This window comes from Silurus aristotelis (assembly GCF_946808225.1).
Source record: "Silurus aristotelis genome assembly, chromosome: 2".
Lineage (NCBI taxonomy): Eukaryota > Metazoa > Chordata > Actinopteri > Siluriformes > Siluridae > Silurus > Silurus aristotelis.
In genome coordinates this window covers 28291517-28363605 of record NC_139575.1, presented here as the reverse complement: position 1 = coordinate 28363605, position 72089 = coordinate 28291517, and the positions used below count along the sequence as shown (strand labels likewise).

The window sequence follows — 72089 nt, the reverse complement described above, 5'->3', positions numbered from 1 at the left end:
GAAAGCAAGCTACACAAGCAATTTATACATCCTTTGTCTGAATTGTTCTTTTTTATACTTATTTTAGGGTGCTGGTTACAGCCAGAAAGATGTCAAGTGACAAGGAATCTACAAAAAAAGCCAAGAGCACAATCTTGTTGCATGGAGTACAGCAGTTACTCTGTATGTTGTCCTTTACTCCTCCAGTACTTGACTTAGTTTTTGCTCGTATAATGCCTACTCAATGGACCAAGTACAGTTTTTATGCTTACTTGATAACAAACCTTGTACCACGCCTTCTCAGTCCTCTAATTTATGGTATTCGAGATCAGGTGTTTGTCAAACAGTTGAATAAAAACTTCTCATGTAAAGTATTAATTGTAAAGGTTTATCCAGACAAAAACATAACCAAATAATAAGTCTTGTATGTTTGCATACTTAACATAAAAGGAAAGAAACGTATAATAAATAAATAACCATGAGAAATTAGGTGGACATCTCACAGTAGTCTCTATTATTTTTTTGTATATATTATTTTAAGCAAAGAATGCTCACAGATATTTGTGAGCATAATGCTTCTTATATCTAATTGTTTATACAAATTATGCACCGCTTGGTCTAAAAGAAGTTGTTGTTTGGTTTTGAATACATTGATGGGATAAGTATTACTCTAAATAGTATTTTTTTATCGAGGAAAATATTATTTTATAGAATATAGAAATTGTTATTTTACCTTTAACTAATTCAGTGTGTAGCTTCTATCTGATCGGAAGGCATGTTATGGAAACGATGTTACTGTGACTCAAAAGAGACAAATTTCTTCTAAAAACAAAAAAAGGGTAATTAAAAAAAAGAGATTGCTGTAATAATGGGAATTGTGTTAGGAACTGTTTAACAAATTATTAAAGCCTGAAAGTATTACGGATAGACCAGGCGTCGGGGACCAGGAGTAAAACAAGGTGTCATTTATTGATCTTAGATAGGCAAACACAAGAAAGTAAGTAACAGGAGTACAGGAAACAATTAACTTAAACAAAGCATGCTTCACAAGAATCTTAGCGAGTCGCATGGACAACTCAGAAGGTTGTCGGAATGATAGGAAGTCCAGATGATCTATAGTTATTTAACGGTAGATCCGACGGCGAGTGAAGGGAAAGGGGATGGATAAACAGGTGTAGGTGATTATTAGGAGGGAGATGCTGAGCGGAAGTGTTGAGCGTTGGAGGGAGGCATGACATTACCCCCTCCTCCAGGGGCGGCTCCTGGTACATCTGCGCTCTCGCCTCCTTTAAAGCTAGCATGACAGATCCTCCTGTGGGCCCAAGGAAAGCTACTTTCACTGAGGGCAGTATACATCCCTCTAAAGCTTTGTGTGTGTGTGTGTGTGTGTGTGTGTGTGCGTGTGTGTGTGTGTGTGTGTGTGTGTGTGTGTGTGCGTGTGTGTGTGTGTGTGTGTGTGTGTGTGTGTGTGTGTGTGTGTGCGTGTGTGTGTGTTTATATGTGTGTATTATTTAAAATGCCTCTGCAGATTAAATGAAAGTGCTGTAATCATATACTTTAGAGGTGAAAAAATTAACCTGCAAAGGCAACTCTTCCTTGGTGTCACCAGAGTTCTGCTCCTGTATGTGTTACAGAGCTGGAAATAAGTAAGTTTACCTTCAGATTATAATGGGTAATTTTCCCATGCTTCATAAAAAAGACTGGCGGTCATGCCATAGGTGTGCAAGGAATACACAAAGCGCATGAAGAGAATTTAGGTCCAACAAGCCATCTGTTTCAAGGCTATGAAGAATGAGCCAGACATCTCGTCACAGACATTCAATCTTAAAAGGAAAAAAACTCAACAAACAAAAGGTTTGTTTAGCCATTACCGATGATTCAGGCATCATTTATTAACTTTTATTTTGTTCCGAAGCTATATGACGTGTGTGGAACACAAAGGGGATATCAGGAAGAAGGATAATCAGTCACGATTTACTTTCACTGCATCTATTTTCTATACACTAACTGTGAATAGTGACTGAAGCTAGAGATCTCATGCTTAATACAACCATTGGTCTAATACAGAATAAAGGCAATTTATACAGATTTGAAACAACATCAAAGAGGTTACATGACAAATAAATGTTGTATAAATGTTTGTGCAACAGCAAAAAAAATATTAAAACACAGGAAAAATATTTTGGGATTAATATAGAAATATATTGAAATTATAGATGCAAATTTACCTGTACTATTTTTCATCAGAGTGCTGGTAAAATGCTATAATTGCAGGTAAAATACAATACCCTCATAAGGTTAAAGAATGACATACTCGCTACGATAAATAACAAACAAGATGATGTCATAAGGATTTATATGAACAACTTAAAGTTTCAGACAGTGATTTATAATCTAATCTAATAGATTTATAATGACATGGTGAGTGATAAGAGAATTTTTGTTATTGCCTGAATTAAATCAAGGAACCAATTGGGCAAACCAACCAAGTTAGGTGAGCAAATGTATTTGAAACTGATATCCTTAAAGAAAATTTGATGTAAACAATATTATATCAAGCTGGTGCCCTACTAAAATATGTTACATTCTCCTTTGTAATGCTTTTCCAGGCTTGTATTGCAACTTATCTTTGTTTTTTTTAGGAATTTTTCATTTTAGTCTTAGCTTTAGGCAGTAAAATGCATGCTCAATTAGGTTTGGTAATGGCCAGTATAAAGCTGTCTTCTTTGTTGTGTTGCAGGTGTGTTTTGCGTTATTGTTTTGCTGCATTATAAAGTTTCTACAAATTAGATTCCATACTACAGTATGTAAATTGGTAGACAGAATATTTATTTGAAAGACTTCTGAATGTATTCTGCTGCTACTACCACATCATGAATAAAGATTAGTGAGTCCTTTCCACAAGCAGCCATAAGTCATGATATTACCTTTAAAGTGCTTGACCGATGAGCTTATATTTCAGATTGTGAGCAGATTCTTTTTTCTTCATACTTTTTATCATTTGGTGGGGAAATTCCAGATGATTTGGTATTTATGTCTGTATTTTATATACTTGTCAGGCTGATGACTCGGAAGCAGATATAATCCTATCATTGTCTTTATTAAGATAGTTCAAAACCAAAAAACACTCATAGGCCGAGGATAGAAAACATATAAGGATATCCGCTCGAGACGAGTAATCCACCCATGAAACTCAGAGTCTTAAACTTAAAGGAAAGCGGCAAAAGCGAAGAGTAATCCTAATACAATACTGAACAATTAGGGCTAAAATAAACTCCCCTTCCTTTTTAAGTTTCATTCATTTCAATGAAGTTGAGGTCTGGGCTTTGGTTTGAATTCTGTATTTGCATGATTTTGCTGCCACATAGTGGTTGATTGGACTATTTTATAAAATGGATATAAAAGGTTTATATGCCCCTGTTAAAAGCATTTTTATGCTTTTTTTTTATGCAGAATTTTTTCTACAAACAGTACGAAATTAATTTGTATAAAATTGAAAAATAATGTTCCTGCAAATTGCAAAAATTTTAATTCATTATTTACAGTACATAATATCATGAAAATATTTTTGTTTTTTCTTTGTGCAAGGGACAAGGGCATAAATCAATAAAGGTTTCATGATTTTTGTGATCTCAGGTGGTGCTGCACTACAGACATGATCCTGTAAATCAAAATCACCTCCAGAAATCATTGTCTCTGAACGCATTTTGTTGTGTCCTACACAAATTATCCAGAAACCCTGCCATCTTTACTGGGCCAAAGCTAATTTAAAAAGTGGAAAACATTTCTGTAGTCAGATGAATCAAAATTAGAAAGCCAATTTTGGAAACCATTACTGCAACTCTGATGGATTATGTATGTCTATAGAATTGGCAGCTTTTGCATCTGGAAAGAAACCATTAATACTCCAACAAATATGCAGGTTTAAAGCAACATATTCTTCCAAAAAGCCAGTGTTTTTTTTAAGGAAGGCCGGGCATATTTTAGAAAGTTGCATACTGTCAATTACAACATGGCTATGTAGATTCGGTTCGGTTGCTGAACTGACCTACCTGCAGTCCAAAGTTTTCATCAATTTAATAGATAGATAGATAGATAGATAGATAGATAGATAGATAGATAGATAGATAGATAGATAGATAGATAGATAGATAGATAGATAGATAGATAGATAGATAGATAGATAGATAGAACTTTATTGTCATTGCTTAGTACAGGTACACAGCAACAAAATGCAGTTTGGCATCTACCAGAAGTGCAGATAGTCAATATCAATAGTGCAGATAAGATTGTGCTAATGTGTTGCATTATGAAATAAAAAATATGCCAAAGAAGACACAGAAATATTGACTAGATTTATAGATTTATAGACTATTTTGTAATTCCCAAATGTACAGTATACAGACTTGTTAAATGAAGAAGGGATGCTACACATGGCTTTTTCCCACCTTTTTTTTTAGATGTGGTGCAGCCACCAAATAAAAAACTAGCTTGTTTTTTTTCCATAAAATATAAGCACTATACACATGGTGGAGCACGGTGGTAACAGCATCATGATTTAGGGCTGCTTCTCTGTTTTTGGTAAGCTGGGAAAATAAATCAATTAAATTTGCTTTGATTTGTAAAGCTCTTTTAACAATGAACATTGTCACAAGCAGCTTTAGAGAAATCTAAACATTTGGTATATCATTTAAAAAAATATTAAGGCAATACCTGAATCCAACTAAAATTTTTCCATCATTAATGAGCAGGTTTAAAATAAAGACTGCTATTTAAAATAAAGACATTTATTTCATTTTCAAACAATCGTTTTTTGTTGCTGTTTGTTAAATGTTTTAAATGTTAACCTAGTTGCTGGAGAGCCAGATCAGTTGATTAAATTGGTGGAAACAGGTTTAGTTTCCTGTTCGGCTGTAATGTAAAAATGCAGCCACCCCAGCTGAACAAGACTGGGCACCTGTCTTGTCAGGGCAAACATTTTAATAGTTTTTCCTCAGGTAAATATATTTTAACAGAGCAGTATTGGGCCAGATCATTTATAATTCTCTTTAAATTATAATTTTTTTTTTAGAAGAGACAGGAGATATAAAACATAAAAGCCCTGAAAGCTAGCATTATGTAATTGTAGATTTAAACCACTAGAGGTCAAAACAACCTATTCCAATAGTACCTTGTGTTAGTTAAATAAGGACTCATAGTTATTTAGAAATAATTAATTAATCAGTGATTTAATCTATGTAATTTTGACAGTTTTTATCATTACCAAACGTAGGCAAAAGCATACAGAAGTTGTATTTTTGCAATTTACAATCTAAATGATTATACATAATCTTATCTCTTACTTAAAAAAATTACAATACAATTTAGCAAGTACAAAATGTAATGTAAGTTTAAACTCATTCTATTCTTACCCTGAATGAATGAATGAATGAATGAATGAATGAATGAATGAATACAAGCCAAAATGTATTATTGTTCAATTCATCCTATGATTTTATAGAGAATCTCACGAATGTCTTTTTTAGAGCTTCAATTTTCTAAATTGACCCAAGATTTATACATTAAGCACTTTTCAGATTGTATTAGGGACATTATAGAAATACTCCATGGGGCATCCCTTTGCTCTCAAATCAATTATTTATGTCATGGGTTCCATCAGATAATAAAAACATTCATTTAAGAATTTGCTCCATGTTCACATGAGTTCTTGCAGATTTACAAGATCCTGTAAAACCACAAGTTCTGGCATGTTATGTGTTTCACTGGATTTGGATCTAGCAATTTGGATGGCCACTGAAGAACATTGAACTCGTCATGTTCATGAAACATTTAATTTAACAGACTGGTACTGTATACTGTGAACATGATGGCAAACACATTGTCAAAAACAATACTCATATAGGCTGTAGCATTCTAGTCAATGAATTAATAATGTTACTCGACCCAAAGGGAGGAGTGGTGGCTCCAGCGGTTAAGGCGCTGGGTTGCCGATCGGAAGGTCTGGGGTTCGAAGCCCCGGTATCGCCAAGCTGCCACTCTTGGGCCCTTGAGCAAGGCCCTTAACCCTCTATGCTCCGGGGGTCCCTTACGAGGGAAATATCAAGGTCCGTGACGTCGGAGTGACGTGGGGCCGCCTTCCCGTGGGCTCACCACCTGCAGGAGGGACCGTAAGGGACGGTGCTGTGAGGATTGGGCAGCAGTCGAAGGCGGGGGCCTGCTTAGACTGCTGCCCCCGCGACCCGGATTACGGATAAGCGGGAGAAAATGAATGAATGAAAATGAATCGACCCAAAGTTTGCGAATAAATAATTCTTCACACCATTACACCACCTACACCAGTCTGAAATGTTGACCCAAGGCAGGTAAGCTTCATGGATTCATCTTTTTTGGCACCAACTTTGGACGCTACCATCTGTGTGCCTTAGCAAAAATTGAGATTCATCATATCAGGATGCATTTTTCCAGCATTTAACTGTACAGTTTTGGTGGGCCAGGGTCCTGTGAATCCTCAGCATTCTGCTCTTGGCTGATAGGAGTGAAAATTGACATGGTTGTCTGGCACTAACAACCATGCCTCACACATGGCACTAACAACATGCACAGCCTAAAGATACATAAAGTCTCCTTTAAAGGGTTACCCAGAAGAACCATGAAAAATAATTTTTGACTAAATAATATAAACAGTTTGCTACAGTGGCTTAAGGTACAGCTGCCATGAACACATTTGCACTCATTTGTCCATCAGTAAACAATTTAATAACTCAACAATGATGTAATAATAATGAATATACATTTAATGCTAATCAGATCCTCCCATGGTTTGTTCCTCATATCATCTCAGGGAGTTTTCTTGCCTTTCCTATAGGAACATACTTATAATGACAAATTTATTAAATTCCAGTTTATTGTTTTGAATCTATTTATTTCTGTAAATCTGCTTTGAGATAATGTTTAGGTAAACAATGCAATTAAAAACACTGAGATCCCATTTTCCCCCAATACCAATTGATGATATGAACATGGCGGATTGCTAATGTCATGCTTTTGCATGACATACAGCTGCCACAAAATTGGCTGATTAGATACGTGCATGAATTAATAAGTATATAGGTGTTTCTAATTAAGTGCTCCTTAAGAGTATTTACCATGTCATGAATGACATAATGATGCTTTCTGAATATCACTTACTCTACAAGTGCTCACAGTTGCATTCTGTTTCTGTTGGGCTTAACAATCTCAGACAGCACTGCACTAAATCTGACTGGAACGGCCTTGGAGTGAAATAATGCATACAAGCAAACCATTGCATCACCCTTAGCTCTTCACAGTGAAATGGACTCTCATATGCAATAAGCAACATCTCAAAACAACTATTATACAGGAACTGTATATAAAGTTTTTGGATGACTCTCATCTTTACTTACTGTAGTTCAAGGTTCTCCAGGCAGCTAATGTTGTATTTATGATCAAGAATTCAATAAACACATTAGAATCTCTTGCTGCTAAAGGTGGTTCTACAATGTACTTATACAAGGTGTTTTTTTATTATGTACTAATTTGAATTTGAATTTGAATTCAAAGAGTGTGTAGTTTAATTTTTACACAAATATACATATAGGAGAAATTGCAAAGTTATCCATTATTATATCCAAATTGAACATGATCATTTATTTTAGATCTAAATGTATTATTATGTTTAATCACATAAATGTACATATGGATGACACAGTGAGTCAAAAGGGCATCCAGTGTAAAACATGTGCCAAATCAAATATGCGGATCACAAACCAGAATTTCATAACAGATCGGTAAAGGCCCAGGTTACCAACAACCGCCACAGGTATTGTTAGCCAACAGGGTACTGGTGGAAATTGGGCTTCTGTTGGCCAAAAAAGGAGAAGGAGAGGAGGAAGACGTCTACAGAGACAGCAGTGAAAGGAGAAATGTGGGAGAGTGGAGGTTAGGGTGGGCACTTTGAATGTTGGTACTATGACTGGTAAAGGGAGAGAGGCTGATATGATGGAGTAGAGAAAGGTAGATATGTTGTGTGTTCAGGAGACCAAGTGAAAAGGGAGTAAGGCCAGGAACATTGGAGGGGGGTTTAAACTGTTCTACCATGTTGTGGATTTAAAGAGACATGGTGTAGGGGTGATCCTGAAGGAAGAGTACAGAAAAAGTTTGGTTGAAGCTGAAATTTGAAGGGGTGATGATAAATGTCATCATGCCTATGCTTCACAAGTGGGCTGTGAAATGGAGGAGAAAGAAAAATTCTGGAGTAAGTTACTTTAGTGGTAGAGAGTGTACCTAGGAAGAGTTAGTTATGGGGGCAGACTTTAAATATAATGTTTGTGAAAGGAACAGAGGTGATGAGGAGTGATGGGTAGGTTTGGCCTTAAGGAGAAGAATGTGGAAGGGCAGATGGTGGTAGATTTTGCTAAAAGGAAGGAAATGTCAGGATCTTTCGGGCACACAGCGCACACTACCGGTTTTGCAGGGCGCACTTCCAGTTCTGCGGGGCACACTTTGGGGTCGGCGGCCATCTTGTTGTTTTTCCCATGCCTCCCGGTATTTAAGGACACCTGAGACTTAAGCTCGGGGCTAGATTATCTCACCAGCTTCCTATAGTCCTTGGGATAATTCTTACCACCCTGCCTGCTTTGGATTCTGTTCCTGTTTCTGCTCCTGCTGCTGAGCCTGGTCCTGTTCCTGTACTTGACCCATGTTCTGCTCGGTTTCTGGTTTGAACTCTGGACTGTTTTTAGGTTTTTGTTTCTCCTCTGCCCTTCCTAGTTCTGTTTGTTGATTTTTGAATAGTTTGCCTGTGTTTTGACCCTGGACTGTTTTTGGACATTGTTTTTGCCTTTGCCTCTTTGCTCAGTTTGCCTTTTATTAAAGCCTGTTTTCTTCATACCCCTGTGACATCCAGCATTTGGGTCCTCACTCACCCGCAAGATTTCTGACAGAATAATCTAGCCAAATGATGGACCCAGCAGCTGTTTTAAAGCATTGGGCTTGCTTTGGGGGTACTGACAGGATCTTCCGGGCACACAGCACGCACTTCTGGGTCGGCGGCCATCTTACAGCTTCAGGAAAGAAGTCAGACAGGGGCTCGGTGGTGGTGAAGAGGTGCTGGATGATTGGGCAACTACTGCAGCAGTGATTAAGGAGACAGCTAAAAAGATAATTGGCATCTGGAAATAGTAAGGAAGACAAAAAGACATTGTGGTGGAATGTTACATAAAAAAACCTTCTTGTAATGCATTATATAATTAATAAATAAGCTACAGTTAGTCCAGAATGCATCAGCCAGAGTTCTCACAAGGTCAAGAAAATATGATCATATAACCCCAATCTTATCATCCCTACACTGGCTACCTGTTAAATTTCGAATCGACTACAAACTACTGCTACTTACTTACTAAGCCCTAAATGGTTTAGCTCCCATGTATCTTTCCAGTCTTCTTACACGTTACACTATGTCACGCTCCCTGAGATCTCAAAACTCGGGACTTCTAGTAGTTCCTAGAATAGCAAAGTCCACTAAAGGTGGTAGAGTATTCTCACATTTAGCTCCTTAACTTTGGAATAGTCTTCATGACAGTGTTTGTGGCTCAGGCACACTCTCCCAGTTTAAGTGAATTATCTTTTTAGCAAAACCTACACATAACACACATCACAGATCATAACCTTGTGCTCCATTACATCTGATCAAATGCACATTATCAACTTGTGCTTGTTAATATCATGAACAGCAGCTACGCTAAATATTTCTCCAATGCTTCTCTTTCTCTACCGATCCTGAGGCATCCTGATGTTGGGCCAGCCCCAGTCACATCCCACCTCATGAGGATTTTGGACCTTTAAAAATGTAGATGCCGACCCCGCAAACATCACGAACCATGTAGAGATGTAATACCGCCAATTGGATCCCACTTCATATGGAGTTTGGACACTGGACCTCTTTGAGTGTTTAAAGGTGCTGGCATGGAGAAGCTGGTGTTGGATCTATGATGATCGCAAATGTTGAGCTACTTAATAAGTTGCTCAGTAGCTCCTAGTTCTATAATCACAAATGACTATAAAAGACTGTAGAAAGGACATTACTCCTAATCTTACATTCCAGTGCTCATGTTAGTTCTCACTCTCCAGTGTTCTGTATTGTTTAAAGATTTATAATCACACTCTTGATATCACCCAAATGAGGATGGGTTCCCCTTTGAATTCTGGTTCTTCTCAAGGTTTCCTCCTTATGTCATCTAAGGGAGTTTTTCCTACAGGTAGTACAGGAAAGCATAAGGAGAAAGAGGTTGGAGAAACAGGATTGGGACCGGCAGAGAGATAAAAAAAAAAGTAGGCAGGAGTACAAAAAGATGTGGCAGCAGGTGAAAAATGATGTGGCTTAAGTAAATGAAAAGGCATATGGGGAGCTGTATGAAAAGTTAGACACTAAGAAAAGAGAAAAAGCACAGGGACCAAGCTGAGAAAGATGTGCTATAAGTTAGAGCAATAAAGAATGGAGATGGAAACGTGTTGACTAGCAAGGAGAGTGTGTTGAGAAGGTGGAATGAGGAAAATGAGAGAGAGAAGGTTGGATGATGTGGAGATGGTGAAGCAGAAAGTGGATAAGATTAGTAAGGAGGGTCGGAGAAGTATGTGAGGGTGGTGCAGGACATGTATGAGTACAGTGTGGCAGCAGTGAAGTGTGCAGTAGGAATGACAGACTTGTTCAAGGTGGAGATTGGATCAGCTTTGAGCCCTTTCCTGTTTGCAGTGGCGATGGTATGGTTGACGGACGAGGTCAGACAGGAGTCTCCGTTGACTATGAAGTTTGCAGATTATATTGTTGGTGTTAGTGGTATATATTGGTGGAGGTATGTGCTGGAGAGAAGGAAAATGAAAGTCAGTAGGAGAAAGACAACGTACGTGTAAATGATTTTAAGTGGAGTGGTGCGGTTGCAGCGAGAAGAGTTGGAGAAAGGGAACGTGTTTAGGTACCTGGGGTCAACAGTGCCAAGTAATGAAGACTGTTTTAGAGAAATAGAGAAAAGAGTGCAGGCAGGGTGGAGTGGGTGGAGAAGAGTGGCAGGAGTGATTTGTGTTTGATGTATATATGCAAGAGTGAAAGGGAAAGTTTATAGGACTGGGGTAAAACCTGTTATGTTGAATGTTTTAGAGACAGTGGCACTGACTAAAAGACAAGAGGCGGAGCTGGAGGTAGCAGAGCTGAAGATGCTGAGATTTTCATTGGGAGTGACGAGGATGGACAAGATTAGAAACGGGTGTATTTAAGGGCCTCGTATGTACTGTAGGTTGTTTTGGAAAACAGAATAAGGGAGGTAAGCTTGACATGGTTTTTACATGTTCAGAAGCGGGTCATGGGGTATATCGGTAGAAGAATTTTGAGGATGGAGCCACCAGGAAGGAGGAAAAGATGAAGGTAAAATAGGAGGTTTATGGATGTGGTGAGGAAGACTTCCTTTTGTGGAAGACTTGCAGATAGTTGGTTTGAAAGAGGCAGATGTAGAGGATTTATGGAGACGGTTGACCCTGCTGTGGCGACCACTGTGCCGGAGAAGCCTAAAGAAGAAGAAAAAAATAATAATAATAAAAAGAAGGATCTATGTTTAAGGAAATCTGTTACATAAATAATGATGATACATTCATATCTTCTTTTGCATTTTGGGATTAGTTTATTTCTTTTTTTCTTCAATGGTATTGTTCGTTATTGAATTTTTAATTACCAAGTATAGATCCTAAAATAATCTAACTGTGTGAAATTGTATTAAAAAATAAATAAATAAATAAATAAATAAATAAATAAATAAATAAATAAAAAATAATAATAATGATAATAATAATAATAATAATAATAATAATAAAAATAATGTAGAGAAGTTTACATTTACAGATGTATTAAAATCTGTATTTATGTATAAACCTTACACTACAAGTCCAGGAAATATGGGCGGAATATATTTAGATATAAAAATAATATAGATATAAAAAAGATATAAAATAATATTGTTATCTTGACATTTTCAAACTCTGGTTATTTGAACATTGTGTGACAATAGAGACTAAACATAATGCTTGCTGTACACACAATTACACTGCCAAAACCCATCAATAAATATTGGAGATGGATCAGTTTTCCCGGTGTACAAAGAGTAAGATTACAAAATCACTGCAGTTATGTGATATCCATTTGTAGTAGGAAATGTTGTATTTTTTTTCATCCTCTCCACACCTATTTAATTGAATTGAAGAACAGTCTAGCCCTCTATAAAAAATTTAGGCTATAAAATTAGTTATATTTATGCAAAGAAAGTTAGTATGATTTAATATTTTACAAGTTTTAATTGTTATCCCTTCTGAAAAACAAAATTAAACAAAATAAAAAAAAAAATAGAACCTTAGTATTTTATATAATTTTTTTAATAGTTGTTATAAGAACTGTATTGGTTTTATTGTGTAGTGGCTATCATTAAAGACCAAAAGAAAGGGGTTGACAACTTGTAGCTCACACTTTGATATTTTGGAAATACCAGTATAAGGACAATTATGCTGTCATTAAGCATCCAGAATCCAACATGTGTATGTTTGATAATAATGTATTCTTCTTCTTCTTTCGGCTGCTCCCATTAGGGGTCGCCACAGCGGATCATCCGTCTCCATACCACCCTGTCCTCTACATCTGCCAGTTGCACACAAACTAACTGCATGTCTTCCCTCACCACATCCATGAACCTCCTCCTTGGTCTTCCTCTTTTCCTCCTTCCTGGTGGCTCCATCCTCAGCATTCTCCTACCGATATAACTCATTTCCCTCCTCTGCACATGTCCAAACCATCTCAATCTCACCTCCCTCACCTTGTCACCAAAACGTCCAACATGCGCTGTCCCTCTAATAAACTCATTTCTTATCCTGTCCATCCTCATCACTCCCATTGAAAACCTCAACATCTTCAGCTCTGCTACCTTCAGCTCCGCCTCCTGTCTTTTACTCAATGCCACTGTCTCTAATCCATACATTGCAGGTCTCACCACAGTCCTATAAACTTTCCCTTTTATTCTTGCAGATACCCTACTATCACAAATCACTTCTGTCACTCTTCTCCACCCACCCTACCCTGCCTGCACTCTTTTCTTCACTTCTCTAACACACTCTCCATTACTTTGCACTGTTGACCCCAGGTACCTGAACTCCTCCACCTTCTCCACCTCTTCTCCCTGCAACTGCACCACTCCACTGCCCTCCCTCTCATTCACACACATGTACTCTGTCTTACTCCTACTGACTTTTATTCCCCTTCTCTCCAGCACATACCTCCACCTCTCCAGGCTCCTCTCAACCTGCTCACTACCCTCACCACAAATCACAAAATCATCCGCAAACATCATAGTCCAGGGAGACTCCTGTCTGACCTCGTCCGTCAACCTGTCCATCACCACTGCAAACAGGAAAGGGCTCAGGGCCGATCCTTGATGCAGTCCAACCTTCACCTTGAACCAGTCTGTCGTTCTTACTGCACACTTATTATAAAATTTTAATACTGACATATAAAGCACTTAATGGTCTCACACCACCGTATCTGAGTGAACTTCTGTACCAGTATGATCCTCCACGCCTACTTAGATCAAAAGGTGCAGGCTATCTGTTGGTTCCTCCAATAATGAAGATTACAGCAGGGGGCAGATCTTTCTCTTATAAAGCCCCGCAGTTATGGAACAGCCTTCCTATCAGTGTTCGGGACTCAGACACAGTCTCAGTGTTCAAGTCGAGGTTGAAAACATATTTATTCAGTCAAGCCTTTAATCAGTAGATTTTTTCTCAGGTAAAGGCTCAGATCTGGAGGGAACATTGATATAGAGTGTTTGGTGAACTGGGATATTTGTACGCTGTCGTCCCCTCACATTCACGTGTTCACTCAGGTTTGTTGATGGTGGTGTGGTGGGCCGTCTCTTATCCCAGAGATCCCTCATGTCTGTGTTGCCTTCTGGTTCTCCATTTTAGTTATGCTGCTATAGCGAGTCTTGCCGGAGTCCAAACTGCACAGTGACTTTAACTCTCATGCAACAATAGGTACACTTAATAATCCATATCCTTCTCTTCCTGTCACCCTCTTCTCTCTCTCTCTCTCTCTCTCTCTCTCTCTCTCTCGGTCGAGTTAAACATGCTCCTGAGGCTCCAGTGACCACTGTTCCTGCCCCTCTCCCCCCCGTGGATCTTCCCACTTCATCCAGGCCTGCCTGGATTGGACTGTAGTTGATGTCAACAGTCTCCTACACTGACTCAGAAATACACTTCGCTTTTGATCATCATCACTGCACCCCGCAACATTGTATACCCGCCACAAATGGACATTCGGTGTAACCCAGATGAGGATGGGTTCCCTCTTGAGTCTGGTTCCTCTCAAGGTTTCTTCCTTATGCCATCTCGGGGAGTTTTTCCTTGCCACAGTCGCCAGTCGCCACCGGCTTGCTCATCAGGGACAAACTTACTCATAAAGAACATATTCATTTTTAATCACCGCATTATCTGTGTAAAGCTGCTTTGAGACAATGTTAATTGTTAAAAGCGCTATACAAATAAAAATGAATTGAATTGAATTGACACTTCACTGCTGTCACACTGTACTCATACATGTGAGGGTGGTGCAGGACATGTATGAGTACAGTGTGACAGCAGTGAAGTGTCACACTGTACTCATACATGTGAGGGTGGTGCAGGGCATGTATGAGTACAGTGTGACACTTCACTGCTGTCACACTGTACTCATACATGTCCTGCACCACCCTCACATACTTCTCTGACACACCTGACTTCCTCATACAATACCAAAACTCCTCTCTTGGCACTCTGTCGTACGCTTTCTCTAAATCCACAAATACACACTGCAATTCCCTCTGTCCTTCTCTATACTTCTCCATCAACATTCTCAAAGCAAATAAGGCATCTGTGGTGCTCTTCCTCGGCATGAAACCATACTGTTGCTCACAGATGGTCACCTCTTGTCTCAGCCTGGCTTTCACTACTCTTTCCCATAACTTCATGGTGTGACTGATCAACTTAAATCCCCTGTAGTTACTGCAGGTCTGCAAATCTCCCTTATGCTTTAAGATTGGTACCAGCACACTCCTTCTTCATTCCTCAGGCATCCTCTCACCTTCCAGAATCTTGTTAAACAACCTGGTTAAAAACTCCACTGCCATCTCTCCTAAACATCTCCATGCTTTTACGGGTATGTCATCTGGTCAAACCGACTTTCCACTCTTCATCCTCTTAATCGCTGCTCGCACTTCCTCCTTACTAATCATAACCACTTCCTGCTTCACCAACTCCACATCATCCAACCTTCTCTCGCTCTGATTTTCCTCTTTCATCAGCTGCTCAAAATACTTCCTCCACCTTCTCAACACACTCTCCTCACTAGTCAACACATTTCAATCACCATTCTTTATTGCTCTAACTTGCAGCACATTCTTCCCAGCTCGGTCCCTCTGCCTGGCCAATCGGTACAAATCCTTTTCTCCTTCCTTTGTATTTAACCTCTTATACAGCTCCTCATATGCCTTTTCCTTGGCTTTCACCACATCCCTCTTTACCTGCTGCCGCATCTCCTTGTACTCCTGCCTACTTTTCTCATCACTCTGTCGATCCCACTTCTGTTTTGCCAACCTCTTTCCCCTTATGCTGTCCTGCACTTCCTCATTCCCCCACCACATATCTTTGTCTTCCTTTCTATTTCCAGATGTCACACCAAGTACTTTTCTAGCTGCCTCCCTTATCACTCCTGCAGTAGTTAACCAATCATCCAGCACCTCTTCACCACCACCGAGTCCCTGTCTGACCTCTTCCCTGAACCTCACACTACAGTCCTCCTCCTTCATTTTCCACCTTCTTATTCTTCTCTCCGTCCTCAGTCTCCTCCTCTTCTTCTTCACCTCCAAAACCATCCTACAGACCACCATCCGATGCTGTCTAGCTACATTATCCCCCGCCAACACCTTACAGTCTCCAATTTCCTTCAGGTTGCATCTTCTACATTGTTACTCAGATTTTTTTAAGTTGGCTTGCCTTATTTAAACCTCAGACATTTAGTTTGGTGTGCTCCTGACTTTTTAAGTGAAAGTGAACCTTGGTCTTCCTCTTTTCCTCCTTCCTGGCGGCTCCATTCTCAGCATTCTTCTACTGATATACCCCATGTCCCTCCTCTGCACATGTCCAAACCATCTCAATATATTCTCCCTCACCTTGTCTACAAAACGTCCTACATTCAAATTTCTAATCCTGTATCCACATCACTTCCAATGAAAATCTCAAAATTTTTAGCTCTGCTACCTCCAGCTCCACCTCCTGTCTTTTAGTCAGTGCCACTGTCTCTAAACCATACAACATAGCAGGTCTCACCACAGTCCTATAAACTTTCTCTTTCACTCTTGCAGATACCCTATTATTACAAATCACTCCTGCCACTCTTCCCTACCCACTCCACCCTGCCTGCACTCTATTCTTCACTTCTGAGGTAAATCCTGTAAGCACTGACTGAAAACTAAGAAATGGAGAGTCCTGGAATGGCAGAGGCAAAGCCCAGATCTTAATTCCATTGAGATGCTGTGGGGTGACTTGAAACGTGCTGTATACATAAGAAACCCCTCACACATCTCACAGTTGAAAGAATTCTGCGTTGAGGAGTGAGTCAAACTTTCCTCAGACCAATGTCAGAGACTGGTAGATGGCTACAAGAAGCATCTCACTTAAGTTATTTAAGTTAAAGGGGGTATAGCTATTAGGGGGTAGGGTGTCCTAACTTTTTCCTCAGTTGGAATGCTCATGTTTATTGATTTAATATGTAAAACAAGGTCATTTTTGTTGTTTACCTGCAATTAAATCACTTTCGGTATTTAAAAAAATATTTTATGAAAAACTGAAAATGTAATGGGGTGTCCGAATTTTTTCTTTTTTTTTTTTCTTCAGGGACAGCTGGATTTTCAATGTGGTATAGCAGCAAGCCACAAAAGGAGCAAACTGTAGTCCTTATCACAGCAATAAGATGCATTATATACTGTATATCCTAATAAATAATAAGACGTTGCTTGTATGATTTGTGTTCACCTTCTCTGCATGCACACAGTTTCTACTTGTAAATAATCCAACAATTTAAAATTGTACAGTTTTACCCATAGTGGACTTACACTGGAGTACCACGACGAGTAAAAAAAAAAAAAAAAAAAAAAAAAAAAGGTGCCGGATTCAGTGCTGCTCTCACACGTGCCTTGCGTGAGACAGTCAGATTTCACGAGGGCGTCGTTTGCGGCGAGAAATCCCGTCTCCTTACCGTCAGAGGTGAACACTTTAAAAAACGATGCGGTAAACCTATGTCAAAGAAACTCAGATCGAGTGTGGAACTTGATTTGGAGCATCAGTGGTGAGGGGGAAAAAATGAAATGAAAGGTACAGCAATACGCGAGTACAAGAGTCTTAGCTCATTCAGTTGTTCGAGGTGAGTTACTTTCTAAATAATATAATAATAACAATAACAATAATAATAATAATAGGCATGGGCTTCAGTTTTTCCCCTTTGTTTGCTTTGTGCATACATTTATCAAATTTCTAAGATTTTAATATCAGAATATGATGCTTTGTTATGTAGTCAGCTTTATTGTAGAAACGATATTATGCAATATATTTTCAACCCATACCTATTATTAATTTCTGTTATACATATCATAACTGCTGCCATCTCTTTCATGTCCATATTCAAATATTACTAACAATTAATAAATGAGTGATATTATATATATATATATATATATATATATATATATATATATATATATATATATATATATATATATATATATATATATGATTGATGAAGCTGTTGCCTGTTATATGATGTAGGACATATACATATCCGTCTTATAATCTTTTCTCCCAGAACATGGCAGCCAAGGGCTCCTCTCTTTAAATATAGATTAACTTCAGCCTTAAGTGCATAAACTGCCAGAAGCAGTTCTCCAGTGAAGAGTGCACTCTGTGAAAGTCTCTACAAACATTTAAGAGGAGAATGCATGGCCCGTATAATTTTCAGATGTACAGATCTATCAGGTCTACTTTGGGCTACAGGTCTAATACATGGTGTGCTTACTCAATGCAATTAAAACAATTAGTTTATTATCAATTAGTGTGTTGCCAATACATGCAGTAGACTACATAGCAGTTGTAATATAGTTAGCAGACATACATTTGTTACACATATACAGAAATGTATTACAATAGCACATTCTGATGATCGTGATCAACATTAAACAAAGATATTATCAAAGACAAACACTCATAATGCTAGGGCACTGGACTGGTCACAATCACTTTTTTTGGAACACTGCATAATTTGCAAATAACTTTAACTTCCACTGTCCAGTCATTGAACACTTTTTTAAGGTTCGAAAATCAATATATGTAAAAGGTGCAGGCAAAATGTCTTATGATGATTTCAACCTTGCATACTGCACAGATGCCATTAAATTGTCTGGTTTTACTACAGTTTACAAATGTTTTTTTTTTTTTCATATGACAAATCACTTTTGCATTCTTGCATTTCTTTTCACACTAAACTAAAGGAGAGTATGTTCCCGGCTAGATGTAGAGTATATATGTATATAGTTTTACATGCGTCTTTTTTAAACAGGGCAGTTATGGTGATTGACGATGTATTACCTTCTTTAACTCCAAACTGCGTTTACCTGATAATTTTAGTGCAACTTCTACAGTTCCCATAGAAACCTTTGAAAAATCTACTTAAGACATTGCAACTTATAAAATAGCACTTAAAAAATGGCACTTGTTTGAATCCTCTCATTTTTCAAGTGATTCAAAACACTGGAAAATTGGCAGGTGTTTTGTTAATGCCCAAGTGTGCACTGTTGGATTGTTGACAGCATTTGTTTGATAAAAAGAATAAATCAAAATGAAGACCAGAAAACAAGTCTAGCAAGCCTTCTTACAAGTAAAGAAAGATGGAAAATTGATCATAGGTATTGCAGAAGTAGTGGGCAAAACAGAACCCGCTGGTGTTCTAACAACCAGACATCTGAATTAAACAATGAAAAAACAATAGCAGTTGATAACAGAAACATTGTTAGAACTCTTTGATTATAAACCCAAAAGCATTAGTTAGCAGCATCACCAATTGCCTCTATATTCATGGGGTGAAGGTATCATAATCCACTGTTTAAAGAAACGTTCTAAAGTAGAAGCCATGGCACGAGAAGCAAACCACTCATAAAGTCAGTTTGTTATATACAATGCGATACCAGAAAGAGCCATAAACGTTTGGGGACTAGGATTACCATCTACCAAAAACTCTAATATGAAGAGAAAAAAAGCATCTGTTCATGGTTCATGGTTTGAGTCAGAAGCTTGCATAGCTGCTTCTAGAACAGGGGTCGGCAACCTTCACCACACAAAGAGCCATTTGGACCTGTTTCCCACAGAAAAGAAAACACTGGGAGCCACAAAACCCTTTTGACATTTAAATTGAAATAACACTACATGTAAGCCCCGGTATCGCCAAGCTGCCACTCTTGGGCCCTTGAGCAAGGCCCTTAACCCTCTATGCTCCAGGGGACCCTTACGAGAAAAATAAACCAAGGACCGTGACGTCGGAGCGACGTGGGGCCGCCTTCCCGTGGGCTCACCACCTGCAGGAGGGACCGTAAGGGACCGGTGATGAGAGGATTGGGGGCCTTGACAGCCTGATCCCTGTACACGGAGAAGTGTCTGGGGAATCTGCTTAGACTGCTGCCCCCGTGACCCGAATTACGGATAAGCGGGAGAAGATGAAATGAAATGAAATAACACTACATGCAACGTTTTTTTTTTTGCCTTTATGCTATGTATAATCAAACCATAATGTGTTGCATTTATTCTCCATCTGTGAATGGCTTCCCGTAGCCGACTATTTCCCGAGCGGCCACAAAACTAGCACATGTAGTTGAATTTGCAGACTTCATCCACTTCTTGAAATTATTTTTGCTCAGATCAACCTTCCGCATCAGTTCCGAAACGGCTTTTTTTCTCTCATCTCCATCTGGATATTTTTGAGCAAAGGCTGCGTGTTTATTCTGGAAATGTCTTGCGACATTTGACTTTTTGTTGTTTGCTAGTTTCTCATTAAATATTAAGCATACTGGTAAACCAGTCTGGTCAACAGTGAAAGCATATGAATCTGCCCACGTAGCATTAAACGTTCTGTTTTCTTCAGACACTTTTCTTAGAATTCTCCATAGTTGGCCTACCTGGGGTCGAAAAGTTTAAGAAGTCGCGTGCCGGTGGGTGTCGCACATTAGCGGTTGTGACGCATATGAAGAGCGACAAAAAACTTTTGAAAAATTTTAAAAACTAACGAACTAAAATAAAATACATTTTAATTAAATACTCATTATTTATTTTCCAAAGCCACAGGGAGCCACAGAAGAGGGATGAAAGAGCCGCATGCGGCTCCGGAGCCGCGGGTTGCCGACCCCTGTTCTAGAATAACCTCACACATTTTTGGAACTAATGATGATAGCACCAGAAAAGATTCAGAAGTCAACAAAAAACAAGCTATCTGCTCATTTACAGAGCAATGCATCCAATCAAATTGGGAAGAATTTCATTATGCAACTTGACAGTGACCAAAAACACATTACAACATAACGAAGCTTTGTCCAGAAAACAGTGGGTTGCAGGCTTCATGCAAAAACAAAACAAAACATTTAGGCTTGCTGTTCCAGTACTTTTAGATGGGACTACACCTAGTAAAATAGGCAGCAGAATGCACACTGAAAATAATACAGCTGGAACTAAGTTCAGTCATTTAAATTTACTTGAAAGGTATAAAGAACATAAATAAGTAATACTGTGCTGATTTTACTTTCAGTGTCATGTTCTGGGAGTAGTAGCAGATGTTATTTTATTTTTAATTTGAAAGGACTATTAGTGAAAATATACCAGACTTTGAATAGAGAACATAGATAATGCCTTTCTCACTTTCCTTCATCCTACCAACAGTTTTCATTAATTCATTCATATTCTAAGCGCTTATCATGCACAAGGTCACAGTGGACTTGGAGCCAGGCCAATGGGCTGCAGCTACACAGACAGACAGACAGACCGACCGACACACACACACACACACACACACACACACACACACACACACACACACACACACACACACACACACACACAATATACATAATGCACCATTATTTCAAGTTGTCAATATACTTTGAATTAGGTATTTTCTATTCATAGGGCAGATGTGGACATGTTTATTAAGTTGCTAGACAGTTTAGCATGAGTCATCTGTCCGGACAACCTTTTCCCACTGTCCCAGAGTCCTAGAGGTTGATTGCAATGTTAATCTTGGGTTTAGTTTCTACATTTCACTAAGTATTTTTCTTTTCCTGTGAATGACCAAGTACACTACACAATACATTTACCAAACTCATATTGTGATAGATACTTTAACTAAAATCAAGGAACAGATTTTTAGAAAACATTACTTTGCATCACTATTGAACATTATCTCAAAAATATTTTTATATCTTCACAGACAAAATACAAGATGGTAAAAAAGAACCTTCCTGGATGTGATCAGAGCCCTGAAGACCATCTGATTAACATCAATGTGGGTGGTCTGAAGCACAGTTTCTCTTCTAGTACTCTACAGAGGTTTCCAGATACCCGGTTATGTCGCCTTCTGTCCTGTGACACTGTTGAAGCCATTTTACAGGTTTGCGATGACTATGACATTCAAGAGAAGGAATTTTACTTCGACCGAAACCCGAATCTCTTTCCTTATGTCTTCCATTTCTACCAAACTGGGAAACTGCACATTATGGAGGAGCTGTGCATCTTCTCCTTCTGCCAGGAAATTGAGTACTGGGGAATTAATGAGTTCTTCTTGGATAGTTGCTGTAGTTATCTCTATCATGATCGTAGGTTAGAGAGCCATCACAAGTCCTGGGATGAAGAAAGTGATGTAAGCAGTGTGGACACCTCTGTGGATGAGATATCTGACCTAAACAAGGACATCCAACATTTCCAGGACATGCGTTTTGGAAATATACGTAAGTGCCTATGGTTGACTTTGGAAAATCCAGGATATTCCATTCCAAGCAAGCTCTTCAGCTTGGTTTCCATCATTGTTGTGTTAATATCAATTGCCACTATGTGCATCAACAGCATCCCAGAGTATCAGGTGTATGATGATAGTGGCCAGTTAATTGAGGATCCAACCATGCAAGCTTTGGAGATTCTTTGCATCTGCTGGTTCACTTTTGAAGTGGTAACACGCATGGTCCTTGCACCAAATCGTAGAAAGTTTTTCCTTCATCCTCTAAATGTGATTGATATCGTTTCAGTGCTGCCTATCTACATCACCCTAATTTTTGACCTGTTTGCTAGTAGTGAATCAGAGCTGGAAAACATTGGGAAAATTGTTCAGGTTCTTAGGCTCATGAGGATCTTCAGAGTGCTGAAGTTGGCTCGGCACTCAACAGGCCTAAGGTCATTAGGTGCTACATTACGGGTAGGATAATTCTGCTTGTAAATTAGAGTCATTTCTTTTTTAAATAACTAAGTTGGAAAGGCTTGACATTAATATCCAACCACTATTGATGTATATACAGTCATATATACCAAGTTATATATACCAATATTATTGGGTACACTTGCTTCGGAAATGGTGGCAGACAATTTCAAATCATAAACCTACCTCTATATCGCTGTCTCCTGTAAAATTGTTGCTATTTTATTGAAAAAATCTTGTTGAGTTATGGTAAAGGTGTATAACTAAAATCAGTAACACCACCATCAAATAATATATATGTGGAAGGATACTCAGACAATATTCAAATGAATTAGCAAATTGTATTTGCAATTGCGTTCTTTATATGTGGACACATAAATTGTGACCTAATCCAAATGCAATTGCAAATCTTGCATTACCGTTTGTCGTATGAAAGTGTAAGTGTGTGTGTGTGAGTTTTACATTTAATATTTAATTATATAAATATATGATCTACTTAACTGTTCTACTTATTTCAGCACACTTTAACAAATGTCTTCCTTCTTTCCATCCTTTATTCATTCACTCCCTCTATATGTGAAATTATTCAAGCTCTATATAAAACGCAAAAATATTCTTTAGCTTTCATGTATGCCTAAATAAATAAACTCCCATATTGATACCAACACATTACTGTAGTTACGAAAAGAAAAAATATATACTGTTTAATAAAAATGGCACTATCTGCCACTTTTCCCAGGAGCAACTGACAATTTATTTTGCTAATGAATACAGAGAAATGTCAAGTAAATGTCAAATGAGAGTATTTGTGAATTCTTTTGTCAATTTTTCAAACTCTTAGCGAGGTTCTATTTAATGTGTTGTTTCTAATTTAACAACAAAAACGGTTCTATGTTATGCAGCTAACCTTCGTTTGTTATTTTTCTTTTTAGCATAGTTACAGAGAAGTAGGCATCCTTCTACTCTACCTGGCTGTAGGTGTATGCGTCTTCTCTGGTGTAGCTTACACTGCAGAGTATGAGGAGGATGTCGGTTTGGACACCATTCCTGCTTGTTGGTGGTGGGGTACAGTAAGCATGACCACTGTTGGCTATGGAGATGTTGTACCTGTCACAGTTGCTGGAAAGTTAGCAGCTTCTGGATGTATCCTGGGTGGCACATTAGTAGTGGCGTTACCCATTACCATTATCTTCAACAAGTTCTCCCATTTCTACCGCAAACAGAAGGCTCTGGAGGCTTCAGTAAGAAACAACAACAACAAGAAGGGACCAGGGCAAGAGAATGAAGAAGGATCTGAAGATGATAGCCAATGTTTGGAGGATGAAGAAAAGGAGGAGGAAAAAGATGGAGAGAATGTAAGAGGGGTAGTAAATTACAGTTATGTACATAATTTTCTTTCAGCCTCTTCTACACAGTATGAAATGAATGATCCATTTACAACAAGAGGAAATGCAATTTATAATCTCTGAAACTGCTGGTCTATTACGTCCAATAGTGCAAACAGCATAATAGTATATAACTGTATTCATGCCTTTAAAAATATATGAACATATATAATTCTCCCTATGTAACTTTGTATGTATGTAGGTGTATGTTGGTCAATCAATAATTGCAGGTAGAATGGAAATGTCTCAGATGTAAAAAAAAATAAAAAAAAAAAAAAAAATTATAAATGAATAAATAAATAAATAATTAAACAAATAAAAATTTTTAAAAGTCACAAATCCAGCGAATTGCCAAAACATACAGAATTTTCCTTATACAATATTAGTAAAAAAATTATATATATATATATATATATATATATATATATATATATATATATATATATATATATATATATATATATATATATATATATACACACACACACACACAGAGTTAACCAAATAAATAGTCTGGTCTGTTAAAATTAGGAAACATGCACTTTAAAACAAGTCAGGTATAAGATACCTGATACAAGCAGGAACATGTTTAAAAAAATAAAAAAATAAAAATAAAATTAAGTAACATTCTATTAGCATTTGCAAATGCATGTGTTTGTCTAATCTTCATCTTAATTTCCTTTAGACAAATATATAACAAATGGCTGTTTAAATTAGTATACTGGAGAACTAGACAGGGATTTTCATGAGATTTAAAACATTTATTTTCTTTATATTGAATTGTAAAACTAAAAAACAGTTATTATTGATGCACACAGTGGGGTCCAAAAGTATTATAGAACTAAAGATTATTTTGCTGATGAAAAAAATAAAAAAAATGTTAGAAAAGGGGGGCCTACCTACCCAAATCCTTTAATGAAATATGTGGACAAAAGTATCTGAACACCTGAGAGTCACAATTTAATTGACAATAACACTAAAAGTCTTTTCTCTAATGGTGAGGCTTTTCATTAAATCTCAGTGTGTGGAGATCTCATGGTGGCGATTTGTGCCCACTTATCAATAAGTATGTTAGTGAGGTCAGGCACTGATGTCAGGTGAGAAGGCCAGCTATGCATTTTCCAAATAATCTCAAATGTGTTCACTGGGTTGAAAGTTAGGGTTCTTAAAGAATTTATTGCAAAACCCCTTGAATTAAAGCTGGAAATGTACATACTTCATAGCAGTACATTTTTGCAGTATAAAAATGAAATAGAGCCTTCTGTCACTGATAAATAATTTACCAAGCTATTTTATTAATACATGCAAAAATGTTAAAATTGTAATATGATGTGTAAATGTAATGCTGCTGTTGTTCTCAGGTCAACCTCTGTCAATTATTTATGCTAAATTGCCTAATATCACATAAAAGGCTAATTAAAGGCATATACGATATCACAGAATTGCTTGTCTCAGCACTATTAAAATTTTCTCAAAAGGTAAATTGCTGTATTAATTATATATGAGGTGGTATAAAAAAGTTTTGATTTATCTATGTTTGCACATTATCATCTTTAAAATCGTCCCCTACATAACAATACAACGCTCCCAGGGCTCCTGGTTCTTCTGGAATATGTCCGGAAAGTCTTCATTTTGAAGCGTGTCAAGCAGCTTCTACCAATTCGCAATAGCTCTCCACAATGGTGTCAAAACAGCGACTTTTGGGCTGGATCATCATCTTTGGGATGAGGGCAAAGTCCGCAGGAGCCAAATCTGGCAAGTAGGGTTGGTGCAGAAGTGACAGAAGTGTTGTTTCCAAGAAAAAATCTCACGTGTGAGGAGGAAGAGTGCTCAGAAAAGCAGACGTGGTAATTCACGTGGTCAGAATAGCACCAGTTGCACAGCTACCAATGTACATAGAATGATGTCTTTTGCCACACTAACTTATAAAGTTCGGTGCTCCCTGTGACTGTGCTTGCAGCCTTGTGCTTATATTTTTCAAATATTTTTTCAAGTCACTTTTAAAGTCTTTCTACTAAATAGTTAAGAAAACCTACCTTTTCCAAAAGGACTATGTGCCATAAAAGAGGTAGCGTGAACATGAATTTATAACGTAAACATGGACGGTGATTGAAAAAGATTACCAATTTCTGACGAAATAATGATAAAATTACTGGCTAAATAGTCTTCAATTAGATTTTGCTCATATTGTTTTTATTTGTTTGTTTCTTTGTTAAAGATGTTTTTTTTGCCCATTTAAATTTTAACATTTAAATGTATTTTTTTTTCTTTTTAGCCTGTGCAAAAAGAAATTAGCAAAATCATACATTTATTTAATACAAATAAAGAATACCTTTTCTTATCCTAAGGAAAATAGATTTTAAAAAATGGTCCACTTCTGGTGCAGTTAGTCTTTGGGAGGAGGTGTTAAATTCAATTCAATTCAATACATTTTTATTTGTATAGCGCTTTTAACAATGAACATTGTCTCAAAGCAGCTTTACACAGATAATGTGGTGATTAAAAGTAAATATGTTTTTTGTAAGTAAGTTGGTCCCTGATGAGCAACTGTGGCAAGGAAAAACTCCCCGAGATGGCATAAGGAAGAAACCTTGAGAGGAACCAGACTCAGTAGGGGACCCATCCTTATCTGGGTTGCACCGAATGTCCATTTGAAGCAGATATACGATGTTGCGGGGTACATTGATGATGATCAGAGGCAGTGTAGGAGTCACTGTTGACATTAACTAAAGTCCAATCCATCCTTAAAGCGCCCGTTCTTACTCCGGAACCACCCAAGGTGTTGATGAGAAACCGTCCCAAGCTGCACAGAGTGGCCTCCAGTCGAAGAGAACACTATCCAGAGGCAGGCCTGGACGAAGTGGGAAGATCCAGGGGAGAGGGGCAGGAACAGTGGTCACTGGAGCCTCAGGAGCATGTTTAACTCGACCGAGAGAGAGAAAATGAAAGATTCAGCTTTAGCATGTTAAAAACCCTCAAGACATTGTAATCACTTTAAATGAAGCCTTTCCTTGGACAAGATGTTTAGCAGAGCACCACAAAAAAAGGTAGTACAATGCCTTGAAAGAGTTACAGAAATATTATGAATATAGTAATTTGCTTATAATTTGTTTAGCTTTTAGATTATATGACACTGGCTTCTTTAATTTATAACTATAAAATAAGCACAATACCTCTGATTAACGTTTTGGACATAATCCAACACCTGGGGAGTCAGTATTTTAAGGTAAGTTAATAACAGCATTTACTTCGTTATATTTAGACAGAGGCATTTGTTGAGAGACCGTTGAAAACGTTTGGTTGGGATCCAGACTGCTGGTCACACCGAAGATTCACTAGAATATTATGCACCATACAGCTTCAATATTTGACCTCTGTTAAAAAAAAATAAATGATTATATATATATATATATATATATATATATATATATATATATATATATATATATATATATATATATATATAAATATATGGGTGCAAGTGAATATCAACATTTGACTATATATGTATGTCTGTCATTATTATAATTATATAATAATTATAAGTCTGTATTACAGACTCCTATTTAAATGTGAACAAACATTACAGTATTTCTAGGCTATTTTTGGTTACATAATTTAATTTTGAGATTTTTTTTGTTGTTTGTTTTACCCAGCTTTTTTTAAATTTATTTATTTATTTATTTATTTATTTAAGTGTAACTTGTTTAAACGTATTTATTCAGCATGACACAAAAACATTTAATATATTCCTTATATACTTTCATTTCTGTTGCACATCAAAATCATTCTTATGGTTTTGCAGCTGCTTTCAATGTCAGCACAGGCAGCCGCTTAATGGCTTGGGTATTGTATTGCAGATATCCCACCTAATATACCCCTCCAACACATCTCACAGCTCAAGTTACGGTAAGTTTATTCTGAAGCAAAACACATTAATGGTAATACAAGCTATGATCCTGGAACAATCTCACACTCTAGTGCATTTCTTTAGTCTCCTCACTCCTAGGTTGCTTGTTAGACTGCAGAAGGTATTTTCTTTGAAGGCTGATATTTTTCTGTTTAAAGAGCTTTTGTATTTGCATTTGGAATTTGATGCCGTGTTCCCACAGTGCCTTTTTAGCTTCTTGAGCTAAAAAGTTTCCACAGCATGTCAGGGGCAGAGTCATGATCAAAGAAAATCCCGTTGCCTTTCTATTCAATCACCTTCCTCTACCAGGCTGTTTTCATAACCAACTCTTTTGTCTTATAGTTGAGAAACTTGGCAATTATCAAGCGTGGTTCGGCTGCAGTTGATGGATTAGGCACTAGTGCTCTGTGGGCCCATTTAATCTGGAGGTCCACTGCTGCATCTAGGGTTGATTTGAAAAAGTCTTCGAGGAAAGAAATCATGTCCGAAAGTTTACGATATAAAACCTGATGTTTGACCATCTGGCTCGACCCTCCTGGTCATTTAGCCTGGCTTCAAATTGTTCCGTTGGCCGTAGCATCTTTTCCAGCAATTCTTCCGTGTTTTGAATTCGGTTCTCCGCTTAATCTATTCTATTTTCAGCTTCTTCGATTCTTTTATTAGATTTGTTCAGTTTTTCTTTAATATCCTGAAGTTGTTTGTGGCTGTCTTGTCGAAAGTCCCTAATCTTGTTGAGAATCTTCACCAGGCTAATTTGCTTTTCCCCCCGTGTTTTCCGTTGCTGCTTGCGCTAATCTGTTCAAGAACGTTCGAGTTGTTTTCGTCTTTCGCCTTCATCTTTTTTCTTGGTCTTCCCTTTTTCTCTATAGTTGCCCCTTCCATAACTCTGTCAACACTTAAAAGTTGTTAATATCTAGATCTGGGGCACTGACTTCGTGCAAGTTGCAAGCTAATAGATTATGCGGCCATTCTCGAAAAGATGTAGACCAGAAGTCTTAGGTGTTAATTTAATTAGTCCATAATGTATCAATGTATCCTAAAAATAAATGTCCAGGCGTTCAGGCAGAAAAGCAGCTCCAAAACATGAAACACCACAATGTTTAACTGTATGCAAGAGGTTTTTTTTCCATATGTCTACCTCTCTGTGTGTGCCAAATGCATCTATGATGTTTACTGCCAAAAAGCTAGATTTTGATTTAACATGAACATAGAACCTTAACCTGTTTTAAGTTGTGATGATGTAGGTAACATCTTATTGTAGTTCTGGAGACATTCTTTCTGACTCAAAGACATAATTAACTTCTGCTAATTCTCCAGCTGTAATCCTTGAATATTTTTTGGCCACTCAAACAACCCTTTTTCACAGTGCATAAAGGTGATATAGACACATGTTCTCTTCAAGTTTGTTCTCTGTCATCGCTTTCTCCTACAGCTGCTTTTTATTTTGTTAAAACAAAAATATCATTTTGTTGCATACCACAGCTATATAAAATGATTTAACAAATTGTCCTGAATGACTAAGGGAATTCGTCCAATGTGTTATCTCATTTTTTATACCCCTGTGAAACGTCACGGTTGTACAAATTAATTTTCCTAATTACAATTACTTATTATTACTGCTCTAGAAAATCAGCATTTCCATAAAGATGGTCAGCAGAGGGAAGTGCTCTAAAACTTCCTGGTAGATGGCTGTGCTGAAGTTGGACTTGATAAAACACTGTACCAGCAGATGACATGACTCCCCTAACCCCCATTCACTGTGCAGACTTTACACTGGACATTAAGCAACTTGGATTTGGTGCCTCTCCTCTCTTCTTCAACACACTGGACCTTGATTTCCAAATGAAATGCAAAATGTTCTTTCCTTTCATCTGAAAAGATGACTTTGGCCCACTGAGCAACAGTAGAGTCCTTTCTGTCCTTTGCCCAGGTAAGGTAACACCTCTGATGTTGTCTCTGGTTCAGATGTGGCTTGACACAAGGAATGCCTCAGTTGTAGCCCATGGATATGTCTGTTCGCGGTGGCTCTTGAAGCTGCAGTCCACTCTTTGTGAATCTCCTGCAAAATTCTTGAATGGGCTTTGTTTCACCTTTTTCCACCACATTTTTTAATTCCATTTAACTTTCCATTAATGTGCTTGGATACAGCACTCAGTAAACAGACAGCTTCTTTAGCAATTACCTTGTGTCTTACCCTCCAGGTGCAGGGTGTCAATGATTGTCTTCTGGACAACTGTCAAGTTAGCAGTCTTCCCCCATGATTGTGTAACCTGAACCAGACTGAGACACAATTTAAAGGCTCAGGAAACCTTTGCAGGTGTTTGGATTTAATGAGCTGAATAGAGTGTGACACCACGAGTCTCCAATATTTTATACAATACAAACTTTTATACAATATTCTAATTTTCTGACATACTGAATATTGGGTTTTCATTAGCTGTTACGCATAATCATCAAAATTAAAAAAAATAAACACTTGAAATATATCAATCTGTGTGTGATGAATCTATATAATATACAAGTTTTACTTTTTGTATTAATAACTAAAATAAATCAACTTTTTAATAATATTCAAATTTTTTTGGGATGCACCTGTATAATGCACTTTAAAGATTTGTGCAAGATAATAGACAGGATAACATTCCTACAAGACTCCTAAATGCAGTACATGGATGCTAGTAAATCTCTTTCAACTAAATTATTGATTGTGCATTTCAAAAGCCCTTTAAGTGCCCTTAAAAAAATTGCAATGTATTATGGGAACTTTGGCAATTTGGCCTTCAGCTATTTAGACAGATTAATTGTTTTCAAACTTTTGGAGAATTAAAAAATAAAACTTTGCCTAAGCACCCTTTGAAGTAACAGCAAAATAACATGCATAGGAACATATCAAAATACTATATAAATGCTGCAGTAATACTGTAGATATTGTCATCATATAATGTTCATTACCTTTTTTTTTTTCCCTACCTGCCTGTGAAAATCAGACTGCATGAACACAATACAGATCTATCCACTTAACAGCTTGGGACCAGATATCATGTCTTCCAAACCTAGAAATAAAATTCGACTTTTTATCATGGTGAGTATATTTCTGTTACATTATAATATGTTCATAATCTTGAGACAGATTTCCATTTCTAGCATTACTAGCTCTGCATTTAGATAGTCACTCAACTTCTAGGGAAATTTGATCTCTACAGTATCTAGGGAGTTGACAGCATACATTCTTCTCCAGTGCCAGTGGCTTCCCCCTGTGCTAAGTAGTTTAAATCTACCATACAATCTTCAGTACACACTGTCATTTTTTTCCTTATCAAATTGTTTCCCTGTTCACCAAATTCCATACCAACTGGATGGATACTGATCTCAGATTTAACATGTTGCAAGTAATAGAGTACAATGTGCCTCTACATTAATGTGCATTTCTTTTAATCTTCTTTGGTTCGTGAACTTATAGTTCAGGTTATACCAAGTGGATAGAATTTCTGGGAAGCAGAGAATAAGCTCTTGATTTACACTTAAAATTTTAAAGAAGCTATGCAGTGCAACAATGTCAATGCGGCCCAAGTCTCTCAATCTCTACTGCTATTGATAAACATTGTGACCTTTTGTTGATAATGGAAAACTGAGCAAACTGTCCATAAACAGTCGACATTACTCTAAAACCGCTGTTCCAGGGACAGACACCATTTTACTGTTATATTTTTTGCATCTACATTTATTTGCCCTGATCTGATTAGTGCACAGATGCTATATAAGCTGCATATAGAAGTTCTCCAGGCTGATTTCAATTCTAGCCCCTGCATTGTCTGGGGTGGGATCCAGCACTGACTGTCAGTTATCATAGGCTTATGGTAAGTGCAAAGCTATGTATCTGTCACTTAAACCACCGAATACCAGTACAATGTATATTGAGAGACTCTCTGATAGTTTGTTGTGTCAACATTTGTGGCTGGCACAGTCTGCTCTGTCTGATGTGAAATCAGGCATGTGGAACCTACCTTGTGTGTTAGAGTCATTATTGGAACCTGCTGCTCTGATAGCTCAAATAGGATAGTGCGGGTTTTAGAATGTCAAATCCAGCATGGTAAACAGATTTCAGATAAAGTTAACGGATTGTTTTCCATTAGGACACTGAACCCTAGTTCCCCATGACCTGCAGAAAAACGTGCTGCCCTTCAGCCTCTTGCTGGCACTACAGGTATTTTCAAGATATGTGGAGTTGGCATTGTCTTTTCTGATGACCACTGGCGTACGGCCATATTAGATAAAAATATGCATTCTATGCGCATACTAAGGAGCAGGACATCTGGAACAAACACCCTCCTCTTTTACAGTGCGCCTATCAATCATAGTGAACTTAGAAATAATGTGATCTATTGAGAAGTGGGTTGACCATCTATGCCCCAAACACCACCAGCTAAAATACTGTTCTTTTACCTTTTCTGAAAGAATCCCAAGCAGTGTTAGAAGGTGTACCTAGGAATAAACGATTGGTGATTAGGGCAGACTTTAATGGCCATTTGGGAGAAAGGAACAGAGTTGATGGGTAGGTATGGCCTTAAGGAAAGGAATGTGGAAGAGCAGATGGTGGTAGATTTTGTTAAAAGGATGGGAATGGCAGTGGTGAACACTTATTTTAAGAAGAACAAGGATCATAGGGTGACGTATAAGAGTGGCGGAAGGTGCACACAGGTGGAACATATTCTATGTAGGAGATGCAACCTGAAGCAGATTGGAGACTGTAAGTTGTTGGCAGGGGATATTGTAGCTAGACAGCATCGGATGGTGGTCTGTAGGATGGTTTTGGAGGTAAAGAAGAAGATAAGGAGAGTAAGGACTGAAAGAAAAGTGAAAACCGGAGGAGGACAACTGTAGTTTGAGGTTCATGGAAGAAGTCAGACAGGGGCTCGGTGGTGGTGAAGAGGTGCTGGATGATTGGGCAACTACTGCAGAAGTGATAAGGGAGACAGCTAGAAAAGTACTTGGTGTGACATTTGGAAATAGAAAGGAAGAAAAGGAGACATGGTGGAGAGAGGAAGTGCAGGAAAGCATAAGGAGACAGAGGTTGGAAAAACAAAGGAGATGCGGCAGCAGGTAAAGAGGGATGTACGAAAGCCAAGGAAAAGGCATACAAGGAGCTGTATGAGAGGTTGAACACTAAGGAAGGAGAAAAGGATTTATACTGATTGGCCAGGCAGAAGGTTGGATGGTGTGGAGATGGTGAAGCAGGAAGTGGATAGGATTAGTAAGGAGGAAGTGAGAGCAGCATTTAAAAAGATGAAGAGTGGAAAGTCGGTTGGACTGGAATGGAGGAGGAGTGTGCTGGTACCGATCTTTAAGAATAAGGGAGATGTGCAGACCTGCAGTAACTACAGGGGAATTTAGTTGATCAGTCACACCATAAAGTTATGGGAAAGAGTAGCAGAAGCCAGGCTGAGAGAAGAGGTGACCATTTGTGAGCAAAAGAATGGTTCCATGCCGAGGAAGAGCACCACAGACGCTTTATTTGCTTTGAGAATGTTGATGGAGAAGTATTGAGAAGGTCAGAAGGAGTTGCGTTGTGTGTTTGTGGATTTAGACAAAACGTACGACAGGGTGCTGAGAAAGAAGTTGTATGAGGAAATCAGGTGTGTCAGAGACGTATGTGAGGGTAATGCGGGGCACGTATGAGGACAGTGTGACAGCAGTGAAGTGTGCAGTAGGAACGACAGACTGGTTCAAGGTGGAGGTTGTACTGCATCAAGGATCGGCTCTGAGCCCTTACCTGTTTGCAGTGGTGATGGACAGGTTGACGGACGAGGTCAGACAGGAGTCTCTGTGGACTATGATGATAGTTTGCGGATGATATTGTGATTTGTGGTGAGAGTAGAGAGCAGGTTGAGAAGAGCCTGGAGAACTGGAGGTACATGCTGGAGGGAAGGGGAATGAAAGTCAGAAGGAGTAATACAGAGTACATGTGTGTGAATGAGAGGGAGGGCAGTTGAGTGGTGCAGTTGCAGGGAGAACAGGTGGAGATTGTAATTGAGTTCAGCTACCTGGGAAAGAAAAAGTGCAGGCAGAGTGTAGTGGGTGGAGAAGAGTGGCGGGGACTGTCCATGTAGGATGTTTTGGAGACAAAGTGAGGGAGGCGAGATTGAGATGGTTGGACATGTGCAGAGGAGGGACATGGGGTATATCGGTAGGAGAATGCTGAGGATGGAGCAGCCAGGAAGGAGGAAAAGAGTAAGGTCAAGGAGGAGGTTTATGGATGTGGTGAGGGAAGACATGCAGGTAGTTGTTTTAAAAGAGGCAGATGTAGAGGACAGGGGGTATGGAAATGGATGATCCGCTCTGGCAACCCCTAATGGGAAAAGCCGAAAGAAGCAGAGAAGCATACAAATTCTTAATTTTATTAGGTATTTCCTTACCATGCATCTTTGAAGCAAAATTTTAGAAGCAACTCACTTATTTAAATTTTTCGTTTTCCACAAATGTATCTTTTTTTCCCCTCTTTGCTTAGTTTCCTTGTGGGCAATTTGCTAACAAACACTGCCTCTAAAATTTTAACCAAAAATGCACCAGGTCACAATTTTGTAGTAGCTAATGCAAGAGCGATATCAGTGTTTATTCACACAAATTAGGTTAATTTTAGAAAACAGTATTTTCTGGGCTTCGTTCATACAAAAGGAAGGTGTATACGATCAAATAAGATAAACCATTATAATTATAATGAATCCAGTTTATTTTTCACACATAAAACAAACTAACATCCAAATTTTTAAACACTTGCAAATAGATTTTTTATAATTTAAGGCACAGACAAAATCATTTTTCAGGACCAGTGTAAGGACATGTGTACTGACATTGGTTCTGTATTCACATTGTGCATTAAACAAAGAAAAGAAGCAGCTGGCATTAATATTCTATAGGGCTGACAACGAAATTCTCAGTCATGTAAGTACAGTGTGTAACACGATCCAAAAAGAAGAACTATAAAGAAGGCTATTAAGCTAATCGTCCAAAACCAAATATGGGGATTATTTTTTTCCAGTGGGTAAATAAACAGTATACATGTCTTCCACAGTAGCTATGGATTGCTATACAAATATACCCTGAGTCGATTAAACCTGAGCCTAATTTGCAGGGACAAATGTGCTACAAAAATACCAGGCTTGCAAAACTTTTAAAGTTAAAAATAATCTATTTTATAAAATTGGTTATTCTAGTCACCTTACTTCAATAGGGCCCAAAATGATTACATTAACAATTAGAGATGTTAAAAATGTCAGTATGCAGCATTTGTGTTGTAAATTAAATTAATCACATCAATCATTATATCAAATCTCATATTCTAACAGAGATGACCAAAACGGGGGTGCCATACATTTTCCTCATGCCCTTGCAGAGAGTACATAGAGTGCAACATAAAGTATATGTTGAGTAAAGTTGTGGTCATTTGTTAAAGAATATTGATGCTTAAACTACACAATGATCAAGTTAAAACTGAGCTTTATGGTTTTAATGATATCTGGTTATCAAAAAGATTTCCCACTGAATTGATTATAGTAGTACCTGGTTGGGTGAGACCGATTTCATCACTTGGCAGGGGACTCTGATAGCATTCTGTTTGCCTGTGTTACAACTAGATCATGTGGAAATATAAAATCTTTGTACAGTAGCATAAAGTGTTACTTTGTGAACACAACCCAGTTCAATGCCTAAGTGACCAAACACTGTTATATGCTGCTGCTCGAAGAATATGTCCAACAGGAATGTGAACAGTGAGGTGTGGATAGTACAGCAGTTCAATACTCAATTGTAAAATATAGGTTTTCTTCTAGGTCACTTGAATAAAATATTTTTTTTTTATGCAGGCATGTTTTAATTTTAATGCATCTATTACTACTGTAGAACAGTTCGATTTTCATGACTTTAACCTCGCATAATCATTCCTGAAGGTACCTATATTAAGCAAACATCATTTGCCAGTACAGCAGATGTGAAAGAGATGGTGTTTTAAAAAAAAAACAACTTCAAGTTAAATCTATACAATCTGCATATCAGCTAGAAGACAAATTTTTACCTGCTTTTGAAGATCCTATAAATATAAGAATATCCAATCTAATTTTTAGCTTTAGTTTTATAACTACTTACAGCTATTTGAACAAAACTATAATAATAAAAATAAACATACAACATACATGCCAAAGTAACAGGTCTTTAAAAAAAAAAAAAAGTGCAGTAAGTCAAACAGTGTATGACAAAATGTTGTTCCCTGCTTTTTGAGCCCATAGCAACAAAAAAAAATCTAGTACCAACAGTGGTGTAGATACAGCAACAGATTTCAAAATAATAAAACAACAAATACAAAGAGAGATTTGCAAGTTAAACAAACAAACAAAAAAATAAGGGGGGAAAAAAAAAAACAAAAACAAAAAAACACGTAGCTGGGACTGGCACAGGTACCTTTATAGGTAACTGACAGCATTGAACATTGCTGGGGAATCCTTAAGAGTTTCTTCAGCTGGATCAAAAGGACTGCTGACGTCGCTTTTTGGCCTCAATGGCATCAAGAATGGGCTGACGTTTGGCCTGGTAGCGCTGGTGAATCTCTTCAATCTCCTGCTCCATTTGAGGGTCCAGGGAAGCCAGGCGTCTTCTTAGCTCCTCTACACTTAAGGACCGTATCTGGAAAGTGGGAACAGGAGGATTGCAATTTCAATTCAAATTCCATACAACAGTTTAGATAATTAACAGTGTCCACTTTAGCACAATTCCTGGTCTGTTATAAATTAGTGTTCATCTCTAACTAACAATGCAGATCTGGACTAATTTTTAGTGGATGAAACTTGAACATTTCTAAAAAGAAATTTTTTATTTGTTTATTTTACCTCTGATCCTCCTTTATAACTGACAGTACTCTATTTTGGCAGGAATATGGAAACAAAGTTGGGCTTACTGATTTCATAACAGATTTGTAATGAGGGTACACCTGCATGCAGATGATTTCTCTATTTTGAGGTCGGCATATAATTAAATGTTCAATGCTCTTACAGTATTGATGCAAATCCAGTAATTCAAGGAAAATAAAATTATATCCTACTTATGCGCCAGAGTGTATGCAAATTTTATAAAAACCTCTGCTTGAAATCAAGTTACTGCTGTTAAATGCAGATTACACTGTCAAGTTTATGTATTTTTAATTAAGCACACAAATTTATTAAAGCTTGTGGACCCACTGTAGCATTTTCCTTTAAGGCTGTGCACACACAGATCTAAGTTACCAATCTCAAGCTGTAAAAAAATAAATCTGCTTTTCTTATGAGGCATCAGCAAGAACAAAAGTCACACACTTATTTTGCTTCACTTCCTTAATTTCTTATGGCATTATTTCAAAACCCTTATGCACATCTACGATACTAGTTAGTAGATACTAGGAACTGATTATTTGCATGCAGAAATTTTGTATGGATGGGAAAGTTGTCCATGATATAGTCTTCTCCAACACATCACATGGGGCTTAGGTCAGGACACTGAGGTGGCTAATTCATGTGTGAAAATTATCCTTTATGCTCACTGAACCATTCTACAGCCTGATCCTGATGAATCTTGGCAGAACTGACTTTTCTCTTGCTGCTTAATATGTCCCACCCCTTAGAAGCTGATGATTTACCTCAAAGTTTTTTAATTCACTGGTTAGTGTTTTTATATGTTAGCAAGTGAAGTCAGTTTTCAAAGGTGAGGTGTCCAAAGCACACCCTGAAAAGGTCTTGGGGTGGGTGTTAGGTGGCACAAAGATGATCTACACTGGATGTGTGTAGGTTTATAAAGACACAAGCCAAATTAACTGACTTTTGCATCTAACAGAACCTCTTTTAATTACATGCCCTTTGCCTTTCTGGAGCTTTGTGGGCGTCTAAATGCAAATACGATGTGTTGTGGCTGATAATTATGAGTAAATGTCCTTCATCAAAAGGTACTCGTGAATACAAAGAAAATCTGCATTTCTGTTGCACATTTTCTAAAATATCTATAAATCAGCTCCATTATAAGTAAAGCAAACCAATACCTCATATTTAACAAACATAAAAATGCTCAATGTATTATTTTTAAAGTAATATTTGTTCTATATTGTATAGTTATAGTAAAATATTTCAGAACAGAGTTATTTTTGAAAAACTATCTGTATATTTTGTTCTGCATGCAAACATTCCTTGTTGATAATCATGTATGTAAAAAGCATATAACCCATATTGCACAGACATGTCTTAAAATGTGTAATCGTCACGTATGGAACATAAAGTACTGTGGAAAATGTAATCCATTTTCCAACTAATTAAAATTATAACTAATAAAATGAAAAACAAGACAAAACCATGGCTTTTTTGGCAAAAAAAAAACCCCAAAAAGGCATGAAGTTGAGCACAAAGACAAAAGCACAAAGACATTCCTTCCGACTCCCAGATGACTTCTTTAGTGCCCTTTACAGGCATCCTGTAACTATATATTGCAAAATCAATAAGATAAAAATAACAAGACCATCTCCATTCTAATAAAAGTCTCATCTCAGTGGCTGAGACTGAAGGACTGTCATAGTGAATGGACTAAAGGGGCAAATGGAGCTGTTGAGCTTTTTGTTCTAATTGGGAAAGGAGTTAAGTTAAAGAAGTCAAAGTCAACAGACTTCCCAAAACTCTACACTGGGTGCTTTGTTTTTGTTTGTTGTGTCACAGAGCATATGGAAACAGTGTGCAGGATAGATACATTTGTTCTACAATGCATAAAGGGAGTGGTAAGAGATAAAATTAAGCCACTGACAGCCTTATAAACAAATTTATTTGCTGATTGCTAATATTTTTAGCATAGATAACAAACTTCTAAAAATGTTTTACAATTCCGGAGAATTATCTCTCCCACCCCGAAAAGGAATCCAACCTTAACTACCAAATGTAGTACACTATAATGATCCTTGTTCTTTGCTAGTGGTTAAAAAAAAAAAAAAATATATATATATATATATATATATATATATATATATATATATATATATATATATATATATATATATATATATATATATATATATATATATATATATATATATTGAATACATAAATAATGGAGAAAAAAAAAGCGCAGGTATTGATATTTGTGTTTACATTGTTCGGTCAAATAACAACAATCTGCCTAAATATATGTACAGTTGCCTTTATCAGTTTACTTCCTTTTTAAATGCCTTATGATTTGCTTGACTTGAGCAGGTGAATTATATTTCCATCCCGATAAATATACTAGTGATGTTTTCAAACCCCTGATTCAGACAGTCTGATTTGCTGCGACACTACCTTCTAGAGGCAGTCGAATCAGTAACGTGACTCTTATACTCTATACCTAACGACTGCTGATAGAAATCAAGTTATATTTCAACACCGAGAACAGGTTTTTTTGCAGTGTGCAGCAAAAGTGCACAGTATTTGAAAAAGCTCAAGCTTAGTAAGGATACAATTACATTGGCTGCTTAATTACCTTTTATTTCAATTCAATTACATGACATACGTCACTGTTTCTGACTGTAAATAAGTGAACAGTACTTACCACCTCCATGTCACCTTCTGTGGGCAGTTTGTGACAGTTGTTGTCACTGTTTTTGTTGTCCTCCTTCTCTTTTTGTTCAAAATACTGCAGGAATGATGGCTTGGCTGGCTGCATTGTTTCGTGATGATCTAGAATAAAAAAAAAAAAAGGAAAAAAAAAAAACAAGACAAAGGAATAGTGTTTTAATTTGTGTTAAGGATAAAAATGACTAGATATAATAATGAATCTAATACTAAAGTTTGTGCAAAACAAAAAAAGTTTACACAAAGCATGCATGCCATTTAATTATATTAAAACATGTAGGGAGCAAGTCAAACTATTCCCTATTTTTATTTTTCTCAGCCAACCAAGTGAAGATCCTCACCTTATCATTTATTTATGCTGTTCAATTATTCAGTTATTACCTTATTGTCTTACCTCTGATCTTCTGCAGAGGCATACAGAATATGCATGCATAACCAGAAGTAAATCCCTGCAAACATGAATTATTTGCCAAGTGCAACGCAGACGAGACAATTCATTCATTTCCTTTATGCAGAGATTATAATTTCTCTGACCTTTACCATGCATCTAATATGCCTGCATAATTTGTAGGATAAATAAAAGTGAGTCGGTCACAGTAGTTAAAAAACAAAATTGAATGCTAAAAATAAAACGAATCAATTTCCTAGTTAAAAGTTATTTTTTTATCAAGTTGATGCTTAATGCATCATTATTTTGCATGGTCAGAAATGAAAAATAACAAGAAGGATTGGACATACAGTAGAAGTTGTTTAAAAGCATCAATTAGCATACTAACAGCATTGCTTAGCATACATAATATGCATAACTCAATTAAGTTTTGTTTTTCATGGGCATGAGAAGAGCATGGTGAAATTATGGCCCATCACCATATTCCTAGTTATCATTGAGTAAATGCATCTCATTTATTAAAAAAAAAAAAACGACTGTGCTTTCCTGATTGCCTCCTTTGGTTTATTCATAAGGTTAAGTTTTAATTACAACACAACTTGAAATATTATAAAGCATCTGACATTATTTCAATTCAACTGGAATTATTTACAGCTAGTTCACAAGATTTCTTTGGAAATACAAGCCTCAAAAGTAAAAAAAAAAAAAAAAAAAAAGATAAAAAGAATTATGCATTGTGATTTCTTGAATATAAACAGACACATGGATAATTTATGGGATGCCAAGTCATCAGAATTATAGTCTAAGGTAAATGATTGCCTTTCATCAACAAAACCTAGGCCAATACTACAACCTTTAAATGGCATGGACAAATGTATTAGAATGTCTAACATGTATAACTGGCACAATATTTTTTAAGCATTCCCTAAACAATAGGGGTAAAACAATCAGACAATTTGGATTGATGCATCAATTTAATATGTAAAATGTAACAAGGCAGCCTAATACATTAGATAATTATAATCATCAGCAAGTCTAATCTGGTGTGTAAAAATTGTTTTTTTTAAACCAATCGTGTAAATAAGCAGGGTGCAATATATTTGAAAGCTTAACTACTTTTCTACTTTACTTCTGTATTTATACACTGTGATGTATATACTTGTAATATGTCTCTACTTTTTATATATTTGCACATTTCCTTTCTTTGCTGCTGTAAAACAGAAAATTCTGGGGGACAAATAAAATTATATATTAGGGACATTTGACTCTGTCATCTTCATTCCAAAATACCAGGAGGCCAACCCTAGGTTCTTAAAGTTGGTCACATATTGATCTAAGACCAGTTTATCCATTTGCATCAGACTCAGTGGTACTGCCAAACATTTAATGGTTGTCCTAAGAATTACAAACTCTAATATGCTATGTGGAAGCCTTAGGCTTAAACCCATTACTAAACCATGTGCCAAATCTGCTAGAAATTTCCTCTAACAAAAACTATAAAAACACCTTTTTATAGTCATATCAATGAAGTGATTTTGATTAGCCTTAAATAAAGATCAGCTATTTCTGTGGCATTTTCTAGACCTTCTCTGTTTAACCTGAGTGCTGAAGCCATGGTCCACGAGAGCTTAAAAACCATGTATGGGATTACATTGTCGAAATGTACCAAATAGGACAGGGGTAGAAAATAATTTCAAAAACACCATCAAAGCCATCAGTAACAAGTGGAGAAAATGGGGCACCACAGTAAATAAGAATTGAGTGTCCCTCCAAAACCAACAAGATGAAATCTGTTCAGGGAGGCTGCCCAAAAAAAAAAAATACATTAAAGACATTCTAACATTAAGAGCTGCAGGAACATGTATTGTTCAAGTCTGGGTTATGAAACAGTATGGCTAGACAGGAGCACTCTCATAGGAAAGAAAATGTAAACCCACTTATATATTAACAAAAACAAACTTACAATCACTTCAAACAAGATAGCAAAAAGTGCCATTGTCTTATAAGATCAAAGCAGAACTTTTAGGGAACATATATTTGGTGCAATAACAAGACAGCTTTTAACCAAAAGGACACCATAGCACTCAGAAACATGTCTTATTTAGACAGCTAAAGACAACACATCACCCTGAAGTATGTTAATGACTCAAAGCACAAATACAAGATTTAATACAAATTCAGAATAGTGTATAGGAACAAAATAAGTAGAAATCAATAATTTAATAATTCAAAAAGAATATAAAACACAGCCTTCAAACACTGTGCTTTTAGATTACAACTCCTAACCCTTTGAGCGTTACACATTTGAGAGACTGGTACACGTTTAAATAAAAAAAATGGATGCCCCATGCTGTTTAGCTTTTTTTTCTTTTTTGGGAGAAAGACGCTAAGCAGGTAACAAAGAAATACAGATTCTCACAAAAGTAGGTACACCCCTTAGATTTCAGCAATTTTTTTAGTATATTGTCCGAAGGGGCAATGCTATAGAAATGAAGCTTGGATATATTTTAAAGTAGTCAATGTGCAGTCAATGAATCTGACTTTGCCAATTTGGAAAAGATGTTGATAATCACTGACATTACAAATGGCTGTATTGTGAAAAGCTTGAATACAGTTATTGAACTCAGTTGCACCATAATTGGGTTCTCATTGTACTCTAAGTTTACTTGAACTAAAAACCTTTAAAAAATAAAACTGCATTAGTAAAGAAATTTACAGAGTAATGTTTACCATTTATTAATTTCTATATATTAATATATTAAGCAGCATTTACATTTGACCCACATCTCTCAATCAAGTTTGATTTTGGCCCTACATAGGAATATGTCTGGGCACCTCTGATTTAAAAGATTCACTGTTTGTACCTTTTGCTATTATGGTGCTGCTACAACTTTTGCACAGACACAAACCCCCCCCCAAAAAAACTTTAAAGTATGTCATTTACAATTGCATTACATAAGAACAAAATTAAATAATTGAAACCGGAATACAAAATATTAATCAAAGAAATACTAGTTTAGAAGACTACCCCTAGTTGTCATGTAGGAATTTTGTGGCTTTTTCTGTCTGGAAGCTGGTAATTACTTTAAGTTGAAAACTAAGTTGTACTCAGCATTCGCCGAAACATTTTCTAGCACTGTTCTATAAGACAATAAGAGCCCACAGGGAAAAAAAAATTATTGATGGCATGGCATTTCATGCTGTGAAAGACATGGTGCCCATTTACTATTCTGAAAAAGCAGGATTCATTATGTTGAGAAAATATAATTAAAGCATTTTATTAACCCCCTCGCAGACAAAAAGGAAAAAAAAATTTTTGGGATGCAATAGCCCAGACCAAAGATTTAAACATAATTAGCAAACATTAACCGCAACTGCAAGTTCACTATATTCTTCTATTTATCGTGTTACAAAAACAGTGATTTCATTCTAATGCAAACCTGGAAAACAAAGATAAAGTGCTTAAAGAAAAGTAATCTGCTGTAGATTAGATCAGAATTAGATCTGAATGTGTTATTTTCAATATAAAGGCTGATCTAGATTATGCATTCTTCCATGTGAGAGGTAAGGCTCTTGGTACAGATCTATACTAATCCAATATTTTTCCATTAGAAGGAAAGGGGGATTGGAGGTTTACTTCCATGGGCTGATTGATTGGGATCATTTTGCAGATGGTGAGGTGTCTGTATTGAAACTGGAGAAAGCAAGCCATAAGAGCAGGAGACGGCCCACTGGGATTTAGGTGCAGGCAGCACAGAATATGCCACTAAATGCCATAACACTGATAAGTATTAAATTATCTGATTTGTGAAATCTGAAATAGAAAATGTGCATATTGTAATAGAATTTGACTGTGTCTTTTGCCGTGTCCTTCTCCAACACACGTGTCCCAAAATAGTCAGCATGAATTGATAACCATACTATGGCTCAATATAAAAACCTGCTGGAAGTGGAAGTTTTGGAAGTGGAACCTCTAGTGGACATACACAACACATACAGTCCTGTAAATACAAGCTGCAGATATTTGAACAAAATCGCTTACACTGCATTGAGTCTGCACACACACACACACCTAATAAATATTTAGCTGAAAACATTATTTAAATGGTTATAGCACAGCAGTTATGGCATAATTATTTCTTTACCATGACAGTGGTGGTGGAGTATGAGGGAGAGCTGTACTTGTTCACTCACGTTTCATTGTGCTTGAATCCTCTTCCTCGTCCTCCGAGTTTATGACCATGGTGCCAAGCTGAGAATCAAAGGTGCTGTCATTGTGCTCAATCATTGTTCCTAATGAACTTCCGAGCGACCCAGCGGCACGTACGGTCCCCAGATCTGATTTACTGGCCCTCACCATTGTACCCTGATCAACTTCATCTTCATCCTAAATGCCCAAAGGGGAAAAAAAACTAGAGTAAACTGCAAACAAATGATAGGAGGTTTATAAACTTTATTTTTTCACATACAGTACACTACATTTTTATAATGCTTCTTTTTAATCAACATTGTTATAATCAGTTATTATAATAGCAGCTAGAAGTTCTGTTAGCAGACATTTGGGACTGGCAAAATCTTGGAAGAACAAAGCAGGCACAAAAGATATTTTCAGGGGAAAAAAAAAAACAAAAAAAAAACACAATCTCACCGAGTTTTCTTCATCCTCTGCATCCTGTTCTCTTTGCTGCATCTCCTGTTTCTTGAGTTTGAGCTCCATAGACTCTGTGATCAGTGCCTTCAGCACACTGTTGGACTTGGCATTCTTTATGAATGGGTGCTACAAAAAAGTAAATAAATAAATAAATAAATAAATAAATAAATAAATCTTTTTTCATTTTTTTCTCTTAAATATGAAAAGTTTTAATGAACCTGCCCAAAGTAATGCTTTGAGCTGTTGCATATACAGCTGAATCTCAATGTTATGGTTATACACAAACATTTCTAGTTAACTTGCCTTCCCTTTTCACAGCAGCCCATCCAGCAAGTTAACTAGCTAGTATCAAAACAGTGAACACACCCAGCACTAGAGTTACTGGCACCTTGGTAAATATGAGGAAATTGAATTATGAATAGAAGAGGTCTGTGGTTAATTAACTTTTTCTCTTTTTGGGTGGAGTGGAATAATTTACCTGAATAACATGAAAAAACACCCATACACTTCCCTTAAAAATTCGCAAAACCAAGTTCTGGGAAACTATATATATATATATATATATATATATATATATATATATATATATATATATATATATATATATATATATATATATATATATATATATATATATATATATATATATATATATTACACACACAGTGCCTTGCGAAAGAATTCGGCCCCCTTGAACTTTGCGACCTTTTGCCACATTTCAGGCTTCAAACATAAACATATGAAAAGGGGCTGAATAATTTTGCACGCCCAATTTCTCAGTTTTTTATTTGTTAAAAAAGTTTGAAATATCCAATAAATTTCGTTCCACTTCATGATTGTGTCCCACTTCTTGTTGATTCTTCACAAAAAATTACAGTTTTATCTCTTTATGTTTGAAGCCTGAAATGTGGCAAAAGGTTGCAAAGTTCATGGGGGCCGAATACTTTTGAAAGGCACTGTGTGTGTAATATATATATATATAGCAACTACCCCTGTCTGTTTCTGCAGCAAAATTCTTTTTAAACCTAAGAACAGTATGAATTCAAAATACAGGCAGTTTATTCGTAAACAAGACTAATCTGATGACTTTTATGAGAAGTTTGTAAGGCACAAAAGGTGGCACTTTGCCAAGGCGTATTGACAAGTGCAAGTATATTTTCTCACATTAAAATTGCATTTTAAATTATTAATCTGTTCCGAGAAATCAACACGCCCTGTTTCCAATTTGGCTGTGACATAAAGCAGGTGAGGGTCAAGGAGATGAAAGAGACAGACAGATATAGAGACAGCAATGGTCGATATAGAGACAGCAATGGTCAAGAGAGAGAGAGAGAGAGAGAGAGAGAAGGAGGGGGGGGGTTGCTGGAAGATACATGAACAAACTAAACTTCTCCTTTCCTATAAATGCTTCAACATTAATTAGCCCATTAGTGTGGGTGCTAACCAGCAAACTACTCCAAAACTGTATAACTAAAAAAATAAATAAATAATTGACAATCTGAGCTACAATAACAGCACGGAATACAGTGCATGTGACAAGTATTAACATACTCTGATTTTCCATGCCCATTCTAACTGCTGCATATGACTATGAGCAACCATCATAAACAAAAGACAGCAGTGATCTCCCCTAGCTTACCTGTAATAACTGTGTGGCTGTTCCTCTATCTTCAGGATTTTTTACCAGGCATTGTGACACAAAATCTCTAAATGGTTCTGACCACTGATCAGGGTTCCGAAAAGTTGGTGGAGGATTTGTTGGTATCATGAAAATTGCCTGGTTCAACAAGAACAGATACACAACAATGAGAAATGAATAAATTCAGCATTTAAAATTAGACAGTATAACTCTGAAGGTCTTGCAACATAGCTAGTTATCAAAATAGCCATATTTGTATGTTGGCTATTTACTACTAAACCACTGTAAGTAAACCTGTAAGTGCTGTTGATTTAAATGACTAATAAACTACTATATAAAAAACTAAATACTACAACCAAATACTCTGACCAATTCATTTATTCTGTAAACTGATTAAATCAGGTGGCAATCTTTTAAAGTGGAGGATTTACCCTCATAGGGTGTATATCTGCATATGGTGGCTTTCCTTCAGCCATCTCTATAGCGGTGATGCCCAGAGACCAAATATCTGCTACACAGTTATAGCCAATTTCCTGAATAACCTCTGGAGCCATCCAAAATGGTGTTCCAATCACTGTGTTACGTTTCGCCATTGTGTCCTAGCAAGAGACAAAATGCAGAAGGTAAACAAAATTTCATTCATTTTCTAGCAGTTATAAGAGTGTACTACAACCTCATGTACAATATCTGTTTCCTCACTAAATCTTATGCAAAATTGTTGCTCTCTCATCATTTGAGACATGCCACATGCATGAAAATAAAACACTATTTTAAATGCCCTCACAGTTAGCTGCCCTGCAACACCGAAATCAGCAAGTTTGGCCTGTCCTTCCGAGTTCAGCAGGATGTTTCCGGCTTTGATGTCTCTGTGGATCTTCCTCATGAAGTGCAGGTATTCCAGTCCCTTAAGAGTAGACTGTACAATGGCAGCTATTTCATCTTCTCCTAACTGTTACACACAAACATGAAAAATTATTAAAAATTCTATTTCAGGCATTGCATTAAGACACTCATTTGTCCAGACTACCGTAATTTCCGGACTATAAAGCGCACCGTTATATAAGCCGCACCCACTGAATTTTACAAATATTTTTATTTTTAACATAAATAAGCCGCATCTGTGCCGCACCTGTGTATAAGCCCTGTGTCTACACTAAAACTAATGAACTTTACACAGGCTTTACCGAAAGAAAGTGTCTGTTACACGGTGTAACGGGTGAAATATGTTGTGGCTCCTTTAAGAGCAGAGCGGCATTTTGGGAATAGCACGTCACTGCATTCTTCCGGTATTACTGCATGTGTGACTGAGGATTATGTGCTCATTATTTTCTGATGCTCATTTCTAAGTTTCTTTGACTAACCCATAACGCTGTTGCCAAGAAAAATAAAAAAAGCACGAGTTTTGGAAACCTGTCTGTGCTTATAAGATTTCATTTGCAACTGGAGTTAGCGAGCTCTCCCTTCACCCAGACTCAACGCGCTACAACGGCTTGTATCTAAACAGTAGCCTACCAAGTAAGTCATTGTTCACTGTCTTCCTCCTTCCTTTCACAACTACTGTATTTCTCTCTGGAGTTTATCTTTTGGCATCATCGTGCGTTTAAAAATCAACACTGGTGGAAGTTTTTCTCCCGATGCCGTGCAGCTCAGAACACAGGTGAGGTGCGTTTTTTCGTTCCCGTTCGGAAATGTCATTGGTCTAATGTTATGGGGTTATGGGGCTTGAAGTTTGTGAAACCGGGAAAAACCCAGGAAAAATCCATGAATTAGCCGCTTCGTTGTTTAAGCCGTGGGGTTCAAAGCGTGGGAAAAAAGTATCGGCTTATAGTCCGAAAAATACGGTATATATAAGGGTGGACTAATTAGGAACTAATTTTTTTTTTTAGGAGTTATTTAGTGAAAAGTAATCAATGTCTTTTTGTGTCTCCTAACTTCCTCAAACAAAATACACTGCATTGCCAAAAGTATTGGGTCACAAGGTCATAAGTATGGTATGTGATTTGTGAGCATCGCATTCCACATTTAGTCGCAATTTACTCTTATAATTTGCTTCACTCTTCTGGGATGATGTTTCACTAGATTTTGTAGTGTGCTTTTGGATAGCCACAAGAGTATTATGAAAGGCAGGCAAAAACAGCAGAAACAGCAGAAACAGCAGCAGTCAAGCAGGCCACTATAGCAGGCCACTCAAGATCTTCCCCTTCAAAGCATGTAAACTAGATCTTTTGTGGGGCATTGCCATGCTGGAACAGGTTTGAGTTTCCAGGTTCAAGTGAATGCGACATTTTATTATAGGGCATCTAACAACATCCTATACAAATTAAGAGCCTCCAGCCTTGTGGTTACAGTTTGGAAAATAACCACATATAGCATGAAAGGTCAATATAGTGTATGTTGCCTATTATTTGTATTTTTTTCTTTTTTCTTCCAAGAAAAGCAATGAGCAACAAATAAGTGCAGTTGTTTCCATTTCATTAGACTCACAAGATTTTCAAAGAAATTTCACTCACGGTTTTGTTCCGTAGTCTGATAATGTCAGACACAGAGCCGGCCCCACAGTACTCCATGACAATCCACAGATCGCTGTTCTTAAAGTAACTGCCATAATATTTCACCACATGTGGACTGGAGCAAAAGACAACAAAATCTTTAAAACAAAAACAATTCAATTCTAATCTTACTTTTGATTTTTTTTTTTTTAAGATATGTTCTACTTCACCGTTCTACATATTTTAGCATACTTTAACAAATGTTTTCATTACTTCCATCCTTCATTCACAGCCTAGAGAGGCGGAATTGTCTGGATTTTCTCCTTTTAAGAGAAATTCTTGAAGCATACGCCAAAAAAAAAATCTATATTGCTAGAGTTGGCAGTGCCTTGATTTTGTGCATGACAAAACAAAATCTGAGTTTTACCAATGACTAGTGACACTGTGCTAATTCTAGTTTATTTTATATACCCCTGGCATTGTTGTGTATATATTCAATTTTAATAACAATACTTAATGAACAGGGAAAACTTTATTTTGCAAAAAGAAAAACACAGTGAGACTACACAACAGTTCGAGGCAGAGAAACCACTGTACCAAAAATGTTGGGGAAGGAATACGTGTATGTATGGATAGATGGACAGACAGACAGGCAGATTTACTGGAGATATAGGAGTAAAAAATGTGTCTGTGTGAGCAAACCTGTTGCACTGCTGCATAATGGAGATCTCCTTAATGATTTCCTGGAGGTCTGACTCCACAGGAACCTGTTTAATCGCCACAATCTCCCCAGTCTCTTTGTAATGTGCCTTGAATACGCTGCCATAAGACCTGCAAAATGTTTGCATCAATATGTTTAGATCTTGTCTGTCAGAAACTATGCAAGAGATAAGAATAAAATGCTGAAACAACCACTGTGAGTAAAACGATACTCATTTCATATTGTCTAGACATTCAAGCAGAGTTTCCATTATTTCACTAATCACTCTGTGTGGTACAAAGAGTTTAGAATTTTCATCATAGATGATTTACAAGTAATGTTTTACCAATTTTTATACCCATGAAGTATGAGTACATGTTTTTAATAGATACAAGCACAAATGACTACTTATAGTTAATTACCGTTATGCAAATTAGGTGCATTATTGAAAAAACTATTTTTTAGCTCGGTCAGGTGTTATTAAGGAACTTCATGTGCTGACTTATGTTTAGATACTATGGCATTCAAAATCTGAGACTTCACACTAGATTTTGTAGTGTGATTATGAAGATGTGCTAATTCAGCAACAAGAGCATTAGTGGAGTCAGGCACCGATAGTGGCTGAAGAGGACTGGGGTTCAAACGGTGTTCCTGTTCATCCCAAAGGTTTTCTCTGTGGTTGAGGTCGTCTTCATCAAGCTTGCTTTGTGCACAGATGATTGGTAACTGGAACAGACTTAAGCCTCTTTAGTTCCAAAATAAAAATAAATATACAGGCTACAGCGATGGCCTATTCAATGTTGCACTTCAACTTTGTGGCCCCAGGCCTACATATTAATGTGACATACATTTAAACAAAGTAAAAAAGGGTGTACAATGGACTTGTTAACGTCCCCCTAGGCAGACAGTTATTCAGCAATTTTACATCAAGTGCATAAGTGTCTACAGGAAAAGCACCCAGAAGTTGATCTTTCACCATAACAAAACACCTGCCATTACAATGTCAACCTAGGATATTGAAAAAAATTTTTTTACCAGAAACAATTAGGTTATCGCTTCACATTCTCTGTTTTGACCAGACCTTGTTAATTCTGACTTCTATTTGTTCTATATAACGTACAAGTAGACCGGAAAAGTGTTAATAAGTCGATTAATCATAAGAAGAGTTAGACGTGTGTCTCGGTCCCAAAATGCATGCCTGGTAGGCGTTCTTCTTCTTCCTCCTCTGTTTGTGGCATTGTCAAATCTGAATAACTCACACTAATTTTGTAAGTTTTCTTAAACACATTTGGATTTTCTTTTTTTATTTTTTTTGTGTGTGTGGGCGTGTTCGTATCTCCGAAGATTCACAGGCTGGACATTGGTAGGTCGGGGGCCAAATGTATTCCATGTGCACATTTATCAAGGAATCCAAGAAAAGAAAATGCAGGCGACTCTACACATGACAAAACACAAACCCGATTCCAAAAAAGTTGGGACAATGTACAAATTGTGATTAAAAAAGGAATGCAATAATTTACAAATCTCAAACATATTTTATTCACAATAGAATATAGATAAAATATCAAAATGTTGAAAGTGAGACATTTTGAAATGTCATGCCAAATATTGGCTCATTTTGGATTTCATGAGCGGTACACATTCCAAAAAAGTTGGGACAGGTAGCAATAAGAGGCCGGAAAAGTTAAATGTACATATAAGGAACAGCTGGAGGACCTATTTGCAACTTATAAGCTTAATTGGCAACATGATTGGGTATAAAAAGAGCCTCTCAGAGTTGCAGTGCCTCTCAGAGGTCAAGATGGGCAGAGGATCACCAATTCCCCCCATGCACTCAGGAATACTTCCAGGAAACATTGTCGGTGAACACAATCCACCGTGCCATTCGCAGTTGACGGCTAAAACTATAGGTCAAAAATGAAGCTAAACATGATCCAGAAGCGCAGGCATTTTCTCTGGACCAAGGCTCATTTAAAATGGACTGTGGCAAAGTGGAAAACTGTTCTGTGGTCAGACAAATCAAAATTTGAGGTCCTTTTTGGAAAACTGGGACGTCATTTCATCCGGACTAAAGAAGACAAGGACAACCCAAGTTGTTATCAGCGCTCAGTTCAGAAGCCTGCATCTCCGATGGTATGAGGTTGCATGAGTGGGTGTGGCATGGGCAGCTTACACATCTGGAAAGGCAGCATCAATGCTGAAAGGAATATCCAAGTCCTAGAACAACATTTGCTTCCATACAGACGTCGTCTCTTTCAGGGAAGACCTTGCATTTTCCAACATGACAATGCCAGACCAAATACTGCATCAATTACAACATCAGGGCTGCGTAGAAGAAGGATCAGGGCACTGAAATGGCCAGCCTGCAGTCCAGATCTTTCGCCCATAGAAAACATTTGGCGCATCATAAAGAGGAAGATGTGACAAAGAAGACCTAAAACAGTTGAACAACTAGAAGCCTGAATTAGACAAGAATGGAACAACATTCCTATTCCTAAACCTGAGCAACTTGTCTCTTCAGTCCCCAGACGTTTGCAGACTGTTATAAAAAGAAGAGGGGATGCCACACAGTGGTAAACATGGCCATGTCCCAACTTTTTTGAGATGTGTTGATGCCATAAAATTTAAAATCAACTTATTTTTCCCTTAAAATGAAACATTTTCTCAGTTGAAACATTTTATATGTGATCTTTGTTGTATTCTGAATAAAATATCATTCTGAATAACACCACATCATTGCATTCTGTTTTTATTCACAATTTGTACAGTGTCCCAACTTTTTTGGAACCTGATTTCTATGACTAAAGCAATTTTTTCTTTTTTTTTTTTTTAGGTCCCCCACATGTATACAGCCTGTCAGATCCCTTCATGTTAGAAAGTTACATTTATTACAAGTATAATCCTCTGCCATCCAACCCACAGTCACAAAAGTAAAAGAAACAATTTTGTCACTTTTCCAGAAAACATTTTTAACTTGTAACGAAAATGTTGAAATGACTGCAGGAAAAAAAAAGTGTTAGTGTAGCCTACATGTAGACTGTGAACTAACATTTCATAACGGAAATGTCCAGGTCTGAAAAATTACTTTTACACTCACCCTTCTCCAAGTTTTTCCAATATATCAAACACTTCTTCGGGCTGCTTGGTCAGGCTGTCCTCGCTAAGCTTCTTCAGCTGCCTAAAGACATTGAGAATTGCAATCAATTTAAAGGCCATATTATGTCAGAGAAAGGATATGTATTAGGCAGGATTAGTCAGGACACTGTTAGGTTTCTGTGGGTAGTATCCTGACCCTGTATTTAGCTGCTGTGGAGCATGGTAGTGAGAAATGAGAGGGGTGTGAGCCCCCTGCTGGCATTTAAACCTTTCCACTGTAACACTGGCCCAAAGATCAAACATTTTTGTCAGTTAAGTTATTTGGCAATTAAGCATTTTAATTAGACATTGGAAACTTATATTCTTTTGAATATACATTTTCTTGGGATTGTATTACAGCAGAGTTCCACCAATGTAACTTTTACATTTCTAAATTATATTACAAATTTATTTGATTATGGACAAATGAATAATTAATATTAGATACAAAAATGTATTTGTATTTATTTGGGATGCCACTGAACATTTTAAAAGAGTAAAAATTACAAATGTTTTGATTAATCAACAATAAACAGGTGCACACAAATAGCAAATATGGGACTTTTCAATTAGACGTTTCAATGCTGTACCATTTTAGATCAATAATTACGTCAACCCGAGGTTTTTTTTTTTGTTTTTATAAATACAGTGGCTGTCAAAAGCCTGCTGAATTTTCTCATGGCAGCCATAGTTTCAAACTAATCACGTGATGCACAGCAAGTCAGTTACACAATACCACACAAATGCCGCATACACATTAAGAAACTGTTTCAGTGGTGCAGTTAACTGAAATGTTCTAATTAACATTTTATATTTTAAAGAAAAAAATAATAATCCTAAACCGTACAATGTTAATCAAATATCGACTCACTTCCCCTCTAGAAACTCCAGCCAAACGTTGATACCATGTTATAAAATAATATGAAAAAATCTTTTTGAAGACCATCTCAGAGAATTCTAATGAAATTTTGGATAAATTTGTGTGAAGGGTAATCAGAGAGACTAATTAATGATTTGTTATACTGCATAGCAGAAGCAAAGCAATAAACAAAAAGTTGTTGGCAAATATTTCGGCACCTTCTGTCAAGTTAGCAAGAGAGAATACAACAAACAAACGTGCATTTTTAATTTTAAATATATTTCCAATGCAGCAACTGCAGCAAGTGCCAAATTAACATCTTGACAAGTGTTCTGAGATTCTCCCTACTTTATGCACACTAGATATGACATAGCAAAGGGTCAAATCTGAACTACAGCCTTGAATCTGTCCTCTGACCAATTGCATTGTACAATTTTATTTATTTTTTTACCTCTCACAACGTTAGTTCCTACCTACGATGGGCTACTTGCACAAACACTTCCTCACTATAACCACAACAGCTCCTCTACTTCTGGTTCAGTCACTGTAGCGGCACCATATTCCAAATGGTGTTTGCAAGAGCTCCTGTATATAAACATCAATGGCGTTCATAAAATATGCAACAATACCTGCAAAGATCCTTTTAGCAATTGGGCAAATTCCAAAAGTGCATGTTGCTTTCACACTGTACTGCTGAAAGCAAACAGTGCTACTGGAATTGCAAGAAACCAAGCTATTTCAAAATAGAAATACGCCAGAGATTTAGTGCTGGTTGCCAGTACGCACGACTCATAACAATTACCAAAATAATTACTAAAACCTAAAGCCCTGTATTATAACATATATATATATACACACATACATACATACATATAAAAAACCCAGTTATATGTTTTTCATTTTAGACCTCTAATTTATTGTGTAAAGACATTAAGAGGAAAAATAAAGCTGAAATTAAGTAGCTGAGATCATTTGAATCTGTGGAATGTTTGTAGTTAGCACGCACAAGCTAAGTGACATTCATAGCTGTACGAAGCTCAGGATACATGAATCAGGAAAGCACTGGTCACCACCGACTGTCCACACCGTTTATAGGCTTATTATTATATTAGGCTTATTGACTGATCTCCATTCACAACTACTAACTATCAACTGCTGATTCTCTTAATATTCTCAATATTTTGTACCTGCATTAATAGTTTAGTTTGTGCTGCAATGACCAAAGGCAACCTTTATCATTAAAAAAAGACTATTATAATTTTCTATTTTAATAAAGTTTTTATTTTATTATATACTAAGCAAAAATGTTCTTTATCTACCCCAATTTAAAAATTGATATTCAAGTAATCCTGGCATAGCACATTTGTGTGTGCACTTTAACAAATTTTCTCTGAAAAGTAGCGTAGCATTTTTCATACTTTTCCCCCCTGGCTGTTCCAACTTTGTTTAACCCTACTGAAGCTATAAACAGCTTGGTCCTCACTTTCCAATATATTACATATATTGACAAGAAATATCATTGCAACAATAAACAAAAGAATGATTACGAATGATGAGAATGATCCGACTACAGTATGTGTTCTGATTAACTGGCAACCCTGCATTTTCCCCATATTTCAGTTGCAATGACAGCAGCAAGTCAATATCATCAGTGTGACAAGTGAGTAAAAAGATTTGTTTGAGAGATTTTGTAGAGAAAAAGATGTTTTATCTTCATACACACAATCTGTAAATTAAAGACTTCACCATACATTCATAAATATTTACTAATATTATAATGATGTAAATAATAATTACCTTTCAGGAAGTTTAAGAGGTTTAAAAATCAACCACTAAATGCAGTAGAAAAACCTAACACAACTAATAGAATGGTATATAAGTATATACATACGTATATAGGAATGTGATTCAAGACGATTTGTGTAGACAGCTGTGAAAACTGTCACACGATCCAACCATTACAAATTAAGAAAAAAATCTATAAAAAAGATCTGAAAGTAAATACATTAACAAAATGCAAACATACATTACACAAAATTACACACCTACATAAAAGGTCTCTGCCTGCGCAAATATTTTTCACATATTTTTCCTGTAACGTTTACTCTGTTTCTCTATTACATAATTAATGCTTATGTACTTTGTGTGCTTTTGTGGTACACCCAAATATAACCAAATTGGTCTCTCAGCCATTTGAGAAATCCTAACCAGCCAGCTGGCAAATAGTAGAGACGAGGAGAACAATATAATCCCTATGCCATCTAATAGTGTTGCGCTGCACCTGCAAAAAAGTATATATGAAACGACAAAGCCGAAACAAGAGCATCAATAAAGAAAGAATATCTTTCATTTGCTTCGATCATTTTGTCATTCAAATATCGCACATTCTACACATAATCTGAAACATTTGCTCATTAGACTGGACTGATTTATTGAGCAATAATTGTTATCTATTTATCCCTGCAAAGTTGCTTTGGGACAATAGGTGCGTTTACATGGAGTATTGTAATCGGTTTCCAAATAAAAAATGCACCATACAAACACCTCAAACGGAATAAAAATGCGCAAACCAAATGAAATTTTAATCAGTTTGAGAAGGGTGGGATAAACCTTTCTATAAACCGAACAAAATAAAATAATAAATTCTGCCATGTAAACGTGTTAAAACGATTTACTTCAGTCATTAAGATCCATTACTTGAGGGACAAAATGAGCTTTCTTAAATCTCAGTGCGATTTCGGATGCCTCCTCTTCGCCCGGCATCCGTATCAGATCCGGCATTGGCCCATTCATCGTTCACTTGCAGAAAATATACACTGACCTTTTTACTGCGCTCTGGTGAACACCAAATTAATTTGCAGCATGGTATTCCACACAGCTTCAGAGTATAAAACAACCATGACACGCATAATTAGGTGAATTGGATTTCTGACATTCTCTTCTTCTGGAGCCATAAAGTCCAAACGTGTAAACGACTAGTGACTCATGCAAAAGTTCAGTTTCCATTCCGGGACACAAAATTCCTGCAATACAACCTGCTCCCACCAGTCCTTAATAGGGACCTACATCCACACGCTTCTGCATTTTGGAGGAGGGAGGGGTAGTATGGAGATGCTTCTTAGAGATGAACATCCACCAAAAAGCTTGTTATTTTCCTCATACCTTCTGGCGGTATTATGCCTTGATTAAAAGCAACACTTTCATCAAAATAGCGTGCACGAGAAATAATGAAACTATGTTAATAAATAAAAGGCAGCAAACAGGACAAAGGCTCATGTGCGCATGTCAAAGTCATTATGATTAAACACCATATCGGATTAGATAACGTCTCATGTAAACAGTCAATCGAATCTTTCGGTCAGAATGAATTAAATCGGAATGACAAAAAAAGCATACAGGTCAACATGGCTAAAGTCCGTTGTTTAATGCGTATAACAAAAAAACTGAATTGAACTTTAGCACTCTTTGATTTTACAAAGTATTGACACCCTACTCTCCTCCCTGAAGAGGTTCAAAGACAGGTTTGGTAGAAGGAACTTCCCCTAGATGTCCGACCAGCTGAGTCACTGGCTGCTTCAAAGCGTGGGTGAAGACCTCATTCTGAAACACTTAAACTTGTGCTTATTCTTCTTTTATTCTTCAGTTTTTATGAAGAACAAGAAAATATATTTATATACAAATTGTGCTATAATTACTTCTAACAGAGTTTTAGGCTAATAGTATCCTAAATCTACATCCTAGTGAACCAGTATTTATGTATTCATTAATAGAGTCTTCAAAGCACGTTTGTACGTCGCTCTGGATAAAGGCCTCTGCCTAATACCCTAAATGTAAAATCATCCTCTTCCCTTTATAACATAACACGCAATTCGAATACACTTAGGCTTTGATTATGTGGAGAGGTCCACCTGAAGATAGAAGGGTTCAACTTATGAGCACCAGCATATAAATTCATATTTTAGAACCCATTTATCATCTGCTTTATAAGCTGCTTTGGGACAATGTCCATTATTAAAACTTAAAAAAATTAAAAAAAATTAAAAAATGATCTAAAAGTTGCTGCTACTATGGAAACGATACGAGCGAATGAATATCAAACCTGTGATTAGGACTGCAGCCGGGACTACTGTCAGAGCCGCTTACAAATTCATGCAGTGCTGTCACACTGAGTGCGTTACTAATATACGTTCGTATTTCATTTTCTAATTATATTTACGTTTTATATTTAAATCAGAAAACTTTCCGCTAGCTAACTAGCACATCAAGGTACCGATTTGTTAGCTAGCAAGCCAAAGTTCCTTCTTTATATTTTGTTCACTTAAAATATATCTGGAAATAAAAATAATAATAACCCCCATATTAATTCGCCATATATTCATGAAGTGTATTATCGTGACCAGAGCAGCATGTTAGCTGTAATTTGTATCGCTATAAATGATGGATAGCACTTAGCTTGCTACCAAGCCAACGCTTGTATGCTTTACTGACTTTGTCGGCATGTTAGATTGTACCTTTATTAGAAGATTACACATTTATCATTATTACCTGCGAGGGTTGTTCCTTAGCTGTACCTGCTCTCTTCTTTCCGTCATGACTGCTGGGGGAAAGCCTATCTAAAGCCCGACATTTGAATTTCACTTTATGCTAGCTGGCTAACTTGCAGGTGGTCAAAGCTAATTAAAGCTGCACCTAAACAATGCAGTTTTCCAGTCTTCGCGCAATTTTTCCAGTTGAATAACTTTGGTAAAATTGATTATTAACCCGTAAAGTGTGTATAATTAATATCTAACTAGCACTAATTAGCACCGTCCTGTTTTCTACTACAGGTATCCACCCGTGTTTGAGTTCCGCAGTGAGAAAGACCAGGTTGCCAGATGTTTCCTATTTAAATCCTTACTGAGGGATTTCAGTTTCGTTAGTACTAGATTTTTATAACAAGTTCCACAGCGCGGTTGAATGCTCGAATCTGATTGGTCAGAAGCAGCACAAATAGTTTTTAATATAAAGTATGATAAGTAACTACTAATGCGCGTGGGTAACACTGAATTCTAAAATGTATTTTGTTTAATGTTTATTTATACATTGTAGTATCTCAAGTAATACATAATTAATCAAAATGATCAAAATTGGCTGTCATTGTCATCTAAAAACATCTGACAACCAATCAGAATCAAGTATCAGTAACAGCACTATGGTATATAATAAAATTATCACACATGTTCTCGTGTATTTTTTCAATAGTAACCACTCATACAAAAAGAACATAAACAGACTATGCATGATCTATGTGTAAAAGACTAATATGTTGTTTAACAAATTCAAACATGAAATCATAAATGTGGACACTGATGTGTTTTGTTAAATAATTTCAACTTTATAGAAGGAGACTCGGGTGTGAGCTGTGTTTAGGATTTAAAGTTTAGACTGTACTGGGCTTTTTTTTTGTGGATTTGTGGGGGGGGGCTCAAAATGCCACCCCATTTTTGTTTCATGTTATTAAATTAGGAAAATACATTTCTAAATAACAAATCTTTTATAAAAACATAATAAAAAGAGTATATAAAGATATAATAAGGTTTTATACAGTGTATTTAGCTTGAAAATGAGATGACTTGAGCTAACAAAAACGCTGGCGGGGTAGGGGGGTACAGGCGATAAGCGGCGGAGGGGAAAACTCGTTTTTTCACTACTATCACTACTGTACACTACGTATACCTTAACTTTTATTTTTTTACTTTTTCTTCTTTGCTTATCTTAATTATGTCACAGTCTTCGCTTTCTGGCTTCGCTTCGCCATCTAGCAGCGGCGTCTCGAGCTCGAACCTCAATTTTTTGCTTGCATAACAAAGCAAAAAAATCGACCAAGTGACCACTCGTACCTCAGAAAACTTGTACATTAATGCACTCGTAGGTCCTGGTACCACTGTATATATAAAATATAATATTTATGGTTTTTATAGCCGTATTAAGAGGAGGATTGATTCAGGTAGGACACTAATGAAGTCGCAAGTGTGAAATGGATGGCCTGCCACTGAGTAGTGTATAGACATTGACAGTAACTTAAGGTTCAGTAAGTATTTGCTTACAATTGATAGTTGTATGATGTATAATGAACCAGGAACACAGAAGTCCAGGTTCCCTTTGCCCTTTCTGTGCATTTTATTCAGCTGAAAAAATAAGGGAAAACATTAAATACAACTTTATACCTACTTTTGGTTTGTTTGGTATTTGGTTTAGTTTTAGACTACACATATTAAAAGAAAACCAAACAAACATTTTAACTAAAGCCCGGTTTATGCTTAAGTGTTCAAGGGTATTTGCATTGCCAAACTGTTTGTGAAGATGTGTGTCTGGTTGCGTATCCAGAAACTACACAGGGCTGATTATTATTCAACAGCATTTAACAGACACTTACAGGTTTGACACTTCAACCATTTATACAACTGACATTCAATTAACTGAATTCTTACATTGGACAAAAATTTTAAAGTATTTTTGTTTAAAAAAGAAAACAAAGACCAAGAGTGCAGACTGTCAGGTGTCCAAAATGTGTCACATTAAAGGGCACAACACTGCTATCTAGTGGAGAGGTCTAGATAGCAGGGTCTTCTTAAAAGGGGAACATTACTGCCATCTAGTGGAGAGGTCTAGATAGCAGTGTCTCCTTAAAGAGCAATACTGCTATCTAGTGGAGCGGTCTAGATACATTGACCTATTGATAATAGCGCTTGCTGATATATGATAAATTTGATATTTTGTTTTTTTTGTTTTAGTACTGTTTTGGGCCGGGACAAGAATGCTAAAGTTTTATTGAACAAGGGTTGACAGTCCCAAAAGCTGTATAAACCATCTGGCTAAATGAAACACGTTTTAACGCTGCAAATTGCTTGAGTGAATTAGAGGTCATTAACTGATATTTGAGGCATGTGGTTAAATATAATAATTTGGACCAGTACTGTTTTTTTTTTTTTTTGGTACATACATGATGGTGCCATTAATTCCATAAATGGTGGCCTCTTTTCCTCCTTTTTCCATAACTATTTTCGATTATAACTAAATATAAAAACTGAATGCAACTTATATATATATATATATATATATATATATATATATATATATATATATATATATATATATATATATATATATATATATATATTTAAACAGAACCAAAAATACAAAGCGTGGTCATTGGAGAAATACTACAGTATAGATGATTAGTTGCTTCATTGACAAGTGCTATAAAAAACAAACAGATTACAATAAGTGATTTCTGATGGCCCATCATATTTTACTTTACATGTACATTTTCAAGATACAGGTTTTACTCCTACAAATGTGAAATCCCATTTCTGATTTCCAACCTGAGTGTGCATATTTCCGCAATATGGCAACCCTGAAAAAAAAATGTCTGTCAGAGCACGGCAGACTTCCCCTAAACAGCCATCGAGAGCGTTACCATCGAAATCTGGTCACAATAAAAGCCAGATGCGCACCTCTCTCTTATTCATATTCACACACACACACACACACACACACACACACACACACACACACACACACACACACACACACACACACACACACACACATATATAAATATTTTTTTTTTATAATAATTTTGATGATTATGGCTTACAACTAATGAAAACCCAAAATGTAATCTCAGAAAATGTGAATATTACTTAAAAGATTTTTTACACAGAAATGTTGGATTACTGAAAAGTATGAACATGTACAGAACTTAATACTTAGTCAGGGCTCCCTTTCCATGAACTGCTGCAGTGACATGTGAGGCAATCGGTCTGTGGCACTGCTGGCATGTTATGGAAGCCCAGGTTGCTCTGATAGCGGCCTTCAGCTCTTCTACGTTGTTCTACGTTGTTACGTCATATCTTCCTCTTTATAATACCCCATAGAGTCTCCATGGAGTTTAGGTCAGGCGAGTTAAGCCAATTAAGCACATGGATACCATGGTCCTTAAACCAGGTATTAGTACTTTTGGCCATGTGGGCAGGTGCCAAGTACTGTTAGAAATTAAAATCAGCATCTCCATAAAGCTGGTCAACAGAGGAAAGCATGAAGTGCTCTAAAACTTCCTGGTAAATGGCTGTGCTGACCTTGGACCTGATAAACACAGTGGACCAACACCAGCAGATAACACGACTCCCCAAACCACCACTGACTGTGCAAACTTTACACTGGACCTCAAGCAACTTGGACTCTTCTTCTTCCAGACTCTGGGACCTTGATTTCTAAACAAAATGCTAAATTGTTTTCCATCTGAAAAGAAAACTTTGGCCCACTGAGCAACAGTCCATTCCTTTTTGTCCTTTGCCCAGGTAGGACACCTCTGACATTATCTCTGGTTCAGGAGTGGCTTGACACAAGGAATGCATCAGATGTAGTCTGTGTGTGGTGGCTCTTGAAACACTGACTCCAGCTGCATTTCACTCTTTGTGAATCTCTCCCAAATTCTTGAATGGTTTTCATTTCACCTTTTTCTACCACATTATTTATTTCCATTCAACTTTTCATTAATGTGCTTGGATACAGCACTCTGTAAACAGACAGCTTCTTTACCAATTACCTTTGTGTCTTACCCTCCCTGTGCAGGGTGTCAATGATCATCTTCTGGACAACTGTCAAGTTAGCAGTCTTCCCCATGATTGTGTAACCTGAACCAGACTGAAACACAATTGAAATGCTCAGAAAACCTTTGCAGGTGTTTGGATTTAATGAGCTGATTAGAGTGTGACACCACGAGTCTCCAATATTGAACTTTTTCACAATATTCAAATTTTATGAGATACTGAATTTGAGGTTTTCATTTGCTGTTACCCAAAATCATCAAAATGAAAAGAAATAAACACTTAAAATATATCAGTCTGTGTGTGATGAATCTATATAATTATATATATCCCTCTGACCAACCAATCACAGGACAGAAAAATGCTGACACTATTCTGGGCCAGCTAGCTGGATCTGTGAGGCGAATTTTAAATCTGATTGGTTAAAGAAACAGACCCATTGATAAAATTCTCTATAGTAAAAGAGCCAGCAGTATAGACTTTGAGGGCCCTGGGCAGATTAGATTGACATGGCAGCACATAGAGGCTGAAATCTGATTTGACAAAAAAAAACATCCACATACACGTACTGGAAGCAGTGCAGCCAAGAGAAATGGTTCGAAATAAAGTGAATAGAGTGTGGGGAATAAATGAATACAATTTCATGGAACAAATATTAGAATTTAGGTTGTAAACGCAGTTCAGTGCTTCTGATAGTGTTTAGGCCAGCAGAGATGGATTTTCTGCCCCTGACCGCCAGCCACTGAGATAAATAAATAAATATATATATATATATAGACAGAGAGAGAGAGAGAGAGAGAGAAAGAGAGAGAGAGAGAGAGAGATAGATAGATAGAGATAATCTTATCTTGTCTATACATTACCCGGTCATATTTTTTTTTTAGGTGCCTGTAAAAAGTTTCCGTTTATTTATATATATAGTACAACAAACTAGCAAAAACACCAACTAACTAGACAGTGAAAGACTGGAAGGAAGTTTAATAATTTTGGTACTAACAGAAGAACTTCTTAAACACACAACAGGAGAGAAAATGTTACTAGCAAAGAACATCTTCGGTACGTGTTACAAGAGGCATGGCAAAGTATTTCAGCTGAATGATTGGATAAACTACCTGTGCAAATGCAAAGAATGTGCAAAGCTGTTCATTCATGCTAAGAAAGAATTGTTTAAATCTCCATAACAAATTTTCAGACAAAGGAACCGGTTAATGAATAAAAAAAAAAAAAAAAATAGGACTAGATGCTTCCAGACCTTTGACATGCACGGTATATACTTGCATTTTTAGGCTAATGGTTTAATGAAAGAGCAGAACATGTGCAACTGAAATAAAACAACAGATCATAATATGATCACTTCTAACATACAACTTCTGCCTTCAATGTGTGGGCCACACCTCTTATCTGTATCTGCTGCTTGTGTGAAATTAAACAAACCCTTGTTGTTAAGGAAGTGCTTCTTGGTCGATTTATTTTGTCAATAACAATTTTGGATTGTGTGAGATTCATAAATCAACACTGAGTCTAAGTACACCAGACAGACAACATTTAAAGGAGTAAAGATTTTATTGGTATATACAAAATTGTTTACAGCAAGATTTTCTGAATTAAGTAGGACCTCCCCCACAGCAGAGAACTCAGAGGTTTAGGGCATATCATAAGAGGATTCCCCATAAATACAAAGTTAGGTGACAGAAAAAAAAGAAAAAAAAAAAAAAAACAGCCCGAAAGAGCACCACAAACTTGAAGAACTTTTTATGTGTCTGGATATTTTTGTAACCTAATGGATGCTGGTGACTTTCTTCCCTCTAACAGTAATCTGAAGGCAACTACCTGCTTGTTTGTATGCCACCATGCTTTGTAATCACACAAATTCCAGAAATTATTAAAAGATGACCGATTTTAAATTAACCTCGTCAATGCACGTTTCTTTTTTAATCCTCATGAAGACATGCGTGCCTAAGACCATGCGACTGACGAAAGTTCATGCCTAGTGATGAGCACAGACCAAAGGTGTTGTAGTGGTAAAGGCACTTAACACAGCATTACACCTCTTTCATAAACCCCCCCCCCCCCCCCCCCAATCTGAAACAAAACTCCCTTTCAGCAACCCAAAAAGGTACACAAATAAAATAAAGTCAGATGTAAAGCAAAAGGCTCATCAAAGACAAAATATTTTAGTATTCAAGATGTAAGAATTTCCACAACACTGAAAATTTCAAGTTAAATCAAACTGATCAAGCTCAAATCATCAACATTGAAACCAATCCAATTCCATCAGTCCAGTGAACAGTGTGCTTTGTAGAACTACAAATGTGCTGAAGACTTTCTCAGACCACATACCTGAGACAGCATATAAAAATAATCATAGCCATACAGATATTTTACAATTTAAGAAAACAAAAATGCCAGGAAATGTCTATGGGAAATATGATACCAAACTTCGCTTCTGTTTATAACACTGGTATTTCAATATGAGATTGTTAATACAGTTCATAATTACAAAGCACCTGTACCTTGAGTTGCCGATATTACAGTTCTGGACAGCATTTCCTTTAGAGCATTTCGTCTGAAAACCGATGTCACTCATCAGAAAGAGTTCGGATATCTTGGTGTTTAGTGATAAGTCTCTTCAATTCTCTGTGACTTGTTCCCTTTTTTTCTTTTTTTTGGAGAAAGTCAGAAAATGAGATGATGACAGATGATCTAGATAAATGAGTCATAAACAAGCAGTCAGACGACCCAAAACTTGTCACCTATTAAGACAGAATAGTTCAAAGACCAGCAGACCAGACTGAAAATATATTTTTCCTACTACACAACCACAATATTTACTGCAAACTTGTCTAGCTTCTTTTCCTGCTGTGTTGAACTAAATTTGTCCAAAACAAATTCAGTGTTCCTTAATAAAGAACTACATGTTCTGTTAGATCTCTATCACTATATATTCATTTCAATGTCTGACATTGGATTCTATGTTAAATTTTAAAACTTCAGCAGGATCAGTTCAGGTGTAAAACTATTATTATGTTTAGACTTTGCTTGATTTGAAACTTAATTATACAACTAAATTCAACTTCTAATATCTCCTACAGCATCCCATAAAACCTGATTCATCATTTTATCTCAAAAGCAAAAAAAAAAAACAAAAAAAAAAAAACTACATTATTCTCGGGGCGTAAAAGTTAAAGTGTTTATTTAAAAGCCGTTTTCATGATGACCGCTGGCTTTGGTATATATTGTCAAGGCAAGTTTTGCCTTTCTATGAACTTTTGTGCACCACACAGAACTACATTTCTTACAAATCCTACACACAGTTGCTGCAGCATGAACCAGAGCTTTACAAGACAAATCGGCAAACACAAAAAACAAAAACCCTAATTAAATCTAGAGACAAACAATACAAATACAAGGGTAAATAAAAATTCTAATTTAACCTACAAAAAAAAAAAAAAAAAAAAAAAGGAAATAAAAAAACATGAACAGAGAGGGAGACAAAATGTGCACTTGCTTCAGGCAATATATATTGTGGCAACTATATAATACCTGCCCACTCATGCCAAAAAACACATCGGGCACATGGCTCAGCACAATTAATCATGGATGGATAAAAAAAATTTAGAAGTCATGGTTCACTCATTCCTGCTATGTTGAAGGCGTTTTATTCAGCAGGAGCTGACCAGGTCATAGTTCATTCAAATCCCTATGCCACAGGGGTTATGAAATGTGTGTTATAGGGCCATAACATTGTAACAAAAGTTAGAATTTAAGAAATGCAATTAAAACACTAGAGGCTTTTCCACTTTAAATGTTTAAGTATTGTTGACTGAAATGAACAGTAGTGTAGTGGGGGGGGGGGGGGGATTATATATTTTAATTGTTTTTTTTTCCTGGGACAGCTTACCATTCTTCGTGCTTTTCGGAATTTCATATAAATGGGTACATAAAGCTTCCCGTCTGCTGTGAGGAGTGGAGAGTTTAAGAACGGCAGTCCCACCACCACCGCCACGCCGTGTCCGCGCTGACTGATGATGATGTCACTTGTAACTTTGGTCAGGCAGCTTGCTGTGTGTTTGCTGAAAGATAGCAGCAGCTACATCACGCAACATTTCTTCTCCTCGGACGGGGCGTTTCCGTCTGCTTTCTCCATCTCCAAAATGATCCGCTTAAAAACGTCAACAGCCGTCTGTAGGCACAAAAATAGAAGAAGAAGAAAAAAAGAAGTGTAATTGTACATGTGTGTGACATTCAGTGTGTCAAGTAGTCTGAATAATTAAATGTGCTTTCAATAATTATACCATTACCTGGTTTTCTTTAGCAGATGATTCCATAAAAGCAGCTCCCCAAGAGTCGGCTAACTTCTTGCCTTCTTCTGGTTTAATAACTCTGTGTGAGAGAGAGAGAGAGAGAGAGAGAGAGAGAGAGAGAGAGAGAGAGAGAGAGAGAGAGAGAGAGAAATCAGAACCATTCCTCAAGTTCCTTACTTCGGCTTCTTCTACTCTGCTCTACTTACCTTTCCATGTGAAGGTCTTTTTTATTTCCAACCAGAACAGTAGGCACCCTGGAAAAACAAACAAAGATTTTTTTTCCCCCCGCACAATTATATTCCCTTTCACACGCATTTAATCCCACGCATGCGCACAAACGTGCACTTACTGTATTTTTCCAACCATGTCAAGCAGTTTGTCATGTAGAACTTGAACCACTTCGAAACTGACATTGAAAATAAATGTTTCAGGACACAGAAAAGAAAACAGAGAGGAATTATGAGCTATGCTGAGAAGTAGAACGTTCAAAATTTATTATGCAAGAAAACAACACACAAAGCCCAACCTCTTCATTGAGGTGACGGAGTACACCAAAACATAACCGTGAATGTCCATTGAGTGAGACTGTGGGAAAATGGAGTACTCGTCCTGAAAAAGATGAAAAATACACAAATGATAAACATCAGATACAAATCAGGCAGCTTTATAGCTGCTACACTATCATGCCCATGTCATATATGTAGAAAGGGATGTTCAATATTTGAAACTTGATCTACATCATCATAATCCCAGCTAGCTCTTTGCAATTACAAAAGCTTTAGAAAATAGGGTCACGACCCAGTACAGTGCTGTGGAAGAGTTGTTACTAGGATGTTATGGAGAAAATGTTTCCACGACAAGACGCTGATGATGCATTTTGCTCTTTAAGAGAATCAATCCAAATTTACATACAGGACAATCTAATACATACAGAAATATATATGTATGTATACAACACACACACACACACACACCGCACCAGTTGACCTGCAAGAATAATTTAAACAAAAATGTTCTGTACAAATTGATGTATAGACAAAATTAACATTGATAGACTTAATTAATATAAAAAAAAACTGCTCTTTGAATGCTACCAATGATTTTTTTTTTTCTTACCTGTCCAGCAGTATCAACCAACTGAAGATTAAAGTCTTGTCCATTCACAGAAACCATTTTATTAAATGCTATAAGAAAGGGACAGGAAAAAAAACAAAAACTTGTTAACAAAACAATATAAAAACCAGAAAAAAACATTTCTGTGCTGCATATGAAATTGTACAGCAAAAAGCAAAAAGGTTTCAAACACATTGTACTAAACAGAAATGGAGCTCGGCATATCGTGACTTAGAAACATGCCAGGAGAGGAAAATGTATTTAAAAAGTTAAAATGCTTGTTCTAAGAATTTGCTCCTATTTTTCCTCTGCAGTGGCAGCAGTGTTCTTGCTCTGGCATGTCACTAGATAAGAACTTATTGGGGTTTCCAAATAGTGCAACAGAAAGCGTGCGAGCTCAAATCATGTTGATGCCACAGTGGCTCAGCAGTACGAACAAATGAGAGGGATCAAATGTTAGCCATCTCCCTCCCTAATTTGTAGCTTTATGTGATTAAATAGAACTGGTTAGTAATTGGGAAATAATGCAAGAAATTTGCTGGGGGGCAAATCTGATTGATTAATTAAGCTCTGCTTTCACACTAGTCATTATAAGTAATGTTTAGCCAAAAACATTTAACTTTGTAACCAAAACCAACCAATTTGTTTTAATAGAGACTTCAGTGTGTATTAAAGCAGTTAGGACCCCTAACCAAAAGATGTTGCAATTAATAATCATTTAATGTTAATCAGTTTTCTTCACTTGAATCTAGTACTGCAGCCATAATCAAACTTTTGCACTGTATTTATTGTGCACATTGTAGACTTCATGTGTTTATTACATTTAAAATTATTACGAGACAGTTACATACACATATTGGGAGTCCTGCAGCCAAGTGGAGAAGCCTAAACATATCCACATTCTAATGAAAAGTAGAAAAACTGTGCTTTTACAGCATGTTATCCATCTATTGTAGCTGTAATGTGAGTCTAAGTAGGTACAGATTGACTGGCAGAAGATGATATGATGCCTTCGTACTGAATATACAAAATTGTGAAATAAACAACTAAACACAATTAAAGATTTGTTAGTTTTGTGAACAAACCAGTATTTTATACAGTAATATATCATCAAAGGTAGAAAAATCCTTGGAGGATCATGCATGGTGGTTTTGTCATGCCGTCCACCCCCTACTCCTGAGCTGAGTCTGTGTAACGAGGTAATCTTGAATCGATGATAATAATTTAACTTGATAAGTGTGTATTACTCCATATTCCCGTTTGAAGACATGACCTTGTCCTGTTCTTGTGTTTCAGCATGCAACCATGCAACGCTGGGATTTGAACTCACGACCTTCTGATCACAAGTTGAAAAGCTTAACTAGTGAGCTACTCTTTACAGCGTGTGTTTCCTTTATCTCCTAACAGATAGAAGAATACAAACACCTACATAGCTTGAGAAAGTAGGAAGTCTCACTGGGATACTCACTGTTTTCGATTGTAGGATCGTATGCATCTACAAACTGCCCTTCCACGAACTGAATGGTGAGAGAGGACTTTCCTGTTGCAAAAAAAAAAATCAAAAATCAAATCAATCAAGTCATTATTATTAAAATGATATAACATGAAAACCTCAAGGATGCTCAGCATCATTCAAGATCACGTTAATACCCCGAGAGAGAAAAAACGGAGGGATTTCTACAGAGCACAACTCTTGGCGTGTGCGCAAGGTGATAGGCAGGTCCTGTTAGCCAGCTAGCTACTATGGAAGTACACAAAAGTAGTAAAGGTTGAAACAACTTTCAGAACTTTTTGCTGTGCATACGATTATTTAGGAGTGTTCCGTTTCCGTAGTTAGAACAATGAACTGGGCAGGATTTCATCACTATGACTGCATTCATATGTTTCATGTCTAAGGACAACCTGGCTAAGTCACCATGACCGGCTAGCTTGCTAATTTCCTAGTTAGCAAACGTAGGCTAATACTTATCCTAAATCAACACTTACCAACTGACCGGTATCCCAAAACAGCGATCTTTCTATATTTTGGTTGAGGCATGCTCTGAAACTAGGACTTGTACGCTGGAATCAAAGAACTGTATGTAAATAGTCCGAGAGATTCGCCACACTTTATCGCCACATGCGCATCACGTCACATGACAATAACAAAACTTTTTTTCTCCTTTCGAGCTGCTCCGTCCTCCGCTGGGCCTCGAGGTTCAACTTTACTAACGGCCGAATAGTACGGATTAAAAAAATATATGTACGTTAATACACCTCATATACACGCGTGCGGACTATTTTCTATATAACCACCTCCTGCTGTTCGACTATAAAATGCGTTTTCGAAACGAATGTCGACACTCGAAAACAGCTTATTCACCGCTCAGGTACTTTCAAGTCACTGTCGGAAAGCAAGTTTTGCGAGAACTAGCGAATGTCGTAAAGCATACATAGCGCGCGACAGTTGCTTGGCCCAAGCTGGATCACTCAGACAAAAGGCGGTCTTTGTACATATAAAATACATGTCACTCCACGGAATATAGTTCTTTATAGTTCACCCTTTTGAAATTAGAATCTGTTTTAATCAGGTTATCTAATAATTCACATTTTTTTGGATGTTGCATAACATTAAACACAAGGGTGAGCTTTTGAAATGTTTGTGAATGTTGACAAACCACTGTGATACAAGGTATCTTCAACATGCACGCTTCTAAAAAAAATAAAATAAATAAATAAAAAAAAAATTTAAGATTGGTTAGCCTATTTAACTTCTCCTTAATATCACAAGAAAAGTAAAGCAACTCGGTCTTAAAGACTTAAAAAAAAGAAAAAACGTTATCTGTCTAGTTTCACCTAAGAAGCTAAACACCACAAAGTACCACGAGTGTGTAGAAACAAAAATATGAAAAATACAAAAATGCAATCATTACATCCTTCAAGACTGATCAGTTAACTCTCAGGGATAATAAACTTTGGTCTGCAAGGGTCTAGTAAACCCCAGCACAATGAGAAAGGAACTGGTGGAACAGTTGAAAGCACCAAATTGTGTACATCCAATACCAATTGTTTACACATCAACATTGATAAACACAAAACACTGCAATTTCATAAGTTAAAACAAACTTGAAGCACAATCACTGAAACCTGAATCTCATCTACCAAATCCAAAAACAGTTTTCAGTTGTGTATCACCATATATAGTTCTCAATGTTAGGCACAGCAATCAAAATTAAAATCTCCTTAGTCCATGTAGAAAGCAACACCAATCAAAATACAAAATCCACTAATTAGCCACTCCCACCAGTCAAAGTTGTGAACCTTTGTTGCTGGAATGTTCACTTCGAAATCAGAGCTTTATCACTATAAATGGCCACTCAGAAGTTCTGTTTTGGAGGAAAATGGAAGTGATGAAGCAAGACCTGTGTTAGTTTGCACAATGCTTCTGTGTGCACTTCTGTTGGATTTTAAACTGCATTTTGTTCATGACAATAAATACGTATCTACATCTGTTTGTCTGTCAGATCTCTGTATATATAAAGATATAAATCTATATATAAAAAACTTGGGTGTACGGGTACAACCCTGAAATAAACCAACAATCTTCACAGTTTAAGAGCCTATCATTTCAAAGACTGAAAAAAGGAGAGGCAGGTCTACAGCTCGACCAAGTGCATGTGTGACAAATTAAAATATAATTGATTGGTATGTCTTTGGGGAAGAGTTATGAATCTGTAACATTGAAGATGATCACATTTTTTTTTTAGTATGTTGAAAAACATGTTTGTATTGTATGGTTTTGGGTTAATCTGTGATCAATTAGTTTGGCACAATGAGATAAGCAATCGATTTGTTGTGTCTAGCGGGAGAACTCATGGTGTTTCTCCATTTCACATAAAGTTTGCTATTGGGAAACATTGCTGAGTGTGACTGCACTTAATCCTCTCCCCCTTGTCAGGTATTCATTCTAATTCTTTGTTTAAATAGAGTGAGTTGATGTAAATGATGGATAACAATGTGCAAATGCCATTAGAATGACAAAAGCATTGTAGGTAAAATGTTTAAAATGTCATTAGTATGGAAATGCATTTGTTTGGAAATGCATTTTGAGTATTATGGGCACAGGATGGTGCAAAGCTATAGGTTGAGCAATTAGCATTACATATTTAGTATGCATGTTTGTTATTAATGTTTTTTTATTTAAAACTATGTTTGATTTGCTAAAAAAAAAAAAGGAATATATATTAAAAAATGTAAAAGAGTTGGAGACTATGCACTTCAAGACAAAACAATTACTTAATGTGGGATATTAACATGTGGTTGAGAATATTTTTAATTCTAGTTTTATATCATTTATATCTAGGTCTAGGTACACTAGTTAGATGTGTCTAGGTACACATCTAGGTACACTCAACTAATAAGTGTACATTGTCGCTTGTCACTCATGTTGAATGGTTGTGCAATTAAACAAAAGGTCAATGTTGCTGTTTGAAAACTTGTCAACTGCACAAAAAGATTGCAAATAAAGTTTGCACTTGGGAATAATTATTGAGTGTGATTGGGCTAAATCTTTGTAAGGTAGAGTGTCTAGACATAAGCCCCTTCTCACAAATATACATAATTGCCATTGGTGGGCTTTGCATTTCACATTTAGGCCTTTAATGGTGTCCTACCTAAACCAATCTACTTCTTAACACATCATTATAATGCCACAGCTATAGAAAGCATCAATAATTTACAGAAATGAAGTACAAGAGAGCACTGCATCACAAATAGATATCTCAT

At 36.8% G+C, this 72089-nt stretch overlaps 3 protein-coding genes and 1 pseudogene across 6 annotated transcripts in view; 2 read left to right on the top strand and 2 right to left on the bottom strand.

The window, feature by feature from the left end:
- LOC310737333 (odorant receptor 131-2-like) overlaps window positions 1-395 on the top strand; it is a 942-nt pseudogene extending 547 nt beyond the window's left edge. Inside the window, exon 1 of the transcript in view lies at window positions 1-395. This exon is cut by the window's left edge and continues 547 nt beyond it. The product of the transcript in view is annotated as an odorant receptor 131-2-like (transcript).
- Window positions 396-17075: 16680 nt separating this feature from the next.
- Window positions 17076-30925, top strand: LOC310721643 (delayed-rectifier potassium channel regulatory subunit KCNS2). Of its 3 annotated transcripts, XM_083533492.1 has the most exons (5): window positions 17076-17482; window positions 21581-22558; window positions 23491-23913; window positions 27804-27852; window positions 29479-30925. In XM_083533492.1, exons 2-5 carry the CDS (start codon window positions 21593-21595, stop codon window positions 29523-29525), a joined length of 1485 nt encoding a protein of 494 aa, XP_083389618.1. In that variant the 5' UTR covers window positions 17076-17482; window positions 21581-21592; the 3' UTR covers window positions 29526-30925. The 3 variants fall into 3 exon arrangements, with proteins under 3 accessions (XP_083389618.1, XP_083389617.1, XP_083389619.1); XM_083533493.1 differs by lacking the exons at window positions 27804-27852; window positions 29479-30925 and having other exon boundaries at window positions 17322-17482; window positions 21581-22097; window positions 22392-22558; window positions 23491-24337; XM_083533491.1 differs by lacking the exons at window positions 27804-27852; window positions 29479-30925 and having other exon boundaries at window positions 23491-24337.
- Window positions 30926-34556: 3631 nt separating this feature from the next.
- LOC310721684 (serine/threonine-protein kinase 4-like) lies at window positions 34557-58289 on the bottom strand. Its single transcript, XM_083533574.1, has 11 exons — window positions 57863-58289; window positions 52421-52501; window positions 49326-49454; window positions 48645-48759; window positions 46919-47083; window positions 46566-46733; window positions 46135-46272; window positions 44493-44621; window positions 44039-44231; window positions 39434-39561; window positions 34557-36526 (listed from the first exon to the last, which is right to left on the bottom strand). The coding sequence occupies exons 1-11, from the start codon at window positions 57907-57909 to the stop codon at window positions 36368-36370; spliced, it is 1452 nt and encodes a 483-aa protein (XP_083389700.1). The 5' UTR covers window positions 57910-58289; the 3' UTR covers window positions 34557-36367.
- A 5163-nt stretch (window positions 58290-63452) lies between these two features.
- On the bottom strand, window positions 63453-69796 carry rhebl1 (Ras homolog, mTORC1 binding like 1). Its single transcript, XM_083560211.1, has 8 exons — window positions 69312-69796; window positions 68794-68865; window positions 67329-67396; window positions 66739-66821; window positions 66562-66618; window positions 66419-66466; window positions 66210-66291; window positions 63453-66091 (listed from the first exon to the last, which is right to left on the bottom strand). The coding sequence occupies exons 1-8, from the start codon at window positions 69361-69363 to the stop codon at window positions 65999-66001; spliced, it is 555 nt and encodes a 184-aa protein (XP_083416337.1). The 5' UTR covers window positions 69364-69796; the 3' UTR covers window positions 63453-65998.
- Between the last annotated feature and the right edge of the window lie 2293 nt (window positions 69797-72089).

Excerpts from the sequence above, each read along its gene's own strand:
- LOC310721643 (XM_083533491.1), top strand. The coding sequence starts at position 21,593 with ATGGTAAAAAAGAACCTTCCTGGATGTGATCAGAGCCCTGAAGACCAT. Across the intron at positions 22,559-23,490 it reads CATTAGGTGCTACATTACGG|CATAGTTACAGAGAAGTAGG; the intron begins GTAGGATAATTC and ends TTTTCTTTTTAG.
- LOC310721684 (XM_083533574.1), bottom strand. The coding sequence starts at position 57,909 with ATGACGGAAAGAAGAGAGCAGGTACAGCTAAGGAACAACCCTCGCAG. Across the intron at positions 48,760-49,325 it reads ATTATGCAGCAGTGCAACAG|TCCACATGTGGTGAAATATT; the intron begins GTTTGCTCACAC and ends CTTTTGCTCCAG. Across the intron at positions 46,273-46,565 it reads CAGATATACACCCTATGAGG|GCAATTTTCATGATACCAAC; the intron begins GTAAATCCTCCA and ends TTGTTGAACCAG.
- rhebl1 (XM_083560211.1), bottom strand. The coding sequence starts at position 69,363 with ATGCCTCAACCAAAATATAGAAAGATCGCTGTTTTGGGATACCGGTCA. Across the intron at positions 66,292-66,418 it reads AAAGACCTTCACATGGAAAG|AGTTATTAAACCAGAAGAAG; the intron begins GTAAGTAGAGCA and ends TCTCTCACACAG. Across the intron at positions 66,092-66,209 it reads CATCTGCTAAAGAAAACCAG|ACGGCTGTTGACGTTTTTAA; the intron begins GTAATGGTATAA and ends TTGTGCCTACAG.